General features: G+C 35.4%; 6 protein-coding genes, 1 long non-coding RNA gene and 1 other non-coding gene across 8 annotated transcripts in view; 4 read left to right on the top strand and 4 right to left on the bottom strand.

Moving 5' to 3' along the window:
* LOC112770874 (uncharacterized) overlaps nucleotides 1–1092 on the top strand; it is a 1933-nt gene extending 841 nt beyond the window's left edge. Inside the window, exon 3 of the mRNA XM_025815343.3 lies at nucleotides 466–1092. Coding sequence (XP_025671128.1) covers nucleotides 466–818 — 353 coding nt within the window. The 3' untranslated portion in view covers nucleotides 819–1092. The remainder of the gene's footprint in view (nucleotides 1–465) is intronic.
* Nucleotides 1093–7905: 6813 nt separating this feature from the next.
* Nucleotides 7906–9018, bottom strand: LOC112770872 (uncharacterized). The gene is made up of 4 exons (XR_011876180.1): nucleotides 8735–9018; nucleotides 8550–8623; nucleotides 8272–8422; nucleotides 7906–8194 (listed from the first exon to the last, which is right to left on the bottom strand). It is a non-coding gene; the product is annotated as an uncharacterized protein (transcript).
* An 11248-nt stretch (nucleotides 9019–20266) lies between these two features.
* LOC140181691 (uncharacterized) lies at nucleotides 20267–21294 on the bottom strand. Its single transcript, XR_011876757.1, has 2 exons — nucleotides 21154–21294; nucleotides 20267–20974 (listed from the first exon to the last, which is right to left on the bottom strand). It is a non-coding gene; the product is annotated as an uncharacterized lncRNA (long non-coding RNA).
* Nucleotides 20496–24598, top strand: LOC112771315 (cellulose synthase-like protein B4). The gene is made up of 8 exons (XM_025816016.3): nucleotides 20496–21086; nucleotides 21169–21294; nucleotides 21885–22001; nucleotides 22094–22306; nucleotides 22438–22576; nucleotides 22669–22853; nucleotides 23366–23719; nucleotides 23982–24598. Exons 1-8 carry the CDS (start codon nucleotides 20496–20498, stop codon nucleotides 24507–24509), a joined length of 2253 nt encoding a protein of 750 aa, XP_025671801.1. The 3' UTR covers nucleotides 24510–24598.
* A 625-nt stretch (nucleotides 24599–25223) lies between these two features.
* LOC112771316 (fatty acid hydroperoxide lyase, chloroplastic) lies at nucleotides 25224–28634 on the bottom strand. Its single transcript, XM_025816017.3, has 3 exons — nucleotides 28046–28634; nucleotides 26111–26492; nucleotides 25224–26028 (listed from the first exon to the last, which is right to left on the bottom strand). Exons 1-3 carry the CDS (start codon nucleotides 28460–28462, stop codon nucleotides 25385–25387), a joined length of 1443 nt encoding a protein of 480 aa, XP_025671802.1. The 5' UTR covers nucleotides 28463–28634; the 3' UTR covers nucleotides 25224–25384.
* Nucleotides 28635–31156: 2522 nt separating this feature from the next.
* Nucleotides 31157–31501, bottom strand: LOC140181224 (uncharacterized mitochondrial protein AtMg00240-like). The gene has a single exon (XM_072224746.1). It carries the CDS (start codon nucleotides 31499–31501, stop codon nucleotides 31157–31159), a length of 345 nt encoding a protein of 114 aa, XP_072080847.1.
* Nucleotides 31502–44667: 13166 nt separating this feature from the next.
* On the top strand, nucleotides 44668–52978 carry LOC112771369 (kinesin-like protein KIN-12E). Its single transcript, XM_025816096.2, is given in 23 exon segments — nucleotides 44668–45075; nucleotides 45311–45466; nucleotides 45616–45699; nucleotides 45944–45980; nucleotides 45983–46062; nucleotides 46466–46579; nucleotides 46856–46948; nucleotides 47157–47246; nucleotides 47382–47452; nucleotides 47564–47638; nucleotides 47747–47834; nucleotides 48274–48332; nucleotides 48429–48492; nucleotides 48650–48715; nucleotides 48906–49061; nucleotides 49152–49256; nucleotides 49488–49723; nucleotides 50060–50129; nucleotides 50210–50254; nucleotides 50365–50421; nucleotides 50525–50584; nucleotides 50688–50767; nucleotides 50972–52978. Coding segments are annotated over 23 exon segments (3981 nt in total). The 5' UTR covers nucleotides 44668–44796; the 3' UTR covers nucleotides 52788–52978.
* A 5680-nt stretch (nucleotides 52979–58658) lies between these two features.
* On the top strand, nucleotides 58659–59817 carry LOC112769491 (uncharacterized). Its single transcript, XM_029294865.1, has 2 exons — nucleotides 58659–59065; nucleotides 59421–59817. Exons 1-2 carry the CDS (start codon nucleotides 58659–58661, stop codon nucleotides 59815–59817), a joined length of 804 nt encoding a protein of 267 aa, XP_029150698.1.
* The last annotated feature ends 12272 nt before the right edge of the window (nucleotides 59818–72089 follow it).

Genomic DNA, 72089 nt, shown 5'->3' with positions numbered 1-72089 from the left:
CATCACTGCTTATTGTTATTATCATAACCTCTCTCTGATTCCATGTAATGCACAATTGTGTGGTGGTAGAAGCTCAAGTAGAAGTTACTTTCACTTTGAGCACTAAGCTAGCTTGTTTCCCCGATAGTTTTGTGTGGTTTCCCCTTTCTATGATCGGTGGCAGATTTCTTGTGTTTAGATATTGAAGGATCTGTTGAATGCAATATAGACTCTTTTTACATCTATCTAGATTTAGTGTCCACTTCACAGAAATGAATACTAAACAAATTTGGATGTAGACTTGTTTGGATTACATCGTGCTGTTAATAAGATGTGACTCTTTTGAAGATTACATAAATTGCTCTCAAGAGTAAACTTTTTATTTTAGCTGCACCTGTGTGATCCCAAAAATACTGTTTCTATTACTGGATTTTAGATTTAACTCATTTTACTAACTGATGTTTCTTTTCTTGATTAATTGTCAAGATTGTGCAAAGCACAACCCGGAGGTGAATGGAGACACCGAAAAGAACTTTGTGGAGCTACTGTCGGAAGAACTAAAGCTGCGGGAAACTCAAGCCTTGGAAAACCAGCACCGTGCCGACATAGCCCTACTTGAGGCCAAGAAGATTGCATCTCAGTATCAGAAGGAATCAGACAAGTGCAATTCAGGGATGGAGACGTGTGAGGAGGCCAGGGAAAGGTCCGAGGCGTCATTAGTGGCGCAGAAGAAGCTAACTGCGTTGTGGGAGCTGAGAGCTCGCCAGAAAGGGTGGAAAGAAGGGGTCACCAAATCCAGTTCAAAGTCTCAAGCAAAAGCAAAAGTACAGAGTGCTTAGACATGATTTAGCCTCCATTGTTGCCCTCTAGTTTCGTTTCATTATAGCAAATCATCAACATAATAGGTCACATATGAAAGTTAAGGTATTCATGAGAAGCCACAAGTGTAGAGTCTCAATGCAAATGCAAATGCAAATGCTGTTGTATTTTTAACTAGGAATTTATTATACATGTTTTGAGTGTTGAAAGCTGGAAACTTCTACAGCTCATATTATTCTTTTTAAGAAATTTCCTTCATACTTCTCCTACAAATCAAACAAAGGTCTTTCATTATGTCTCTTTCTATGTTTAAAGGAGTGTCAAGTGAGAAGAAGGAGTTCAAAAGATTGAAATACCTTCAAAGTCTTGTTTTTTTTCTCCATCCAAATTGGTAAAGGAGAGAAAATTTAATTTCTCTTTGTTTTTCTGTCTCTTCCTGCCCCTTCTTCTCAATCATTCAATGACTACAGGGCTACAACCTTTTATAGTCATTTAACACATTGCATTGTGTTTCTTTTGATGAATATGAAGTAAGAATGATATAAAGAAGAGTAAAGTATCATTTATGTCCCCAACGTTTGGGGTAAGTCTCAAACCTATCCCTAACGTTTTAAACGTCCTATTTGTGTCCCTAACGTTTCTAAATGTAGTCAATGTTATCCTACCGTCAAAATGAGAAACATTTCGCTAACGCCGTGGCTTACGTGGACGTTATGTGACACGGTGGCAGTGCATGTTTTCTGACCGTTATTCAATTAAAAAAAAACATAAATGTGAAGCAGAGAAGCAGAGGGTCCTCTTCATAACCCTAATCCCCAAATCCTTGATTCTCGTTGCACATGCGCCGCCTCTGAAGGGCGATTCCGGCTGCATGAGAGAAGATGGAGCACGAAGCATGCCAATCTGAAGCGACCCAAGGCAGCAAGCAAGCCACACGAAGTAGAAACCTAGCACGTCGAAGGAGGACAACATGTTACTGTGGAGAACGGCCTGTGCTCGCAACGTCGTCGACGGCAGAAAATCCTGGGCGGAGGTTCTGGGGTTGCGTTAACTTCGGGGTGAGCTTTAGCCATGTCCTTTTTTGTTGTTGAGTTTTGTGTTTTGACCATCAATGGGAGTGAATCGGCCGTGTCCTGTTTTGTATAGGTTGGTGAAGAATGTGGCTACTTCGTATGGGCTGAACCAGAGGAGGATCCGTCACAAGTTTCTAGGTTAAGAATGAAGGTCAGAAATTTGAAGGGCAAACTGGATATGGTGGAGTTCAGGTTCATGGTTGCAGTGGGAGTTGCTTTGGTTGGATGGACAGTTGCACTAATACTGGTGTTTGAGAAAACAACAGGAACCAAATTTGGGAGACTGTCACTAGAATGATGTTGCTGGTTATAATGAGTTTTAGGAGAAAATTGTTAGATGGCTAAATTGTGTTCTGTATGTTGGCTTAGAAATAGTAGTGATGTTGAAGTAGTTGCTATTTTGTTGAACTGAATGATATTGTAATGCAATGATGTTTTTGTAAGTTTTGGTTGAAGAAAGGCTAGTTTTGTGCAGATTCAATGTTGTTTCAGTGAAAGAGTTGAATGAAATCAAGTTTTGGGTTTTGCAATATATTTAAATCAAGCTAGTCAATAGGATGAGAACAAGGATTTCTGTAACATATTACTTAATGATTAACCATAAAGCTGTCATTGGATACAAGCACAAAAGATTGAAAGCAAAATAACAAAACAAGAGCAGCATACTTTGCTCCATAGTAATGGTCTGCAATAACATACTAGTGTCTTAAAACTAGTTTCCATACACTCTAAAGATACTAAACAGAATTCCTTTACTCATAAATAAGTAGCCTTAAAACATAAAACAGCAGACATTATAGTCGTCACATCTTTTTCCATGCTTTGGGAGGTGTCCTAGCCATGAATTTCAGTTGGGATTTGCTGATGTGCTTCGATGGGCTTGGCAGCACCCTCAGACTTGTGGTGGATGGAGTCAACTTAGCCTTTTTTGAAGTAGCCTGAGACTGTTGTGAACTGACATGATTAGAAGAAGATTTTCTCTTTGGCCTTGTGACAGTGGTCTTCTTTGCAGCAGCTTGGGATTGCTTAGAGCCCTGGCTGGAGATAGTGCTTGAGATAGTGCTAGTGGTAGTGCTAGACTTGAATCTGGAAGCTCTTCTTGTGGATCCAGCTACTTTATTTGCCTAAAAAACAGCCACAACACCAGAATCTCATATCATATTCTATAAGTGCAATTAAAAAAATGAAGCCATAACTAACAGTGCTTACCGATGCAGTTGCAGCTACTTTACGCTTCTTTGGACAGGTCCGTTTGTTGTGACCTCTAGCAAAACAATAGGAGCACTTCTGATTCTGCCCTTCGCGAGACACTCCTCCCTTAGTAGGGTTCTCATCTGCAGCCTTGTTACGTTTCAGTTTAGGCCTCCCAATGGGTTTCCTGTATATGGGTGGCAAAACGTCATCAAAGGGCGTCTTCTCCCATAGGTTGGGGCCATTCAAGGGATATATCACATGCTGGTAGCATTCAGTATAGGTTGCTTTCTTGTAACAGTTCGCAACAAAGTTGTCAACGTTGAAACACATCTTCCTGATGCAGGTCATTGCATGAGCACAGGGGATCCCAGAGAGTTGAAACTTCCTGCACGAACACTCATGATTCTTCAAATCAACAACGAACTTCTCTTTGCCTCCATGGATACTTGTAACCTCATACTTGTCACGACCAGCATACGTGCTCACCCACTTACCACTTGCATCAGCCTGTTTCTCAACCTTAATCCTGATTCGGGGCAATACTTCTCTTGGGTATTCAATTATACGATCCCTATTATCAGCCCAACGCCTCATTATGTATACTCTGATGTCTTCAAGCATGCTGACTATTGGTTTCTCTCTCGCATCCACAATTACAGAGTTAAATACCTCACACATATTGTTTACCAAGGTGTCACACTTAGACCAAGTCCCAAACTTGTGCCGGCACCAATATTTTGTCGGTATCTCCATCAGGTGGTTGTAGGCTCCATTATCTAGACTTTGTATTTCAGCCATTCTCCTCTCCCACTCTTGTAAATAAGTAGCCTTTGCAGCATTCCACATCATCAGTTTTAGTTGCAGCCCTGGGAATCTCTTTCTGAAATTGCTGTAAAGATGTCTAACACAAAATCTATGATCCACTCCGGGTATGAGCTCATCAAAGGTTGGAACTAAGCCCTAAACCCACAAGTATTAGTTAATGCAGTAATTAGATCAGCTAATCTATTTGTTAGGCATAATTAAATCAGTTAATGCAGTAATTCAGTAACTCATTACAATTCAGACCCTAAAGCATACACTACAAACACTTCCTCATGCAATTCAAACACCAGCATACACTACAAATATTTTAACCCTACAATTCAAACACCAGCATACACTACAAAACCTTAACCCTACAGTTCAAACAGCAGCACACACAACTAAAACTAATAGTAGGTTCAATAAAGTAGGTCCTTAAAACTAAGTTTAGAAACAAGTACCTTCTGTTGGTCAGACATGAAGGTGCAGCTCCTTATCTTGTCATAGCCAAAGTCATCACACAGATTGGTAAGGAACCAGGTCCATGTGTCCTTCGTCTCTGCTTCAACCACTGCATAGGCTATTGGCAGCATCTGGTCGTTCGGGTCCCAGCCAATAGCAGTGAGAAGCTGACCTCCATATGGTGTCTTGATGAAGCACCCGTCCAGGCAAATTATTGGACGGCAAGCCATGAAGCTCTTCTTGCATGCATCAAGGCACACATAGAGTCTCTGAAACTTAGGCCTTAAATCCACACCAGGTTTTGGTCTCTCTGAAGCAAACTCTGGTGGTCTCTCCACTTGCAACTTCACTGTAGAACCTGGGTTAGACCTCAGCAATTCATGACAGTAGTCATAGAGCCTCCGATACTGCTCTATGTACGTTCCTTGTAACTCATCAAGAGCAAACTGCTTAACCCGGGCAGCTTTAGACTTAGTCAGCTCTACATTCCACTTACTGTATGCCTTCTTCATTAGTGTGGACAGCTTTATCTTTGGATTCTCAGCAATTTTGTTCAGAAACACCTTGCTCAACCATTTTGCATGCATAATCCCAATTTTCAACTCCCTAGAACAGCTATGCTTGTTGTGGCAGCTGGTTAGTTGCCATGTTTGCTCATTCTTCATCTTCCCACAGTATGCAAACCAGTTACAACCCTCTACGCAAATGACTTTCACTCTCCGAAGATCAACCTTATCAAACCTCAAACCCCTCCCAGTATGAACAGCATAGGCAGTAGCACAATCCTTAAACTCCTCTCTTGATACATATAGAGTCCCAATCTCCCACTTGTACTCACTCATGTCCTTTAGCTGCTTGTGCAAAGGATACCTCTTGGCAACATTGTTATCATCCTCATCATCACCAACAATAGGCACATCAAGAAAATCTTCAGATTCATATCCTTCTTCCTCATCCCCTAAACCTGCAGCAACCTTCTCCTTACCTCTGTCATTGTCACCCCTGCTCTCTTTTGCTGCATCAGTTTGGGTTTCAGTTGTGCCAGCCTCTCTTGTATCCCCTACCCTGATGTCAACATCAACTAACCCCTCAGCCCCTTCCTTATCATCATCACTGTCCCCAAACACAACCTCAGCTACACTATCTTCTGAGCAGTAACCATTTCTGGAATCAGAACTCCATGAATCACTACTGTCATCTACACCACCCTTGGGAGTATAGTCCTCGTCCTCGCTGCCATCACTACCCTCTTCTTCCTCATCTGATTCATCATTGCCATCTTTCTCACCCACATTCACTTCCTCCACAGTTGGGCCAGAATTTGTCTCCACATGTCTTGCTGAATGGGCCTCAAAGGTTACAATTGGGCCTGGCCCATTAGAGCCACAAGCCTGCTCCTGCATGGTAGTTTCAGTACTCCCTAAGATGTCTACATCTTCAACCTCTTCATGGATATCACTAGGTTTATGAACTACATACAGCTCCACCATATCCTCCCTAACCCCAATATTAGCCATATCCATTGCATCTTTGTCTGTTCGCAGCATCCTTAAGCCTTCTTCTGTACTCCCTCTCAGTGATTTGTACCACATTGCTGCAATGTCTTTTTTCAGATACCCTTGTCTGCTTACTATGTCATAAACCTCAATCAGGCTCCACTCATCTTCATTACAGTAGTCTATCACAGTTGTCTCCCCACCCAAATACTTCAAAAGCCCACCTTCAAGACCAAAGCTTCCATGGTGGTAAACTGTCACACTAAAATAACTCATCCTAAAAACTACAGACCCTGTTACATCAGATCAGCAAAGTGAAACTAGTAAATTCATAAGCACATATTGATAAACCAAAAACAAGTCATTTCATGCCCTAACTAATGTACGCAGCGAACATTTCTCTGGGAATACATGAATTCAAATAAACCCTAACGTGTAAACAATCTCCTATATGACCTTTGTTCTTCATCAAACTACTACATACAAACCCAAGAAACAAAATTTCTTCCTAGTACATACCTGGTCGAAGGAAACCTCTCTGTCGCCAGACCAAAGGTGCGATCTTTCATGCAACACAAGCAACCGCAACTCGCCAACAACCTTGTAGCCCCTCCCTGCGATCACCCTCGAAGAGGTGTCAGACGTGTGTGGTGAGGAGAACCAGAAGGAACACACTAGCGTTGAGGTGCTCTGTTTCTTCAACGTTTCGTATTTCCTTCAGTGAATGGTATAATGGGCGCGAAGAGGCAGACGTGTCTCCCTAACGCTTTGGGCTTACAACCTCAGCATCCACGTAGGTAACGGCGTTAGCGAAATGTTTCTCATTTTGACGGAAGGATAACATTGACTACATTTAAAAACGTTTGGGACACAAATAGGACGTTTAAAACGTTAGGGATATGTTTGAGACTTACCCCAAACGTTAGGGACATAAATGATACTTTACTCTATAAAGAAACAACCATTTTTTATGGATGCTATTAGTATCTTACTCAAGATAAAAGATAAAAAGAAATTTAAAAAAAAAAAAAAAACTCTAATTGATATATGCAACAAAAGATAATACAATTTGTTGTTCTCAAATCTGAATACCACATGCCTTGCCAAGTAAGTAGTCAATCATAGCAATGCCTGTGTCTGCAAGACTGCATTTATCAAATACGGCAATGGGGGCAATGTAATTTGTCCTCATATACCTCGTGATCCCAACTTCATGGCCCATAGCCCTATACTAAAAAAAAAGGTGGAAATTTCTACCTTTTTCCTTTTTTTTGGGTTACTTTATTCCCATTGAGAGAAGAATTTTCTTTCCTTTCCGTTTTCTTTTTAAAAAATTCCTCATTTCATAGAAAATTGTTCTTATATTGTAGTAGTATCTAATTGCTATAATTTACTTGGAGAAAGAAATATTCCTTCCTTGAAGAATATGCGAGTTCTTTCCAATATGGAAAAAGTTATTTCATGGAGATGCTAAAGGCCCCCGATCTATGGACAAATTCTATTCCATTTTGTAGACTTCTCAACACAAATGGTGATTGAAAATTTTTAGAAAAATTCAAGAACTCTGATGATTGTATAGTGGCGGTGGCTTGAGGATGTGGTCATTTGGGGGCTGAAGGAAAGGGACATGCTGTAAAATTCTCAAAATGCACAGGCATTTTAATTGCCATAACTTTTTTGTTTTTCAAAAATGAATATTCTAATCAGTGAAAAGAAAATACATTGAAGGAACAATTATGCTAACAAATACTCTAAAGAAACTCTTCAAAGATACTAAAATAGAAAAATTAAATAAAAAAATATAAACCAAATGTAAAGTTTTTAAGTTTTTGATGCATTAAATGCATTAGAAAACCAAAACTTTCCACTTTCATTCTCTTAACTAATCATCAAGGAACTCTTTAACTAAATCCATTACTTGTTAACTTTTCTTTTTGCCCAATGGACTGAGCAACTATGATACACTAAGTATTATGACAAATCCCGTCTTAAGTCCCAAACCTAATCTAACAGTGCAATAGTATGAGTTGGCTCAATATACTAGACACTATGTGAATACATAACATTCCATATGATGATTGAGGTTGACAAGTAGTAGATTGATTGCTAATCACAAATTGAAAACATAGATTAAGTTCGAGAATAACATCATCTTGCTTATGTTATTACTGAAGCTAGTGAGAAGGAGATACAAGTATGAACTAGTATTCACATATAGACATCATTAAAGAACATGATACAAAAGAAGGAGTTAAAAGGCTTGAACAATTCACTTGGCAAATCGAGCAGTCCACTCTCCAGCAACAATATCATGTTTTGCTTTGTTTTCTAAATACAAGTGAGCAATGCCAGGGACAACAGCTTTATCTGGAACAACCATCATCATAACTCTTAAGTGAATCCATTCCACATTGTGAGGTTGAGAAGAGAGCGGAAGAACTTACAAGGGTCAGGATTATTTGTCAAAAGTGATCTAATTGCAGTTAGCACTTTGGTAATGGTTAGTGCTGGACTCCAACCATCCTTCAACATTCCGAGACTAACATGGCCATCAGTGTCAACATTGCAGTGGTAAATGCGAGTTTTGAATACTACCTAAAACAGTTAAAAGAATTCAAGGCAGGACTTACATATTAAATTACTCAGAATAAAATCAGTTTACGGGATTATGTAATCTAATTCTAGCAAACAAAACATGGTGAAGATAATCAATTAGGAGTACCTGGGGAGGGTTGAAGGGATAATCAGAAAGAAATATGATGTCAAGGAAAAATATGCCACCTTGGTATGCAGTTCCTGTAGACAAGTGAAAGAGAGAGAGAGAGGGAGCAGATATGGATTTAAGATTTGAATGGTTATTGAAATGAAAGATATTGAATTGAAATAGCATAGCATAGCAGAGCAGACCAGGGGGCCAATGATGGTGGCGATCCCGTGATAGAGGTTATCGTCCTTGGGGCCGGCAGAGCAGTGTGGAGGAGGGTCGTTGTTGAGCTCCACCATCTCCCTATGTATCCTCTTGCCCGATGCTGACACAAACGTTGTCGGCGCCCATGAATAGGTTGGTGCTGAACTCGAAGAGGGTCTTCCTCCTCTTGCTGATGTCATCATCACTCAGTCAGAGTCACACACAGCTGCACATTCTGCAGATTCAATAGCTTCTTGGCGGTATGCATTACCAAAATATGGTTGGATAACATGCTTTTATTAAATTGAATTTATAAATTTAATTTTGATAAAAAAGTAAATTGGTATTGCTAACTAACTATAACTTAAATAGTATAGTTTTTTTATTCTTATTTAAAAGTCATTTTTAAGAAATAATTACAGAAAAGGTTTTATTAGAAACATTAATGTTCATACCCTACCCTAATGCTAAGACCCAGGATTCAAGTAAAAAGGCCCAACCCAAAGGAGTTGAGCCTCACACTGCACAAACCAGATGCCACGAAGTCGGCTATCTTCACGACTTGCTCTAAAGAAGTCGGTACGAGGATCAGCTGGCAGATAAACACTCCCTCAAGAGAATAACTGCCCCTAAAATCTCTCTAACCACTTCCAAGAGCCATATCTCAACCACCCTAAGATAAAGGGACGGTTATTCCCCTTAAAAAGTGGCACTACTTCAACGGTGGTTATTGGTTCACCACTATAAATACACTGACACCTCTCAGGTATCTAGAAGTTCCAATATATATTCTAAACCTGCTTAACCCCCTGCTGACTTAGGCATCGGAGTGTCTTTGCAGGTACCACCCCCCATTCGTTCATACTCACAAGTCGGACGGAGGCCCCTAAGACGCAGACCCGCTCGAAGGCTTCCTTCCTCAGACGATCGGGCCAACCCAGTGAGTCCAGCCCAACAATCTCCGGTTACCCATCGTAACATTGGCGCCGTTGCCGGGGACCCGAGAGATCAACCATTGATGGCGGACAGATCCCTGAGGAGGGTCATGTGGAGACAGATTCTGAACAAGAGAATCTGGACACCGGAAATAATGATGTGGACCTAACCCTCCACTAGGGAACCAACGATCAACACAGAGAGGGTACCTCCGGAGTTAAAACTCCAAAGGTGAATTCCTAAGAAGGGCGCGATTCGGAGAAGGACGGACAGTCCCACGCAACTGAACTTATGGATTAGTCCATGTCCACCAAAGTCGCTTGGAACAGCTAGAACAAGAACGGGAGCGACAAAGGGAGATAGAAAAGCACCTAAAAGAGGAGATGGATCGACGAAAAGAGTTAGAGAAGAAACTCTTAAAGTTAGAATCCTCCCTCAAAGGTCGGAACTCCCATGACGATAGAGAAGAGTCGCCCCCATGAGGGGAGGATCTTTTTAGTGAGGACATAATGAGGGCAAAAGTTCCAAGAAACTTTAAAAGCCCCGATATGGACCTCTATGACGGAACCACAAATCCGAAGCATCATTTAAGCAACTTTAAAAGTCGGATGTACCTGGCTGATGCTTCTGATGCTATGCGATGCAAAGCTTTCCCGACAACCTTGTCGAAAGCGGCGATGAAGTGGTTCGACAGCCTCCCCCCGAGGTCGGTCACCAGTTTTGAAGACCTCTCAAGGAAGTTCTTGATGAGGTTCTTCATCCAGAAAGACAAAGTAAAACATGCGCCAAGCCTCCTGGGGATAAAGCAGGAGGTCGGAGAATCCTTACGAGCCTATTGGAAAGGTTCAACAAAGCATGTTTAGAAATCCAAGACCTGCCCACCGAGGCAGTCATCATGGGGTTAGTCAATGGGCTTAGAGAAGGTCCCTTCTCACAGTCCATATCAAAAAGACACCCCACCTCCTTAAGTGATGTACAGGAAAGAGCTGAAAAGTACATCAACATGGAGGAGAATGCTAGGCTGAGAGATTCGAGTTGGCGACCTGGGCATCTCCCTTCAACAAAAGAGAGGGAGAGGGAACCCAAAAAGAAGGAAGAACTCGGTCTCGATAGACCAAGAAAATATCACTCTTATACTCCTCTAAAGGTTTCCATAGTGGATGTATACAGAGAGATTTGCAATACCGAAAGACTGCCTCCTCCCAGACCTATTAAAAATAAAAAAGGATGGAGTCGCAGCGACTACTGTGAGTACCATAAAATATATGGTCACTCGACAAATGACTGTTACGACCATAAAAATGTGATAGAAAAGCTGGCTAGAGAAGGTCGGCTCGACAGATATCTCATAGAAAGGTCGGACGGTCATGGGAAGAGAAAGCGAGACGATATGGATAGAAGAGACCCACCACCGCAGACCCCGGAGAGACATATCCATATGATCTCAGGAGGATTCGCGGGAGGGGGACTCACCAAGTCCTCTCACAAAAGACATCTCAAGCGAGTCTACCAGGTCGGAGGAGAGTCATCCGACCTTCCCACCATTTCATTCACAAGAGAAGATGGGTAAGGAATAATCCCTGGGCACGATGACCCAGTGGTAATTACTATGATCCTAGCCAATGCCCATCTCCATAGAACCCTAGTAGACCAAGGAAGCTCAGCGGACATCCTTTTCAAGCCCGCTTTTGACAAACTAGGGTTGGATGAGAAAGAATTAAGAGCCTACCCCGACACCTTGTACGGACTAGGTGACACGCCGATAAAACCACTGGGATTTTTGCCCCTCCACACCACTTTTGTAAAGGGGGAAAAATCCAAGGCTCTGAGTGTAGACTTCATAGTCATCGACGTAGGGTCAGCATATAATGCTTTAATTGGCAGAGCTACCCTTAATCGACTCAGAGCAGTGGTATCCACTCCCCACCTTTGCATGAAATTCCCAACCTCAGCAGGAATAGCAACGGTGAGAGAAGATCAGAAATTGGCAAGGAAATGCTACAATGAAAGCCTGAATCTGAGAGGAAAAAGCAGAGAAGTCCACACCATAGAGCTCGGCGGTGCAAGGGCCCGAGAAGAGCTGCGTCCACAGCCGGGAGGAAAAACTGAGGAAATACAGGTCGGCAAAGAGGAAGGAAAAAACACCAACATAGGAGCCAACCTAGGGGAAGCCCTAAAGCAAGGGTTGATTAAGCTCCTAAGAGACAATTCCGACCTCTTTGCCTGGAAAGCCTCCGACATGCCCGGGATAGACCCCGAGCTTATGTCCCACAAGCTCTCGGTATACCCAGGGTCCCGACCTGTACAACAGAGAAGACGCAAGCTCGGCCCAGAACGAGCCCTAGTAATAGAAGAACAAGTACAAGCGCTCCTAGAAGCCGGCTTCATCAGAGAAGTCAAATACCCAACATGGCTAGCTAACGTAGTGCTAGTCAAAAAACAAAATGGCAAATGGAGAATGTGTGTCGACTATACCGATTTAAATAAGGCATGTCCCAAGGACCCTTATCCACTACCAAGTATCGATACCCTAGTAGACTCCAGCTCGGGATATCAATACTTATCGTTCATGGATGCCTACTCGGGGTATAACCAAATCCCGATGTACGAGCCAGACCAGGAGAAGACATCATTCATCACACCCAGAGCCAAATTTTGCTATGTGGTCATGCCATTTGGATTGAAAAATGCAGGGGCCACATATCAGAGGCTGATGAATAAGGTGTTCGCTCCCCACCTTGGAAGCTTAATGGAGGTCTACGTCGATGACATGCTAGTAAAAATCAAGGAAGAAGTCAACCTCTTTTCAGACCTCTCGCAAGTATTTGACACCATAAGGTCACACGGGATGAGACTAAATCCCACAAAGTGTACCTTCGCGGTGGAAGCTGGAAAATTTTTAGGGTTCATGCTGACACAGAGGGGGATCGAAGCAAATCCCGATAAGTGTAGAGCCATCCTGGAAATGAAAAGCCCGACTTGCTTAAGAGAGGTCCAGCAGCTAAACGGCCGACTTGCAGCCCTCTCCAGATTCTTGGCAGGGTCAGCACTAAAATTCCTTCCATTGTTCTCCTTACTGAGAAAGGGATGTCAGTTCGAATGGACTCCTGAATGCGAAGAGGCGTTCCAGGAGTTCAAAAGATTCTTGAGTCAACCCCCGATTCTGACCCGACCTATAGTTGGAGAAGACCTCGTCCTATACTTATCTGTAGCAAACAAGGCTGTCGCGTCAGCCCTAATAAGAGAAGACGAGGTCGGTCAGCATCCAGTGTATTTCATCAGCAAAGTTCTACAAGGCCCCGAGCTAAGGTACCACAAACTAGAGAAGTTTGCCTACTCCTTAGTGGTAGCCTCACGAAGGCTACGACCTTACTTTCAAGCTCATACAATAAGAGTCCGCACGAACCAACCCATGAAGCAAATCCTCCAAAAGACGGATGTTGCAGGGAGAATGGTTCAATGGGCAATAGAGCTCTCCGAGTTCAACTTGAGGTATGAAACTCGGACGGCAATTAAAGCCCAATGCCTTACCGACTTCGTAGCAGAATACGCAGGAGATCAAGAGGAAAAACCAACGACATGGGAACTCTATGTAGATGGATCCTCAAATAAGACAGGGAGCGGTGCAGGCATAATATTAGTGGACGAAAGGGGAACACAAATAGAGGTTTCCCTCAAATTTGAATTCCCAGCCTCAAATAACCAGGCAGAATATGAAGCCCTAATTACCGGGTTAAAGCTGGCAGAAGAAGTCGGTGCTACAAAAGTGATGGTATATAGCGACTCCCAAGTAGTGGCCTCCCAGATAAGTGGAGAGTATCAGGCAAAAGATCCAAATATGAAGAGGTACTTGGAAAAAACTCTGGAGCATCTTGGGCGCTTTGCGAAAACCGAGATCAAACATATAACTCGGGATCTAAATAGCAGAGCAGACGCCCTATCCAAGTTAGCAAGTACCAAGCCAGGAGGGAATAACAGAAGCCTGATCCAGGAAACTCTCCAGAACCCTCTGTGGTAAAAACGGAGGAACGCAAGTGGTCCTTGAGGTAACCGGACTAAACCTCGGATGGATGAACCCCTTGGTCGAATACATGAAATTCGACATCATCCCCAAAGAGGAAAAAGAGGCTAAGAGAATCCGGAGGGAAGCACAACACTACACTCTGGTGAAAAATATTCTCTATAGAAGAGGAATATCAACACCATTGTTAAAGTGCGTACCGACCTCGAGAACCACCGAGGTATTAGAGGAGGTCCACAGCGGGATTTGCGGAAATCATCTCGGAGCCAGGTCGCTTGCCAGGAAAGTAATCCGAGCTGGATTCTATTGGCCGACCTTGCAGAAAGATGCCACAGAATTTGTGAAAAAATGTCAACCATGCCAAATGCATGCAAACTTCCACATGGCTCCCCCCGAGGAACTCATCAATATAACTTCTCCGTGGCCCTTCGCAAAATGGGGAATGGATTTGTTAGGTCCCTTTTCCCAAGCGCCAGGACAAGTTAAATACTTGATCGTGGGAATAGACTATTTCACAAAGTGGATAGAAGTAGAGCCATTGGCTACCATCACAGCCCAAAGAAGTCGGAGGTTCCTCTACAAGAATATCATCACAAGATATGGGATACCATATTCCATCACTACAGATAATGGAACCCAGTTCACCGACTCTACCTTCAAAAGTCTGGTGGCCAGTATGAAGATTAAACACCAGTTCACCTCGGTGGAGCACCCGCAAGCAAATGGACAAGCCGAGGCAGCCAACAAAGTCATACTAGCAGGATTAAAGAAAAGGCTACAAGATGCAAAAGGAGCCTGGGCGGAGGAGCTCCCACAAGTGTTATGGGCTTACAGGACAACGCCCCAATCTGCCACTGGAGAAACGCCCTTCCGACTTGTCTATGGGATAGAAGCTATGATACCAGTAGAAATCAGCGAGCAAAGCCCAAGGGTGATTCTCCATGATGAAATCGGAAACATATAGGGGCACAAAGAGGAGCTAGAATTGCTCCTCGAAGTCCGAGAACAAGCCCAGATAAGAGAAGCAGCGCTGAAGCAAAGGATGGCTACCAGATACAACAAGAAAGTCATTCAAAGAAGTTTCGCACTAAGCGATCTGGTCTTAATCAGAAACGACATAGGAGTCAACAAGTCGGAGGAAGGAAAACTCGCTGCCAACTGGAAAGGACCCTACAAAGTCAGCGAGGTCTTAGGAAAAGGTTATTATAGAGTGACCGACCTAAGCGGCGCCGAGTTACCAAGATCGTGGCATGCTTGTAATATGAAAATGTACTACAGTTAAAAGCGAACTCTACTCCCTGATGTACTCTTTTCCCAACTTCACGATTTTTTCCCGAAAGTTAAAGGGTTTTTTCTGGAGAAGGGTTTTTAACGAGGCATCATAGTAGAGGCTAAGGGAAAATAGGCTGTCAAAAGCCCTTAGTAGCAGTAAGGTACCTCCCCAATAAATAAAGATCTTTTACAATATCTCTTATAAATTCCTTCTCGTTTATTTTTTCCTACGAAACGCGCCGACTTAAGCTCGACAAAACGTGAAAATCCCATGAACCGACCTAGATGGTCGTCAGGATAAAACGACGATATACAAGTCGGTGTAAAGAGGTTATAAAAGTTGATCGTGAGAAACTCGGGGATATGCCGACTTATAAGTCGAAATACAAAACCGAGTAAAAAAGAAAACGTGTCGCAAAAATAACCTAAGTCATAGAAGCTCAATAAAACAAAGTTGAGTATAAGGAATAATCAAAAAGAGATCGAAAAACCTAGGAAAAATCTTAAAAGCTGTCCTTAAAGCGAAGAGGAACTCAAAAGGACAGACAGCCAGGAAAAAGTTTTCCAAAACTAAAAAGATAAAAAAGAGGGTTTCTCAAAAACTACAAACAGAAAAGCATGCACACGCAAAAGGTAACTAAAAACCCTTATCCAAAAAGGGTATTTCTTTAAAACCCTTATCCAAAAAGGGTATTTCTTTAAAAAACTAAAACCTTTATCCAAAAAAGGGTATTTATAAATATTTTTTGTTTACGGCTTTAAAAGGCCAGAAAAAATTGTTCAGTCACCACCACCACCAACAAACAAACATAAAAGAGTTTAAAAAAGGGGGACCCACAGGCCGGACCCCCATATAGCCAATAAAGTTATTTTTTCAGAGGAGTAGACGGATCACCACCAGAACCAGGAAGAATAGTCGGAGCAGCGTCAGGACCAGGGAGAGAGGCATCCATAGGAGACGGAGAGGAAGTCGGAGGAACCTTGGAAGAGCTCGGAGCATCCTTTGAGCGAGGAGGGGACTCAATAATCCTCTGCCCCCGAGTCTTCAAGTCGGACTCAGAAACAACTTGGGGAGCAGGAGGAGTCACTATAGCACCATCAATGACGACCTTATCGGGATCTAAAGGAGAAAGATCCAAGCCAGGAGCAATGACTCCGACTTGCTCCTTAAAAATCCTCCAGGCCTCTTCAGATCCCTCGGCAATAGAGTCCTCCAACTCGGTGTAGGCAGTCCGAGCATTCAGCAGATCTTTTTTCACAACCACAAGGTCCTCAAAAAGGCTTGAATAGCTCTCCTGCGCCTTCAGCCTTAAACCGACCTCCATGTTGCACTGGGCCTACAACTTGCTCTCCCTCTCCTGGAGATCCTTCCTCTCCTCCTCCAGTTTGGCGACCTCCTCCTTCAACTTCTTCTCATGTTCTTGATATAAAAGAAGTCTCTCCTCCAACTCTTTAGCCCTCGAGGACGAACCAAGAGAGCTAAGAGGAGTCTTCTCGAAAATATCAAGAAACTTGGTGCACACCGCCGCCGCCCTGATACTCTCCTGAGCCAGAATAGTGAGGTGGTTCCGGATAGAAACATCATCCAAGCCTATACGGGCATGAGGATAGATGTACTTTCGGATAAATTCAGGGGCATCCACCTTGGCTTCACCCTCGAAAGAAGAACTAGGCTCTAAAGCCTTGCGCTTCTTCCTTTCAGGCTCAGGGGAGGATCGGGGGGAGGGGACGGCTGAGAAGGAGCAGAAGAAGAGATAACAATAGGTTCAGAAGGAGTCCCCAAATTTCGAGGAGGAAGAGGGGGAGGGATAGCTGCCCTGGCACCACCAGTCCTAGCCCGGGACCTTGCCCTAGCCTCCTGGACCCTCTGGTAAGATTCATTCGAATTCCTCCTCGCCATCTCTGTAAAAACAAATAGTAGCCAAGAGGTCAGACAAGTCGGAAAAAGACAGTCAGACAAATCGGAAATCCAAGAAAACAAATAAAGGCTACCTAATTGTGTTTGGACAAAGGTCGGAGACCCTTGGAGAAATTTTTTAGTATCCAGATATGGGGCCCTCCCCCATACTTCTCGGAGGAACCCCACAATGGCTGCATCCATCTCATCCAGGTCGTCCAGACCATATTTCTCACAGGGGGAGGCCTCCAACCAATACAGAGGAAAGCGAGGGGAAGAATTCTCATCCAGGAAAAAGGGGTGGTGACCCTCTACAGCTTGCACTTTGAAAAAATAATTTTTGAAGTCATGAAAAGATTCGTCAAAAAGGGTGAAGACCCTCCGACCTTGTATAGCTCGGAAGGACACCCATTGTTGTTTATTATTCTGCCCACTGAAGGGCTTAGTCATGTGGAAGAGAAAAAAGAAAATCCTCAAGGAAGTCGGAAAGTCTAAAGCATGGCTGACAAATTGATAAATTTTCAGAAAACCCCAGGAATTAGGATGAAGCTGGGTAGGTGCAACACGGCAGTGGCGTAAAACATCCATCTCAAAGTCAGAAAAAGGAAGGAAAACGCCCAGGCGGGTAAGCATGCTCTCATACATAAAAAAGAAATGAGGGGCTGCCTCCGAAGCCCTCCCAAAGCAGACCCGGTCTTTTGGACCCGGGGCAAGTAGTTCATACTTCGGCTCATCCTCATCAGAGGTGCAGAGCCGGTGGCGAGTGCGAAGATCAGTAAGAAAATCAGTGTCAACCAAAGGTTCCTCCCCCAGGACCGTAACATCGACCCACTGAGCAAGACTTTCAACAGAAGACATTTTCTTTCTTTTCAAAAGGGTTTTGGTAAAACCTACAAAGGAAAAAGAAAAGAAAATAAAAAAACATGGTCTCTAAGGGGAAGTACGGAATCAAACAGAAACCTACGAATTAACCTATCCATCCGCAAAATAAAAGCATGCAAACAGTAAGCAGGTTGCAAAAGAAGAAGAAGAAAAATCTAACATTTATCTGAAAAAGGTTGGAGGAAATGAAAGCCTTCAAACGCAAGAATGCTTCACGAACAGGTGGAGAGGAAATTCGAAAAATCGCAGAAACGAAACAATGAAAGAGAGGGAAAGTATTTATAAACACGTTAGGGGCATAATGGTAAAAACGAGGCAGTCATTAATGGGTGCACCGTTACCAAGGTAATCAATACCTACGCGAACCTCTAACAGACGCGACGTTTGATTAGACGTAACTGTGAAAAATCAAAAGTCACGAAAGTCACGTCGGTTCCAAACAAACACGTCGGTTCCCTCCCAAGTCGGCTACATCCCCTGGTAGAATACTCGAACCCAAAATCTTAAAAGAAATTGGGCTCGAGTAGGGGCACTGTTCATACCCTGGCCCAATGCTAAGGCCCAGGATCCAAGTAAAAAGGCCCAACCCAAAGGAGTTGAGCCTCACACTGCACAAACCAGATGCCACGAAGTCGGCTATCTTCACGACTTACTCTAAAGAAGTCGGTACGAGGATCAGCTGGTAGATAAACCCTCCCTCAAGAGGATAACTGCCCCTAGAATCTCTCTAACCACTTCCAAGAGCCATATCTCAACCACCCTAAGATAAAGGGACGGTTATTCCCCTTAAAAAGTGGCACTACTTCAACGGTGGTTATTGGTTCACCACTATAAATACACTGACACCTCTCATGTATCTGAAACTTCCAATATATATTCTAAACCTGCTTAACCCCCTGCTGACTTAGGCATCGGAGTGTCTTTGCAGGTACCACCCCCATTCGTTCATACTCACAAGTCGGACGGAGGCCCCCAAGACGCAGACCCGCTCGAAGGCTTCCTTCCTCAGACGATCGGACCAACCCAGTGAGTCCAGCCCAACAATCTCCGGTTACTCATCGTAATAATTAATATTTTAAGTATTTTATGTACTAATTATTAGGATCAACTAATTAATAAATTTAAAATATTTATTTTTAATGTATTTTTTATTTTAAAATCTTAACCAATGTTTCCAACGTCCAAGAGAATACCCAATTAGCAAGATCTTTAATTATATTAAAATTTTTAGGGTCTTTCAAACCGCGAGTTGTATCACTTGCATGGACTAGATCCACACACGCAAGATTAATTATATTGAAATATAATATTATCATAAAATAATCATGAATATAAAAATTTGTATAGATAAAGGGCACTACTATGTCCGAACTATTTAACACATAAGATAAATTACATTTTCGCTTCTCCGTAGTTATCTGGTTATTATAAATCTATTGAAGGATTTTTGTAGAGAAATGAGAAACTAGCCAGTCAAAGAAGAATAGAGACAGGAGATTATAAGTTTATAACTAGGGGTGTTTGCGATGCGGTTTGGTTCGGTTTTAAGGGAATAAGTTATCTGATTCGAACGCTTAATCTATGTGCGGTGCGGTTTGAATTGGATGAAATTTTTTTGGAAATCCGATCCGATTCGATCCGATTACAAGCGGTTTGGATCGATTTGAATTTGCGGTTTTTTTAAATAAAAAAATTAAATACATATAACAAGTCTCAATATCAAATTTTAAATAATCAACAATGACATAACAAGTCTTAACAATATCTTAAAAAGCCAACCATAACATAACAATAGAAATAAAATTATAGGTTAGTTAAAATAAATAAATAAATAACATTTTAAACATAAAATATTTATTAAATAATAATAATACATGAATAATAGAAAAATGTATAACAAATTGAACATGTTATAAGTATAATTGTAAATATAATAATAAAATAATAATATTATAGCACATTGTGCGATTTGAATTGGATTGGATCGGTTATGAAAAGTAGATCCGAAATCCGATCCAATCCAGCGATTTACAAAAAAAAATCCAATCAAATCCAAATTAGTGCGGTTTTAATCGGTTTTCGGTTTGAATCGAATTAGATGGACGATTTAATTTGGATCGGTTTGGATTTGAACACCCCTAATTATAACTGGTTAGGAGAAAAAGGACCTCACAACTCACAAGTCACACCACATAACAACTAACAAGTTTGCAGTTAGACAGTTGCTTGTTCAATAGACAGTTACTTGTTCAACCAAACTTATTCATCCGATTACATTAGTAGTTAAACTTAATTAGTTGAATCAGTTGGTGGCTCTCTCATAAATAAAGTATACTGAAAATTATATATAATCGTATTTTCACTCTCCTCGTCTACTAAGCGTGGCCCCCAGTGTCTTTGTTTCACATCTACAATTTAACTTCAAAAGGAAATGTATTTTGTTAACTATAAAGCCTCATACAGACAACAAAAAACACTATAAAGCCTTATATGCATTCAATATAACTAAAAAAAATTATGAAGTTTAAATTTTTAATATATTTATTATGTATTTTATTGACAAAATTTATATTTTTTTATTAATAATAATTTAACATATGCAAAACTAAATACAAAATTGATACAAAATGCAGAATAAATTGAGTCACAAGGGCGGGGCGGCATTATAAATAAAGGCACGTTGATTTCCGAAAAGTGTGACTCTGCACACACAAACAGAAACAGTTACAGACTTACAGTTACAGTTTTGCTAATGGCGACCACGAAGATCACACTTCTCCCTCTCTATGAGAAAATATGGGAGAAGCACAAGTTCTCAAAATTCATGGATTCCATCACTCTTCTCCTCCTTCTGATGCTTCTTTCTTACCGTCTCTTCTCTCTTTACAACCTCTTCACTCTCCCTTCCTTCCTTGCTCTCCTCTGCGAGTCATGGTTCACCTTCACTTTCCTCACCACCATTTCCACCAAATGGACTCCTTCACACACAAGAACCTACCTCAACCGCCTCTTCCTTCGGGTTCCTCATCTTCCACCTGTCGACCTGTTTGTTACAACGGCAGATCCAGTTCTTGAACCACCAATCATAACGGTCAACACTGTTCTCTCACTGTTGGCGCTTGATTACCCTTCCAACAAGCTTTCTTGCTATGTCTCCGATGACGGTTGCTCTCCTCATACCTTCTATGCTCTTGTGGAGGCTTCAAAGTTTGCAAAGCTTTGGGTTCCTTTCTGCAAGAAGTTCAATGTGCAAGTTAGAGCACCGTTTAGATACTTCTCAGGTGATTCAAAAGCCTATAACAGTGACATCCCTGGATTTAAACAACAAAGGTTGAAAATGAAGGTAATAATATATATTGATTTGAATGAATAGTATGTAGTATTTTCTTGAAATAGTTATGATATAATACTATTTTTTTATGCAGGAGGAGTATGAGCTACTTTGCCAGAAGATTCAAAATGCAGATAAAAAATCTGTTCCATGTGAGCTTGTTGAAGAATTTGCAGACTTCTCAGAAACTCAGCAGAGAAATCATGCCACCATAGTTAAGGTATAGAAAATGTGTATACAAAGTTTCAATTCTTTCTTAATTGTTTTACTGAATTTATTGGTTTCTAACATTTAGCACTACATACAAATCATAATGGTTGCAATTAATAATAATTTCTTGTCTTTATAGTTGACCGAATATGCCACCATGTCCTCTTTTTTATGTAATAATAATAATCACACATGCTATTTTAGATAATTCCAACCTACCCATGAATTAAAAAATTTGCAAGTTGCAAGACTGAAGTGATGAATCCCAAAATATGCGCATAATGCTGAATCGGACAAAGAAATAAAGTGGGAAAGTGAGATCTCATTTATTTGCCAGTTTTTTACCACTTGAATACACTATATTAGATCTCACAAGCCTAAAAAGACTTACAATATAATTAATAGAATCTAATAAAATTTTCTTACCTATAGAATAAAGACTACTTTTCTTAAGGGTATGTATAATTATGTCAACCTATAATCAGTTACAATGTTACATCCATTTATAGCCTAGAAATGTAACCAATTTTATGATGTATTATTTATTTTGTATTTTCTTAAAGCTGGTTCTTAAATTAGTTAATAATACTTTGTTAATAGGTGATATGGGAGAACAGAGAAGGGGTCTCAAATGGGGTGCCCCACTTGATCTACATATCCAGAGAGAAGAGACCAGAACATCCACATCATTACAAAGCTGGTGCTATGAATGTGTTGGTAATTAAATTAATCATTCTTCATAATTAGAACTCCAATATGACATGAATGAAAACTTATTATTGAGTCTGTTGATTTAAAATTATGAACAGACTAGAGTCTCTGGATTGTTGACAAATGCTCCGTTTATGCTGAATGTGGATTGTGACATGTATGTGAACAATCCTGAGGTTGTTCTACACGCACTCTGCATTTTGTTGGACTCAAAGGGTGAAAAAGAAGTTGCATTCGTTCAATGTCCACAGCGATTCTATGATGCAGTAAAGGATGACGCTTTTGGAAATCAGCAAGTGGCTTTGCCTTTGGTGAGTCGTTTCTTATCATATCACACAAGAAATTTATTATTCGTAGTCATTTCTTATCTATGAACTATGATGAGAAGCAATAATAAGGTGTATTAAGAAATTAATGTTCACTTGTTATAAAAAAAATGCAGTATATAGGAAGTGGATTTGCAGGACTACAAGGGATCATATATGCAGGAACAAATTGTTTCCACAGGAGAAAAGTTATTTACGGCAAATCTCCCGATCTTGACATTCAAAATGGGAACAAGGATCATGTTTTCATCAATGGTACTAATAATTAAAATTAGCTATATTCAAAATTATATTACTATATGGTATAACTAATTCTCAATTTCATAATATCTTGCTCTCTTTGGCAGGAATATTATCAGAAAAGGAAAAAACAAAAACATTTGGCAATTCAAAGGGGTTCGTCAAATCAGCTGCTAGTGCTTTGGAGCAAAAGACATTCATTTCCAATGATAATTCCATACACCTTGATCATGAGGAAGTGAACAAGGTTTCTAGTTGTGAATATGAATACAACACCGCCTGGGGTAAACAGGTGAGTATGCCAATAGGATATGAAAAATTATATAACATCAAATTTTTTTTTTTTTTTACTATTTACATCCAGTTTTTATAACACCTTGCCTTACATATTTCATTTATATATTAAAAATGATCGTAAAATATGAGAAAAAATATAAAAAAAATTATTTTTTTATACCATAAAAGAATGTGTAATATCAAAAAATGTAGCAGCTATAATTTTTCATTTTTCATTATAGAATTGGGGAATATTTTAATACAATATTGGGATCATACAGGATGAGATATCTAGAGCTTATTAAATAGTGTGACAGTACAAAATTGTTATATAATATATGAAATAAGTAAAATCACATTTAAAAGAATCAAAGCTACCCTTTTAAATTTGAACAATGGATTATTTAGATACATTGATTTTTAATGTAAATTTAGAAGCAGATTCCCTTTTTTTCCCTATATTTTCTTGGGTATTTGTGGTAAAACGCTAATTTGTTGTTGTTTTATGTATGTTTTGAGAATATTTAGGTGGGGTGGATATATGGGTCAACATCAGAGGATGTGTTGACTGGGCTGAGATTTCACACAAAAGGTTGGAAATCTGAATTTTGCACAACAGATCCAATAGCATTTAGGGGATGCTCACCTCAAGATAGTATAGGCCAGATGGCCCAACATAAGAGATGGTCCTCTGGCTTGCTTGAAATTTTCCTAAGCAAGCACTGTCCTATCTTTGGGACCGTTTTTGGTAAGCTACAATTGACAGAATGTTTGGCATATATTTGGATCACTACTTGGGCCTTAAGATCTGTCCCTGAAATCTGCTATGCTCTTCTACCTGCCTATTGTATCATCACCAATTCCACCTTCTTGCCAAATCAGGTCACCACAAAACTTACTACATACAATTGGTATTAACAATAATAATGTTTTATACATGTGATATTAATTTGTATATAATTCTTGTGCAACTGATACAAATAAATGTATTGTAAGATAATTTAATTCTAGTATATTTCAAAATTTATCCTTACATATACCTATTTATAGTAGCTGTACAAGAGTTACACACAAATTAGTGGTTCATGTAGCATTTGTGAATTTGGACAATGTTTTAATTTCATGCACAATTATGGTTATGTAGGGAGCAGGTTTATGGATACCAGCTACACTGGTATTGATCTACAACGTATCTACATTGTTAGAGCAAGTGTTAAGCGGGTTGTCAATTCGGACATGGTGGAACAACCAGAGGATGGCAAGAATAACAACCATGAATTCCTGCTTTTTTGGATTCTTGGCTATAATACTCAAGCAACTGAGAATATCAGACACAGTCTTCGAAATAACAAAGAAAGAGGAACCTTCTTGTAGTGACGATGGGAATTCTGGAAGGTTCACCTTCAATGAGTCTCCCATCTTTCTACCAGGGATAACTATTTTGCTTGTTCAACTCACTGCTTTGGTTATCAACTTCTCAATCAGAAGAGGGAGCAACACACATTATGGTTTTGGTGAAGTGTTTTGCAGTGCCTATGTGGTTCTATGTTACTTGCCATTCTTGAAAGGCTTGTTTGGGAGAGGAAAATATGGGATTCCATTCTCCACAATATGCAAGTCAACTCTGCTGGCTTTCCTGTTTGTTCAATTGTGTAGAAGCCAAAGCAGTTAAATTTTTCAAACATTACAATTTAGAGAAGTCAATTATTTCTAATAATTACGATTAAATCCTACAATTTTAGGATTTAAATCTTGCCATTATTTTATATTTTATATTTTTATTTGTTTCTCTAATTTTATGTAAGATTTCGATTTTATATTTTGATCTGTCGATAATAATTCAATCTTAACAACGAATGAATAAAATGAAATAACGATGGTCTTCATCATTATAAATGTAAATTGACTTTTCTAATAAATATGAGTTATAAATTGATTATAAAAAGAATGAAATATAACTACAAAGAACAAAGATATAAATATGTTTTTTTAAGTCCAAACACTATTATAAATATTGTTTGAAATTAATATTGAGTTATGCATTGCACTGGAGTATTTTTTGTAAAGAGAAATACTAAAAAATAAGTAGAATTCATTATTTTTAGGTAACAGTTAATTATTTATATTTAAAAATATAGACTAAAAATATATTATAAATTATTAAATAAAAGAAATTGGACGAACAGCTAAAAGTAGGTAAATTCCTGTGCTGTTCTAGAAATGAAGCTGAGGTAATGACAACTCGTGAGGGAGTAGACAAGGATATATATTGGTCCACCCAAAGGATAATGCAAACATATCTATTATAAATTTATTTTCCTTTTACTAACAAGATTGAATGTGATTAATTGCATGCTCATCACATAACTTTAGTAATATTCTAAAATATCTCAAAATAATAAAAACATTTTATTGAAAAAATTTAAATGATGCCGACTGCTGTAGTTTACTTATAATTACAATTTCCCTATTCTAATAATATGTATGCATGTATACTTAACTTGGATTAAACACATCCACCTCAAAGAAAACACATGGAAAGGGAATTCATTTGGCCCTCTGAAGGGCAGTGATGGAACTAGAATTCCCCTCAATAGAATCATACCTACGAAACAAGTGGGCTACAATCAAAGCAGCAGTAAGGGGCACAATGTCTTTTCCAGCGCACTGCTTATTGGACGAAGTGGCGGACCCACTCTGAGGCCCATTGGACCAAAATAAGTAGTCCAACAATTGGGCCCCACCGTTAGCGAACCGGTCCGGCTTAAAACTCTCCGGTTCTTGAAACACAAGTGGGTCCCGCATAACAAGTTTCTGGTAGCCGCAGAGTAACTCGCCCTTGGTGACTCGGAAGGCCGAGTCGTGTGAACTCAGTGTGAAATCCTTTCTTGCGCGGGCGTACTGGAGGGGAACCGGTGGGTTGAGGCGGAGCACCTCGTAGACGACGGAGTTGATGAGTGGCATGTCTTTGACCGAGTTGAGGGTGAGGGTTGACCCGCCATTTTCCCTTGCTTCCTTTGCCAGTTTGCGTTGTAAGCCTGTGGTGTCGGTGGCTATGGCGTCAATCAGGCTTGGGAGGAATACGGAGAAGCCTCCGAATGCGTTGAATCCAAGCACGAAGAGAAGGTTGTGAATGGCTTCTTCTTCGGTCAACCCAAACTCGAGCTTGCCTCTGTTTACAACCTCCTTCCCTGGTTTTGTTTGATTTGCATGAAAAAATATCAATTAATTATGAAAATGACATGCAAAGATAGGAATAATAATGGTGTGTACCATGTTGTTTGATGAAGTTGTAGAGGTTGTTGTAGTCACCACTGACAAGGAAGAAAGGGTATGCGTATGAGTGGAGGAAGATCTCCTCTAACGGCTGGAGAATGCCTATGGGGACTGTGGGCAGGAGCTGAAGGGCCAGCCAGCGGTCAAACATGAGGTAGCCGCCGTCGGCGATCTTGGCGTCAACGGAGGGGTCGGCTCCGGAGAGGGTCTTGGTGAGGAAGGTGAAGAGGAACTGCTGTAAAGGGAAAAGGTAGCTTGCGGAAGAGGAATTGGAGAGTGTGGATTCGAGGTTGTCACACATTTTGTCTAGGTTTGATACTAGTTCAGATGCCCATATTCCTGAGCTCCGTTTAAGGATGTCCATTGTGAAATTCTTCACCTGTTCTAGTTGGATTATTCAATCATTCAAATTAAATTGTTGAAAGGACTGAATGTTTAAGTTAGTAAATGTTTATCAAAAACATATTAAATCATCTAGTATTTTTAATTATTAATTTTACAATAAATATACATGCAAATGAGTCTTCACTCTTCACCTAATGGGAACAAAAGATAAATAGTACCACGTGTAAGCATCATGTTAGTTAGTCACTTCACGACGTTCGTTAGGTTAAGGAGGCATGAAGAATCCGAATCCTGGGACCAATCACCAATCGCTAATGTCTAATAATTAGGATGGTCCCCCACATTAGCATGCATAGCTGGTCCACAACTCCATATATATGGTTAGAAAAATGCTAAGCTTATCATAATTTATCTTTTTTTATTATCATTTAATTATTAATTTAATTTTTTTAATATCAATGAATTATAATTTAAATAGTACAATTTTTTCATATTCACGTAAAAATTATAAATTTAAATTTTTTTATTTTTAAAAAATAAAAATAATAATTTAATAATATATTTTATTTTATATTTTAAATATTAATAATTAAAATTAATAAATTTTAATAATCTTTTAACATTCTTGATATGGTTATTTTTAATTTATAAACGTTGGAATTCATATACAGATTTATCACATTTAAAGCCAATGCTCGCTCATAATTCATAAATCAAAGTTGAATATTTAATACACATCCCGAATTCATTCATTATTCAATACACACATTACTCTGTTTTATTTTTTAGATTTATTATCAACATGTTCCTCTATGAAAACTAATCTCATTATGTTGAATACGTGATTACTTGACACATTTATATATCGAAAATATTTAAAAGATAATAAAAATCAACTGAAATTAATTTAAATTATTTTATTTTATATTCATTAATTATTTTTAAAATAAATACATAATATTAAATATATTAAATATACAATTTAAATATATTATATATACATAAAATTATAAATATAAAATTAAATAAAACAATTTTAAATTATTCTATCCTTAACATTATTCTTTCTAAACAGCACGTTTGTCTCATCACAATCCTGTAGCATCATAATCAACTTGAAAACTACTTAACATGTATATATCGATTTTGTTTCCATCTTATTACAAACTTCTTTGCTTTTCTTCAACACACGCCACACCAGTACACCACAATTAGGTACAAAACTAAAACCAAATTTCGCTGCATATCACATTAACAAAACCGATATTTTATATTATTTTCTCTTTAATTTCAAATTCTAAATAAATATGGAGCCGTTAATAAACTTTAACAAAAGAATCAGTGTAGAACAAACAAAACTTCAACATACATATTAACAAGAATCATGCAATTTTTTAAGGCAAAAACTCACATATTGAAATTACTAATCGAGAACTGTTAGATAAGTTGACATGACTAAATTATTATCTAACGGTTTTTAACTATTAAGTTTACAGGAAGACGATGTCTTCACTTTTTTTTTTCTTGTAACACCTAAGTTGATTCATATAATGATATTATTAATAAGAATAAGTTGAAGCCCTTTACCATGCCATGTTGAGGTTCGGAAGGGTCTTGGTAAACGCCGACTCTCATGTTTCCCGTGTAGGCGAGGCTGGGGGCAAAGTCTCCGAGAAGAATATCCTTTTTCTCGACGAGATCCATGTCGAAGAGGTGGGAGAATGACTTAACGTCAACGACGGCGATGACATTAGGGTTAACGTTCAAGAAGAATGGGAACGAGGGAGGAACGTTGGTACGGAAAACTGTGCTCTTGTGCTTTTCAATTCTTTTCCTGAAGAAGCTCTCGGGCTTCTGGAACCAGAAGTAGTCGAGCCTGTCGGATATTGAACCCACCAACGGCCATCCGTAGCTCCCCGGGATCTGCCGTACTGGGAGATCCACCGGCGGCGCTGATGACGGAGTGGCCAGTGATGGTGGTGGTGGTGGAGGTGAAAATGACATAGGATATAAAAGGATAAGAAGGAAATTGAGAGGGTTTTATATGGCGATGGAACTTGTGTGATAGCTATTAGCTTTCCACCAAGATATTAACAAGTTATATATTGTTTTTGAAAAATACTTTTGTGTATTTATTTGCAATGTAATTATGTTATCTTATTATATAAATTATCACCAAAAAATAAAATGGATGATGGTGAGGGAAACAATGTCGGTAAAGGGCATAGTCTCCAAATTTGCGAGTTCGAGTCTCCCATCTTTAGTAAAAAAAAAAATATCGGTAAAGGGCAACTCAATATTATCGTGTCCATTTTAAAAATATATTTTAAATATGCCAATATATATTCGTTCAATATAATTATCGTTCATTTTAGCAATGTCTTAGTAAATTAAAGAATAAATATTTAAATTAATTCTCAAATAATTTTAATTTAGACATTTTTATATTCATCATGATTTTTTCATAATTTTAAAAAGAATTAATTTATTTTATAATGATATTTTTAAAAAATTTAATAATCTCATAATAAATTTATCAAAAATTTATTTATCTAATATATATATTAAAATTTTGATTAACAACGATGAAATTAGAAAACCGTTTAAAAAGAATAACTTTTTAAACAATAAAAATTTATTAAAAACAAAAATAATGTATAATTTGAAATTTAGTCAAGATTAATTTGGAATTTACTCTTCAGTAAAAAAACAAATTTTTTGTTTAAATACATTTAAATATATCTAAATACAATCACGACATGCATATTATTAATTAATATAATATAAAATATTTAAATATTTTATAATTAAAAATAATTCATTTAAATTTTATTGTTAATAAAATATTTATATAATTTATGTAAATATATATTTGTATTTTACATATCCAATGCATAATAAAAATTTAAAATTAATAAGTGCTTTATAAGCACTAAAATAAAAATTATTTTTAATAACAAAAATATAATAATTATTATATATCTTATTTAACTTATATTTTAAAGACAATTATATATTTGTTTTATTATCATATATTTTAATGATAATTATATATTTTTTACTGTTATTAAATTTTTTTATTGATAATTATATAATTATTATTAAAATTTTTAAAATAAAATATAAAAAAAACTAATATCTAATTACATATATATATTAATAATTATTTTTATTATTATTAAAAATAAAAAAATAATTTCTAAAAGTGATTTTTTGAACGGTGAAATTAGAAGTTAGATCAATGTGTTTATATGGGGTCAACCGTCAACATGCAAAAGTGGGAAAGACACGTTAAATGCCCTTGGCAAGTGGCACTATGCTAACGTAAATGTATTTACTATTAGTCTTTTCCTTTCTGAGCAGAAGATATTCTTCCAGGAAAATTTGGATACATCACATGCATGGCATCACATTCATAGTCGATTATTCTTAGAAAATATACTATATTGTCTTGTTGAAAGTAATTAATTTTAATTAATTAGAATGCGTTTACTTTATGAAGTTTTAATGATAAAAGTAAAAAAATATTACATAAAATAACAAAATTTAAATTTTTATTAGATAAGTTGTAGTCATTATAAAAATCTTGACCGTAAATAAGATTATAGTCACGGTCTTAAAGAAGGGTGACCATAGATAAGTAATGATCACGTTAAAAATTGTGACCATAAATAAGGTTGTAATCTATGATCATGGTAAAAAACGTGGCTTAAAGTGTTAAAATTTGATCACTGCAACCATTACCATAAAAATCATAACCATAGATAAAAACCTGTGTCCATAAATTTATGGCTACAGTAGAATAGACCACAGTAAAAAAATCGTAATCATACGTCAAAAATCGTGACCATAAATTTATGGTCATCCTTTTCACTAGCTATGATTACAATTTTTTACCATGATTATAGACATTTTTTTCGTAGTAAGTTTTTACTTCAATTTTCCTAATGAAAAAGGTTTTAAGTTAAGTCTATTAATCTACACTTTAGGTTGTTGAAGAAAATCTTATGCCTTAAACTGTTCAAGCTGTGATGTTGATGGTTTGATGAACCAGAAGGGATTAAGAGGGGGAGAGAAATAAGTTCTTCTCATTGTTGGAGAGAATGAAAAATTCCCTTAGAAAATATTTGTTGAGTTATTACACCTTATATACTATCTACTTTTTATGTACCCTCACTAAAAAATAGTTACAATGGTAAACCTATTATTGATAAAGAAATAATCTAGGTAACACTCTCCCGCAAGCTAGAATTGTGTAAATCTAACAATCCTAGCTTGAAAACATTAGCAAGAAAAGGAGCCGGTGGCAGAACTTTGGTAAGAAAATCAGCAAGTTGATCCTTGGAACGAACTGGCATAAGATGAATGAGACCAGACAAATACTTTTCATGAACAATGTGGCAGTCCACTTCAATGTGTTTAGTTCTTTCATGAAAGATGGGATTATTGGCAATATGAATGGCTGACTGGTTATCACAGAATAGAGTGATAGACTTTTGAAGCGGCAAGCCAATGAAATCCATTAAGAAAGATAACCAACTAGCTTCACAAGTGGCAACAGCAAGAGACCTATATTCAGCTTCTGCAAAGGACTTGGCAACTGTGGTTTGCTTCTTACTCTTCCAGCTAATGAGCGAGTTCCCAAGCATGAAGCAATAACCAGAAACGGAGCGACGAGTATCGGCACAGGTAGCCCAGTCAGCGTCGGCAAATCCAGTTAGATGCAAATCCAGTTAGATGCAGATTAGAAGTAGAGGAGAAGAAGAGACCAGTTGCAGGTCGGCCTTTTAAATATTGGAGTACACGAAAAGCAGCCTGTAGGTGAGAAGTGGTTGCACAGTCCAAAAATTGGCTCAAACGTCCCACAGCATAAGAGATATCGGGTCTAGTATTTGTGAGGTAAAGGAGTCGGCCGATGAGTTGTCTGTAAATAGTGTTGTCTGTTAAAATGGTACCTGATTCCTTTGAGAGTTTCTGACTATACTCAAATGGAGTAGAGAGAGGCTTGCAATCTAGATAACCAAAATCTCTGAGAAGGTCCATGGTGTACTTCCGCTAATAAATGTGAATTCCAGAGTTAGAGCGTGCTACTTCCATTCCCAAGAAGTATTTGAGATCACCAAGATCCTTTATTTTGAATTTGTCATCCAAATCTTGCTTGATGGAATTAATTTCACTAATGTCATTCCTGGTTAAAACCAAGTCATCAACATATACTAGAATGGCAGTGAAGCTTTCAGATTGTTTCTTGATGAAGAGTGAATGATCATCAAAAAACTGCTTATAACCAGCATCCACAAGAGTCTGAGTGAGCTTAATGTTCCATTGCCTGCTTGCTTGCTTAAGCCCATATAGAGATTTTTGCAATTTACAAACCAAACCTGGTTGTAACACAGCCAAACCGGGTGGTGTCTTCATATAAACTTCCTTGTCCAAATCTCCATGAAGGAAGGCAGTGTTGACGTCTAGCTGTTTCAAATGCCATTTCTTTGCCGCTGCTAATGCGTTAGATGTAGATTAGAAGTAGAGGAGAAGAAGAGACCAGTTGCAGGTCGGCCTTTTAAATATTGGAGTACACGAAAAGCAGCCTGTAGGTGAGAAGTGGTTGTACAGTCCAAAAATTGGCTCAAACGTCCCACAGCATAAGAGATATCGGGTCTAGTATTTGTGAGGTAAAGGAGTCGGCCGATGAGCTGTCTGTAAATAGTGTTGTCTGTTAAAATGGTACCTGATTCCTTTGAGAGTTTCTGACTATACTCAAATGGAGTAGAGAGAGGCTTGCAATCTAGATAACCAAAATCTCTGAGAAGGTCCATGGTGTACTTCCGCTAATAAATGTGAATTCCAGAGTTAGAGCGTGCTACTTCCATTCCCAAGAAGTATTTGAGATCACCAAGATCCTTTATTTTGAATTTGTCATCCAAATCTTGCTTGATGGAATTAATTTCACTAATGTCATTCCTGGTTAAAACCAAGTCATCAACATATACTAGAATGGCAGTGAAGCTTTCAGATTGTTTCTTGATGAAGAGTGAATGATCATCAAAAAACTGCTTATAACCAGCATCCACAAGAGTCTGAGTGAGCTTAATGTTCCATTGCCTGCTTGCTTGCTTAAGCCCATATAGAGATTTTTGCAATTTACAAACCAAACCTGGTTGTAACACAGCCAAACCGGGTGGTGTCTTCATATAAACTTCCTTGTCCAAATCTCCATGAAGGAAGGCAGTGTTGACGTCTAGCTGTTTCAAATGCCATTTCTTTGCCGCTGCTAATGCTAACATTACTCGTAGGGTAGTCATTTTGACAACTGGACTAAAAGTATCACCATAATCTACTCCTTGCACTTGAGTGAATCCTTTTGCAACTAGCCTCGCTTTGTGCCTCTCTATGGTGCCATCGAGATTGAATTTTACCCGAAAAACCCATTTGCAACCCACAGCCTTCTTGTCTTTTGGGAGTTCAGTGAGACACCAAGTTCTGTTCTGATCTAGAGCTGTCAATTCATCTTGTATTGCCTTTCTCCAACATTCATGTGCAGCCGCTTTCTCACAAGTGCTAGGTTCTTGATTTGAGGTGATGGCTAGAGAAAGTGACTTATATTTTAGGGTTAGTTTATCATATGACAAGTGTTGTGAGATAGGATATAAAGAGTTAGAGTTGGCAACGTTGCTAGAGTGAACTGTGTGGGTTGTCATACAATGATAGTCCTTCAAATAAGCAGGCGGTTTCTTGACTCTTTCAGACTTTCTAGTAATGCAGTCATGTGTGATGTCAGAGTGTTGTGATGCAGGTGCATTGTTAGTGTGTGGTGTGGTAATGGGTGCAATGGTGTGTGAGAAAATTGGTGAGTGCATTGAGCTTGAGAAATGTTCATTTGAATTTATGAGTGTGGTATGTGTGGGTGATTGCAAATGATGTGTGGATACTGTATCATATTGAAAAAGATCAATGCATTGTGGAGTACGAATGGGTACCACAGAAATGTCAGTGCTAGTGGAATGTAAAAATGGTAAATGAGTTTCATAAAAAATTACATTTCTGGATATGAAAATTTCCTTTGATTTTAAATTAATAAGTCGAAAACCTTTGTTCCTAATTTAAAATAAAGAAAAGCTGTTTTTCTGGCTCTTAGGTCTAATTTTGTTCTTGAATTTGTTAATGTGGAGGCATATGCAAGAGAACCAAATACTCTTAAATATGAAAGGTCAGGTAAGTTACCATACAAAAGCTTATAAGGACTAGCATTATCCAGGTTAGTGCTGGGCAGCCTATTAATTAGGTGAATGGCGTGAGCAACTGCGTATTGCCAAAAACAATGTGGAATTCCTGATTGAAATAGCAGTGCTCTAGGAACACCTAAAATATGCTGGTGTTTTCTCTCTACAATTCCGTTTTGCTCTGGTGTTTCTACACAAGAAGTTTGGTGTAAAATTTCAGTTGATGCAAAAAAAGATTTTACAGTGAACTCTAGCCCATTGTCGGTCCTTATACACTTAACTTGTTTTTCAAATTGTACTCTAACAAAATTCACAAAATTAATAACCAATTGTGATGCTTCAGATTTGGTTTTCATAAAAAAAATCCAAGTGAATTTGCTCTTGCCATCCACCACAGTCAAAAAATACCTATGTCCTTCATTGGAAGGGACAGAAATAGGACCCCAGATATCCATATGAACTAAGTCTTTTGGTATGTGTCCTAATCTAAGATGCCAAATGTTGTTGTGCTCACTGTGTGAAGGTGTGGTGGGATGAGTAGTAGTCGTAGTTGCCGCCAATGAAGCTTGCTTTGTTGGAAGAGGGGGAAAGTGAGAGAATTCTGGTTCTCTACTCATTGTATATAACCCTTCTATACACTCAGCAATGCCAATCATTTTTGATGTGGATCTATCTTGTATCTCACAATACTTATCATTGATTAACAGTTGACAATGTAAGTTTGAGGTTAACTTTGACACAGATATCAGTTTAAAATCAAAAGAAGGAATGTATAAAATATTTTTGAGAAAAAAATTTTTAGAGAATGTGATTGTGTCAATGATGGTGCTAACAGTTTTGGTCTCATTTGGCAATATCACATTGATTGGATCAATATTTTGAAAACTTGCAAAATCTTTTAAGTAGAAAGTCACATAATATGTTGCATCGGAATCAATAACCCATAGTGCAGATTTTGGAGTGATAATGCTCATAATTCTCGCATTAAAATATAATGCAATGGTTTTACCTGGAGTGAAAGTTTGAATGGAATTAGTCAAAATTTGATTTGCATTATGAGGTTGTTGTTGCACACTTTTGTCTTTGATCAACTCTAACAAGGCAAATCTTTACTCTGGAGTGAATCCAGATCTTGATATTCTAGTGTTCTCTTGGAGACAATTGAGCTGGAATTGTTTGTCACCGAGTATATCATCATGCCCCTCAGTGATCACGTGATTGATGGTGGTGTTATGTTGCTGCCATTGATAGAAATGGGAGGAGTACCCATGCTTCTCATAGCATACATCTTCTGTGTGGCCTTGCTTGTTGCAATGAGAGCAAGCCAATGTAGCTCCACGACCTCTGCAATGGGAGGATCTGTTTACCATGTTTGCCATTTTGAGAAATCAATGAATCATAGAGTAATAGGGATTCAGATCTTCTTCCTTCCAACTCGTTGATCGGAACAGCTATGTTCACCAAGAAAGAATCTTGCGAAATAGCCTCTCATCAAACTCTATTGGATGAGTTTGAAGGAAGAGGTAAGAATGGGGAAAGAAAATGTCGAAAGAAGAATTAGGGATAGAAAGAAAATGGCAAAATTTGATTGATCTCAATTCACAACTTTTTTTTTTAATAATTTGATTCACAGCTTGATTGCTCTCTACGCTCACCGCACCATGAAGAAAATCTCATGCCCTAAACTGTGATATTGATGGTTTGATGAACCAGAAGGGATTAAGAGAGGGAGAGAAATAAGTTCTTCTCATTGTTGGAGAGAATGAAAAATTCCCTTAGAAAATATTTGTTGAGTTATTACACCTTATATACTATGTACTTTTTATGTACTCTCACTAAAAAATAATTACAATGGTAAACCTATTATTGATAAAGAAATAATCTAGGTAACAGTTGTTATTTTTTTTTAAATAATTATGGACTCAACTATTATGTTAGAAGACAATATAGCAGCTAAATATAAATAATGTTATATGACCAATAAATTTTTTTTATTTTTGATTAATATTATATTTGACTAACTCTAAATATTAAAGATTAAATTCTAGAAGAGTCAAGTATCGTTTTTGTTTCTAACATTTGGGGTAAGTTCTAAAGTTGTCCTTAACGTTTCAATCGTCCTATTTAAGTCCCTATCGTTTCAAAATTAACTCAATGTTATCCTGCCGTTACGGATCCGTTAACAGAATTGGCAGTGGGACAAAATTGAGACGATTTTGAAACGTTAGGGACTTAAATAGGACGAAAACGTTGGGGACAAAAACGATACATAGAAATAAATTTTAATTTTATCCTTCAATAATATCAATTTTTTACTATACATAATATTCAATTATTTTTTAATCATATATAAGTAAATTACAGTTAATCACGTTACTTTCATTCTAAATAAATCTATTTTTTTATAATTTTACTCTTAAAATAATGTAATTTTTTATAAATAAATAAATTTTACACTTTCATTCTGAAACTTTCGTTACTTAATCACATTACTTATAAATTTTTTTTTATAATTTTACACTTTCATTCTAAATAAATTATTTTTTTATAATTTTACACTTAAAATAATGTAATTTTTTGGGCAAAAAACATAAATAAGCTAAGGGAAGCCATAATTTACGTGAATCAGCCAAGTTGAAAATTGCTTCATCAATCAACCAAACGACATCTCTATGTAATTCGAGCCAACCTAGTTCGAATTACAGTTCTACATAATTCGAACCTACTCAACTCGAATTGTACAAGAACGAAATTCACACTAATTTGAACTAGGTGAGTTCGATACAAATGATACATAATTCGAACTAGGTGAGTTCGAATTACTTAGGTGCAAGCTTCCTCAAGTAATTCGAACCAAGCAGACTCGAATTACCCTCATGCACGCAATGCAATGTAATTCGAACCGAGTTAGTTCGAATTAGTGAGGACCAGACCTGTATATATATGGTGTAAACGTGAGTTACTCTCATTAGAGGGGGTAAGATGGCTAGTGAGGAGAGTTTCATAGTGATGATTCACCACAGAGGATCGATTAAGAGGAAAACTCGTTCCGGTGTGAAGTTCACTGATAAGGATCCTCTCTGTGTTATCGTGAGGCCTACAACGAGCTATGATGACCTTGTTAGCTCTGTACTGCTGAAACTTGGTCTGGAAGGTGTGAAACGGGTTAAGAAGTTTTTCTATCGCATTCCAATCACGGTGCTCCAGGAAACCGTGAAGTATGATTGTTTCACGATTGGGAGTGATGAAGACTTGCAGGTCATGTTTCATTATCGCCGGTAGTTTCCAGAAGTGAGGACACCAGAACTGCTGGCAAAGTTGGTTGATGTGGTATCCAGCTCGGGGGGTTCGAACCGGAATACCACCACTTTAGCCACGGTAGCCGGTTCTAGCTCCAGACCTGCCGTTACTTCTTCCTCCGTCCCTGCGTACCAGCCACCCGTCCAGCCTGTCGCCTCCCCTTCGTTTGCTGTTGATCTCAACGGCAGTGTGGGCGACGAGGTCGGAACAAGAGAATTTCTGCCGACCTCTTTACAGTGTGCTGCACCGCCTGGGGTTCGAGATGGAGTGTTGGATGATCCAGAGGACGATGATGTCGAGTCGGACATGATTGCTGATGACAGTGGCGATGATATTGGAGCGAGCGAGCCTGGTTACAAAACCACATAGTAAACCACTTACAATACCACCAAAATAAATCGCCAAAATAAATCAACAACAAAATCGCATACAAAAGTACTAACAAAAACCACTACTAAAAACTCCTAACCTAAACCGCCAACAAAATCACATGCTTAAACCGCTAACATAAACCGCATACAAATCCACTTACGAAAACCACATGCAAAACCACTATCATAAACCGCACACAAAATCACATAATAAACCACTTCCAATACCACCAAAATAAACCGCCAACATAAACCATCAACAAAACCGCATACAAAACCACTAACAAAAACCACTAATAAAAACCACTAACATAAACCACCAACTAAACCGCATGCAAAACCTCTAAAATAAACCACTTGCAATTCCACTAGGATAAACCGCTAACATAAACCGCCACTAAAACCGCATGCAAAACCACTAACTGATGCACGGAAAACTTGTCTCATAACAAATTTCCTTCGGCAAGTGTACCGAATTTGTCGTCAAGTAAAAACTCACAATAGAGTGAGGTTGAATCCCACAGGGATTGATTGATCAAGAAACTTTAATTAGAGGAATGTTCTAGTTGAGCGAATCAGAATTTGAGTTGAGAATTGCAGAAAATTAAATGGCGGGAAAGTAAATAACAGAAAAGTAAATGCTAGAAATAAAGAGCTGAATGTAGATGACGGAAAGTAAATTGCAGAATCTTAAATGGGAATGGGGTAATTGCTCATAAAAGTAAATGACAGAAATTAAAGAGAATGGGTAAGATCAGAAATGGGGAGTTCATTGGGCTCAGGAGATGTTGCATTCTCCGGATCAATTTCATTTTCATCTCTTCCTCAATCAATGCACTCATTGATCTCCTTGGCAATCTTAAGTGATCGAATTACAATTCCTTGTAATTCAATCTCTCAAATCTTGATCAATAGCCAATTCCTTGGTCAATTGCTCATGAGAAGAGATGAAGTATGGTCACTGATTATACCACATGCATTTCCCAAATCAAGTGTTGAGAGGATTATAGTCACATATCCATCCAAACCCAATTTGGTCCAGCATGAGAAAGCATTTCTAGCATGATCTCTTCATTCCTCTTTCAAGGTTCAGAAGAGATCCAAGTTTGAATAGCTTCTTTTCCAAGATAACTACCCAATTGGATGAAGATCGAAAGCTTTCAAGTAAAATCGAAGAGAAAAGATAGAAGAAGAATAATGAAAACTAGTATTGATCCATCAAATTACAACAGAGCTCCCTAACCCAATGAAAGGGGTTTAGTTGTTCATAGCTCTGAAAATTGAAAACAAAGATGGAGAATACATGATGAAATTAGAAGTGCAGAGAAAGTAAAATACAGAGAGTAGTTCTATGCCAAGAGGCTCCCTATAATTTCCAACTCTCATTCTAATTCAAAGCTACTCCTATATATACTACTCTTCTGATCTTCTAGTTTGGCTCTTCAAGTCTTGGGTATGGGCCTTTGGATCTTGAGTTTTGAAGCAGTTATCTTCTTCATTGGGCTTGGCTTTACTTGCAGAGAGAAAGTGTGAAGTGGGCAGAGACTTTAGCTCAGGACGTTAGTGGTGTTAACGTTCAGTGAAAATATGGGTTCGAGAACGTTAGTGACAATCACCTTTTTCACTAACGTTCCTCACCCAAGTAAGAGCCACGTTAACTTCAACGTTAGTGGCACAAACGTTGCCACCAACATTGCCTCTTTGTCCTTCGCACACGTTATTGGGACTTACCTTTCCCAATAACGTTGAGAAGTCTCCCCCTTCCCTACGTTAGAGTCCATGTTAACTTAGTTAACGTGGCTCTTTTAACGTAGGCTTGCCAACCTTCGAGAACGTTAGTGACACTTACCTTTGTCACTAACGTTCCAATGTGCCCCTAGCTCCCACGTTAGAGTCCACGTTAACTAGGTTAACGTGGCTGTGCTAGCCATCTATAACGTTAGTGACAAAGGTGAATGTCACTAACGTTGGCTCATCATCTCTCCTCCTCACATTAGCTTCCACGTTAACTAAGTTAACGTGGGAGTTAACGTGGCTCATTGTGGCTTGTGTGGGCTCCTTCCAACGTTAGGGACAATGTTAGGTGTCACTAACGTTGGCGATCACCTTCCTTCTTCACGTTAGCTTCCACGTTAACTAGGTTAACGTGGGAGTTAACGTGGCTTATTGGGGCTTGCGTGGGTTAATCCCAACGTTAGTGACAATGTTTGGTGTCACTAACATTGTCTATCACCCACTTTCTTCACGTTAGCTTCCACGTTAACTAGGTTAACGTGGGAGTTAACGTGGCTTATTGTGACATGGCCAACGTTAGTGACAAAGTTGAATGTCACTAACGTTGGCTTCCCCTTTACTTCTTAACGTTAGAGGCCACGTTAACTAAGTTAACGTGGCAACTAACGTGGCCACTTATGAGCTTGGCCCAACGTTAGTGACAAAGGTAAGTGTCACTAACGTTGGCTCTATTTTCTTTCCTCCACGTTGGAGTTCACGTTAACTTAGTTAACGTGACTCTTAACGTGGGCTATGATGGCTTCGAGGACGTTATTGGCAATTACTTTTCTCATTAACTTTGCAAGCTAGCCTCCATTCCACGTTAGTGAGATTAACGTGGTTCTTCCTTGCTTCCTTTGTCCTGAAATCAAGCAATAAAGTGCATCAAAGTTCTAATCCAAGTCATGGAAAATGCAACATCCAATTTGTCATTAAATTCATGCAAAATCCTCATGAAATCATGTAAAGTGCACAATGTATGCTTGAATCAAGATGTAAGTGAATATCTACCCAAAACTAGCTTATTTTCTAAGGAAATGCATGAAACTACCCTAAAAACAGTAAAGAAAAGGTCAGTGAAACTGGCCAAAATGCCCTGGCATCACTAACTCAGATAAACCGCTAGCACAAAGTTTTCTATCTACTAACCTCGTCGTTGATGACCCCGGCTATATGAGCAACTCCGTCCAACCGATATAGCCTTTCCGGATCGTCCCCCATCGGCTGAGTATTCTGTTTGAGTCTTTGTCGGCTCGAATCTGGTCGTTTTCTCTGGGATTTGGTGGGGTATGAGAATGGAAAAGTGATTCGAATGAGGCTGATTCGAACTCCTTATATAGCCGAAATCTATGTAATTCGAACCAACCCCGTTTGAATTACTATTTGAGGGAAATTTTGAGTAATTCGAACCAACTAGGTTCGAATTACTTGGGGAAGCGTTCAATGTGTAATTCGAACCAAGCTAGTTCGAATTATGCTCCTTGGTAGTTCGAACCATGTAGATTCGAATTAGGTAAATCACGTGTTCCTTCATAATTCGAGTTTGGCTGGTTCGAATTATGTGTTAATGTAGTTCGAATCCAGCTAGTTCGAATTACATTGTAATGTGCTTTGGCTGATTCGTGAAGCGATTTTCAGTTTAGCTGATTCATGTAATTTGCTTCCTCCCTTGGCTTAATTGTGTTTTTTGCCCTAATTTTTTTATAAATAAATAACTTTTATACTTTCATTCTGAATCATGTAATTTTACTTTCATTACTTAATCACATTATTACTTATCTTTTTTATAATTTTATATTTTCATTCTAAATAAATTAATTTTTTTTAATTTTACGCTTAAAGTAATATAATTTTTTTATAAATAAATAAATTTTATACTTTCATTCTAAATAATGTAATTTTACTTTCATTACTTAATCACTTTACTTATATTTTTTTTATAATTTTACACTTTTATTTTAAATAAATTAATTTTTTTTATAATTTTACACTTTCATTCTAAATAATGTAATTTTATTTTCATTACTTAATCACATTACTTATATTTTTTCATAATTTTACACTTTCATTCTAAATAAATTAATTTTTTTATAAATAAATAAATTTTAGGTGAATTCTATGGTTTAGAAAGAAAGATTCTTCTACACTTGTATGTTTGTGTTATAAAAGGGTAATGTAACAAGTATTTAGAAAGAGAGTAGTTGAAGAGACAAGATTTGTTACGTTGCAGATAAAATGTAGTACACTTTGTCTTATGGAGCATGTGAATGATGTATTAATTAAGTAAGCTAATTATATTTATGTTAATTAATTATTAAAAATAATATTGGACCTGGTATGATTTTTTTCATTTTTAGACTTTTTGAATGTACATTCTCTCTTTCCATATCACAGTAACAACTGAAAAAAAAAATCCGAACCAATAAATTTAAGCTAAAGTTAATATAAAAAGAAATCTAAGCTAATAATTTTTCTTCCAACTCACGTTACTTAAAAAAAAAATTTAATTAATTATTTTTATTTACATAATAAATATCATATGAAAAATTAATTTTTACACACAAAAATTTATTAATATTTATTTTAAATTAAATTAATGAATGTATAATATATATTGAAAAAATTATCATCGTCCTTCTTCAACACACCTCTATCGTCTCAAAGAGAAACTAATCATATAGTCTTGTTAAATATGTTAAAATATACTTTTTTTTCGTTTAATAAAATAACAAATATTAAATATTCACTCAATAACATAGTTTATTCATTGTAAAAAATTAATAATTTAATTATAAATAATAGGTTGCATCTAAAATGTTTCAATAATAATTTGGAGTATTTAATATTTTTTTAGACATTTCTTTTTGGAATATCAATTATTAAAAGATTTTTCTTTTTTTAGTATTTGGAATTTTCTTTTAATTATTTATTATAAACAACTGTAAATAGATATTTTAATGCAAACAAAATAACAAAATAGCGTCTACATAATACCGAAAAAATAACTATGTTTTCTTATATTTTTCTTGGTATTTACCATGTTTAATTTTGGGTGTATATATTTTTAGTGAGTTTAATTTTGATATATTAACAATGTAAAATGTGTTTTACATAGTCGTATAATTATATTTGGTCTTTTGGATGACAATTTACACAGTCAATATAAAAAGTAATTATTTTTGTTAATGTAGTGTTACGTTATTAGATGTAGATATAAAATTATTTTTTATTAACACTACATTAAAATTAAATTTATTTTTAATTTCCATTTATAACAAAAAGCAAAGTCTCTTGTTACAATTTTCATTTTTAAAAAAAAACCAACTCTCCCAAAACATATATTATCTCTTTCTACACCATAAAAATAGCAGTATTACAAATGCTGTTTTGACATCAATATTTTTTAAATAATTAAATATAAATTTTTTTGTTTTATTAATTAAAAAATAATTTAAATATATAAATAATTAATAACAAACTATTTTTATAAGATGTCAAGAATATGTGATGTTTGAATAAATTTTTTTTTATAAATATCTATATGTATCCAGAACAATATTATTGATAGATATATTGATATAATATTTAAATTAAATATATATAAATATTACTGTTAATTTAAATGTATGTAAATACATAAAGTTTTATGTTTTTTTGTTAGTTAAAATATGTAGATATATTTTTATATTTGTGAAACTGAATATATCTAAGTCACAAAAAAAAAGTATATATTAAAATAAATAAATATCAATAAATTTTTGTGTGTAAAGTTAATATTTTTGGGGAGAGAACATACATTCAAAAAGTCTAAAGATAAAAAATTATACAAAGCCCAATATTATCTTTAATAATTAATTAACATAAATATAATTAGCCTACTTAATTAATATATCATTCACATGCTGCATAAGACAAAGTGTATTATATTTTACTTACAACATGTCAAATCTTGTCTATTTAACTACTCTCTTTTTAAATACTTGTTACACTACTTTTTGACAACACAAATATACAAGTGTAAAAGAATATTTTTTTTTACACCATAGAATTCACCTAAATTTTATACTTTCATTTTAAATAATGTAATTTTACTTTCATTACTTAATCACATTACTTATAATTTTAAATTTTCATTCTAATCACATTAGTACATTATTTATTTAGAATGAAAGTGTAAAATTATAAAAAAATAAATTTATTTAGAATAAAAATAACGTGATTAAGTGTAATTTACTTAGATGTGATTAAAAAATAATTAAATACTATGCACAGTAAAAAATTGATATTATTGAAAGATAAAATTAAAATTTATTTCTATGTACCGTTTTTGTCCCTAACGTTTTTGTCCTATTTAAATCCCTAACGTTTCAAAATCGTCTCAATTTTGTCCCGTCGTCAATTCTGTTAACGGATCCCTAACGGCACGACAACATTAAGTCAATTTTAAAACATTAAGGACTTAAATAGAACGATTGAAACGTTATGGACAATTTTAGGATTTACCCCAAATGTTGGAGACAAAAATGATACTTTATTCAATTCTAAAATTTAAACATTAATCCTAGCTAAATTCTAATAGTATAAAGTAAAAATATTGATTTCAAATATTAATTAATATTAATAAAAGATATTGTTACTCAAATATTTCTCTACTATTTCGAATATACAAAATGTGTCTAACATATTTTACCATTCTTCTTCCAAAATTATGTGGAACTCAGAAAATAGAATTGCTATTCAAAATATAGTGCATCAAGCTATATATACAAGCTACATAGTTCACAATACAGTCTTTGTTCATTGTTGTCTTTGCTATATTTTTTTCAGAAAAAAGAAAAAAGAAATTGTTAAAGGATAAAATAGCGTAAATTATTATTTTAACTTATAAAAACTTTAGAACACCAATACATTTACCAATAAATAAATAAACGAAACAAGTTTGTACCTATGAAAAATGAATAAATTATTATTTTTACTTATAAAAATAAAAAATATTGATAGATATACTTTTAAATAATCTGTTTTCATGAGTTATGGATGTTCATAAATAAATTTATTAATATATTAAATTTTTATGAATAAAAAAAATAATTAACTTGATAAATACATTAGATTCCTTTTATTGAACTAATAAAATACATAATTTTAAACATGTGCTTACTCTATCTACTTTTATTTTAAAACGAAGAGTCCATAAATATGTCATTATTTTATTGAATAGCAATATTGAAAAATTATTTTTCTTTTCTTTGATCTCTTTAGTGTATTTTTTTTGGTAAATAAACGGAGCCAGAAATAACTGAACCCAGCCCATATTCCAAGAGGCCCATTATATATTTAAATGGCCGAAAAATTAACATTATAAGGAAATATTATTAAAATAATGGTCATAAAAAGTTGGACGTTGGCTCCAACCTTCCAAAATTTGAAAACTTCAATCTCAAACGGTCCCCGAACTTTAAATTAAATGCATCCGAACCGTCCATCAAAACCACTCTGCACCGTTTGATCACAGAATCCCTTTCTCTCTCCGCCATTTCTACCTTCCAGTTTCATATTTCACATTTCCCGTTTCCCAATTCCACCACTTACTACAGTGAACGAATTCATCCCTTCCTTTTTTTCCGTTGAAAATTTTCCACCGGAATCGTGCTTCTTTGTCTTCTTCTTCGCGATGCCGTTTCTGTCGGAGGCTGCGAGCGCCATTAAGAGCAGGTTCGGGTTCCACCACCACCCTTCCTCGGATAAGATGTCGCTAGTTCAGAACACTCCGGATCTTCTCAAATCTGCGGCCAAGGACAGCGTTTTTCAGAGCTCAGGGGTTCGGAGCATCAGCAACTGGGATAACGACGAAGAAGCTTCCTCCGCTGCTACTTGCAGCACCGCAGTTTCCTCCGCTCAGAGTTTTGAGTTATACGAAGATCCTTCTTTCTGGAAGGAGCACAATGTGCAGGTACAATATTGCTTATTGAGATCAGTAGTTTAGTGAGTAGGTGATGGTTTAGAATTTTTTTTTTTAATTTCAAATAACTGAATCTCATACCTTATAGTTTTTGCTAGTAAAATTCAAGCTAGTTTTGTAATTCTTTGTGCACTTCAATTTATTTGTAATCGTAATAATATATACTTAGGATGGATTTTGACTCGATGGGAGCTCATTTAGATTTTGGCTTAATTTTTTGGTCTAGGTTATAATCAGAATGCGCCCTCTAAGCAATGCGGAAGTATCGGTACAAGGGCATAGCAAGTGCGTAAGGCAGGAAAGTTCTCAAACAATTACTTGGACTGGGCATCCAGAGTCTCGATTTACTTTTGATCTTGTTGCTGATGAGAATGTTAGCCAGGTAGATTTTTCTCACATAATTTCATTCATATTGTCGAAATAGAATTTGGTTGTGCATTTCATATTTTAATAGTTATATATGCATATATCTTTGGTCCCATTTCTATTTATTGGTTCTAAAGACTGGGTTTTGAATGAATTATTTGCCAGGAGAAACTTTTTAAAGTAGCTGGTTTGCCAATGGTAGAAAACTGCATGGGAGGTTACAACAGCTGCATGTTTGCTTATGGCCAAGTGAGTCTTTAGTTTGCTCTATTCCAGTTAGTTGCAAGGTTATATGTATAGCAGATGTTCTATATTTTGACTTTTTTTTTGAATTTATTTATTTATTAGTTATGTCTTTCAATTCTAATGTTCCTATTGTCATAAAAATGAGATTATCTGATACTTTTGTGATTTAGACTAATTATGAAATGTGACTTATGTGATTGATGGAGCTAACCTCATTGTTTGCTGAAAATACTGATTATGCTTGTAGACCGGAAGTGGGAAGACTCACACCATGCTTGGTGATATTGAGGGGGAACTAGAAGACATAGTGTCAACTGCGGGATGACACCAAGAATTTTTGAGCACTTATTTTCAAGGATCCAAAAGGTAATATTTATTGAGGGTTTAGATGCCATAGGCTAAGCTTATGCTTCATCTGTAGGTTGGACGAATATCATGTGATGAATATTGTTTCTATGTTATGGCTACAGGGTTCTATTAGGAAGATAAATATTCTTGCTGAGATAGTCATCCATTAAGAAATCTTCTTTTACTTGTATATTTTTTTATCAAACAATTATGCAGTGATCATTAAATCATCCACTTATTGTTGATCTTGCCAGTTCTATATTTGAACTTTTTATATTTAATTTGGATTGATTAAGGACATCCATATTTTTGGATGACTAATAAACAATATATTGATATAATTGTTATGTTGCAGTATGACCATTCATACATTTATGGTAGCAAGGATCTAATAAAAGTCTGTATTGCTCTAATGAACCAGGAAAAAGAGGCCCGGAGAGATGAAAAGTTAAAATTTACGTGCAAAATTTCTTTCTTGGAGATTTACAATGAACAGATTCTTGATCTTTTGGACCCATCATCTAACAATCTACAGGTATTGCTAACCATTCATAAAAAAGTAGCATCTCCTTAATTTTTAAATCGTCTCTCTTATTTCCGAAATACCTTTTCTCTCTCTGCTCTGTTCCCAAAGTATCTATTCTGTAGCAAACTCGATTTCCATATCGTTGGAGGTTCCTCTGAACCTAAGAAGATAATAAATACACAAAAATTGCTTGAATATGACCTACTATTTCAGTGTTTCTCTGAATATTTTTGGAAGAGTTTTAATACATCTATTTAATCTTATTCATCTAAAACTACGTGGCAGATAAGAGAAGACATTAAAAAAGGAGTTTATGTGGAAAACATCAAGGAAGTCGAAGTCACTAATGCTCGAGATGTCATTCAGCAACTTATTCAGGTCTGTGTTGATCTGGAACATTGTTAACATCAGCAGTATTGATTTTGATTTAGTATTTTTAGAAACATTTAGTGTTTCGTAGTAAGTACCTACTATGCTATTCCAAAATTTTCACAATTCTTTCTAGATTTGTTCAATGATTTTTGCACATGGAATCCTATTAGTTAATAGCCATGATTGAAAATAACGATAATGTGATATTATTTAGGGCGCCGCAAATAGAAAGGTGGCTGCTACAAATATGAATCATGCTAGCAGTCGTTCTCACAGTGTATTTACTTGCAACATTGAGAGTCAGGTGACTAATATTGATGCTTTACATTTTTTCTTATTGGATATTTATGTAAAACAGATAAAAAAAGAACTTATTTATTTTTTAATTTATTTTATGTTCTTCAACGATATTCTGAAAACTTGATTAACTTGTCCGTAGTGGGAATCTCAAGGAGTGACTCTCTTTCGATTTGCTAGACTTAATCTTGTTGATTTGGCTGGATCAGAGAGGTAAGCGGATCGCAAGATTCTATATATGTTCTAGATTAGCAAAGTCAAGGTCCATTTACTTTGTTTAATACCCATATGGCTAACATTATGTTTCTATTTTGATGACAAAAGGCAGAAAAGTTCTGGTGCTGAAGGGGAGCGCCTCAAGGAAGCTACTAATATCAACAAGTCTCTTTCAACCTTGGGGTTGGTTATCCTCACTGACAAGCTTAAATTACATTCTATTACATACATGTGTTTCTATTGTTGTGTTAGTGTTACCCTCAAAAAATTAATTGGGTGATATACCTGCAGGCTTGTGATTATGAACTTAGTAAGTATATCGAATGGGAAGTCGCTGCATGTTCCGTACCGTGATTCAAAGCTTACTTTTTTACTTCAGGTCAGTGGTGGATTTTTCTAGCTTCACATTGCTTTGGTGGTGCATCATACTTCCAAATTAGATTCTATAGATTAGAGGCAAAGCATATCACTGGTTACAAAAATAAAAAGCAAATAGTTCTTGTGCAAGTAACTTTGATTTGAAGTCCAGAAAGTAACTCTGTGATTGAGCAATAATAGATTCGCTATGGAATAATTACCAAAGCTAATTACTATTTCCAGAAGATCTTAAATTTTGCATTTGAAGAACCTATATGAATCTCACTAAGAGAGATGCTATGGCCATATACTCCAGAAATGAATGCTTGTATGCTAAAATACATGTTTGGTAGTTCACTAATTATTTTTCCATTTGAGAAATTGTTTGCTAAAGTGATCATGGGAATCACATTAGAAACAATTAACTTATAATAATCAGTATTTTGGTCTCTTCCTTTCAGGATTCTCTTGGAGGGAATTCAAAGACGATCATAATTGCAAATATAAGCCCCTCCATTTGGTCAGCGAATCTCCTTCCTCTATGATCTAAATAATTTTTTATAGCTTGTTTTCTTGGTCATTAACAGTCTCAAATTTATATGCTGTACCCTTGCAGTTGCTCACTTGAGACATTAAGCACATTGAAATTTGCACAACGCGCTAAATTTATTAAGAACAATGTATGTCTCTCTTCAAGAGCTCATTTATTACTGTACTTCCGATTTTCAGCCTACAAATACTTCTCATGAGAGCTGATTAAACAGTGTTGGTATCTGTTTAAATCTTTTAATAGAGTCTTACTAATTTCTATTCATATTGTTGTCTATTTTTCTCCAGGCCATTGTAAATGAGGATGCATCTGGAGATGTCATTGCCATGAGAATTCAAATTCAACAACTCAAGGTGCTCTACTTTTGATTTATCCTTTTTCCATTTATTGTCTAAATTCTATCATAGTCATTTCTAATGTTCAAGCATCCTCGTTCTCTTTTGCTTAAGCTAATTTACAAGAAATGTTGATATAATGAAATTCTTGAACACAGATATCCAATAAATTAGCATATTTGTAAAGCTTTTATCTTTTGGTTTTCAGAAAGAAGTATCACGTTTACGGGGTCTAGTTGGAGGCGGAGAAATTCAGGACGTTGAATCTTCAGTGATCAGCTTTCCAGGCTCTCCAGGATCCTTTAAGTGGGAAGGCAATCATGGATCATTCAGTCCATTAACCTCTGCTAAAAGGATAACTCCCGTAGGAATTATTTATTTATTTTTTCCTCGGTATGAAAATATATCTTGTTTCTCATGACTCTGTACTGATAAGGATACTTACTGCTTTCAGAAAAAAGACTATGAAATTGCCCTTGTTGGGGCCTTTAGGAGGGAAAAGGAGAAGGATATGGCATTGCAGGCATTGAAAGATGAAAATCAAGCTGCCATGAAGCTGGTATTGTGGAAAACAATATATTTGCCACTTGATGGTTTGTTTTATGAGTTTTATGTTTGAACGAGAAGAAAATTTGTGTTGTTGTCTAGAGGTTTTGTATGGCTCTTCACTCTTCAGTATATTTAACATATGATTTTCTAGTATTTTAATATATCAAAAAGTCTTTATTCAGCATATTTTTTAGGATGTAAATGTATAAATTTAATGGTTGCAATATGGGATGAAAATCAGGCCAAACAAAGGGAAGATGAAATCCAAGGTCTAAAGATGAGGCTACGTTTTCGAGAAGCTGGGATAAAGAGGCTTGAAGGAGTTGCTTCTGGAAAGATCTCAGCTGAGACACACTTGCTGAATGAAAAGGAGGAGCTTCTGAAGGAAATTGAAGTCCTGAGGACCCAGGTGGATCGAAATCAAGAGGTGACCAGATTTGCTATGGAAAATCTGCAGCTGAAAAAAGAAATTGAAAGGCATGTTTTTATTGCATATATAAAGATGGCTCCTTGTTTTGCTCTTTTGGTCTGTTTTGTCTCCTGTGCAAACATAAGTAGCTCAATTTGGCTTCACAACTAAAAGAATGCTTGAGATTTGGAAAGTTAGCGGGTGGCCAAAGCACAAAATTGTATATTCAAGCATGAGACAACATAGCAGTTTAGATACTATGTGACATTTAATGAGGAACAACATATAGTATAGCGTCAGAGTAACAAAGAATTCGTGTGATCAATAATGATTTTCTTTGTTCTCTAAACTGTCATGTGGTGATTGGTGGTTTACTTATATATCTTCAAATACACACTACACAGGTTGAAATCATTTTCTGAAGAAGGTGAACGTGAAATGATGAATGAACAGATTATGGTACTAGAAAACCAGGTAGAAAAAGATTTCATAATTTACTTTATAAAGATTTTAGTTTATATCTTGCAATGTTGATTGTATTTTTATCTGTGCAGTTGTTAGAGGCATTAGATTGGAAATTTATGCATCAAACATATCTGGTAAAGCTTCAGTTTTACTGTTTAGAGTTTAGGGTTTTTGGTTTAATTTTAACCGTTGAAAGGGATTACAATTTTTTCATGTTTACATCGTCATTTTATAAATTTTGTAGAACACAAAGTCAGAAATGGAAGATGTAAATGGTGATAACATTCTTGTTTCCGATCAGGTATGCAACTACACAATTTAGCTTCATGCATTATTTGTCATAATCTTGCATTTTTGAAATTTCATGCATGTATAAATGATGCAATTCTTAATATTTATTCTAGGATCCAAAATCTCGTTGGCAGTCTTCTCTCAGGGAGGAAAATGAGTTTCTCCGCATTCAGGTCCAGGCAAATTTTGTTACTACTCTTTTTTCTTTCTTCACCGTTTTACTTTTAGGTTCAAGTCTCACACTATCACAAGTTAACATAATTTTATCTATCACAGGCTATACAAAACCAGGCCGAAATGGACACACTTCAGAAAAAGCTTGAAGTTTGCCTTCAAGAGAAAGAAAAATTGGAGAGGTATTGTTTACTCTCTCTCTCTCTCTCTCACACACACACACATGCGGTGAGTGCTACCTTAGATAATGTTTGCTGATAAAAGTGATTTTTCTCATATTTCCTTCTTCATATTGTTTATGCAGAGCATAATTATTCCTCTTTATTGTTTTTATGTGATATAAGATATGTTTCTCCAATGCACTCACAGAATAGAATATATTACAGGGATCTTCATGATTTGACAACAAAGTTTGAACAAGAGAAATCCCAGGCAACCACAGAAGGAAGGGAGCAAATGGACCTTCCATCAACAACTGATATGCCTGTCATTAACATCAACGGCCAACAGGAATTGAAAGCAATGGTTGATGCAATTGCTTCAGCTAGTCAACGAGAGGCAGAGGCTCATGAGACAGCAATTGTGCTATCGAAGGAGAATGATGAACTCAGGGTGAAGCTTAAGACATTGATTGAGGACAACAGCAAACTAATTGAATTGTATGAAGAAGCTGCTGCTGTAGGCAGAAATGTTGATGAAGTTGGTTCAATTGTTGACAATGGTCGCCATCTTGAAACAACAAGAGAAGAGGAGAATGAACTGAAAAGCGTGGTTGAGAATCTCCAGCATCAGCTTAATGAACTGAATGAAGAAAATGAAAAGCTGATGACTTTGTATGAAAGAGCCATGCAGGAGAAGGATGACCTTAAAAGAGCTCTTGCATGCTCTGGACAAGAAAAAGTAGAAACCAGCGGAGAAACTGTCTGCCCAGAAAAGCTTGTTGAAGTTGATGGAGGGAAAATATTGTCAAGTGCAGAAACTGTTTGCCTGGAACGTCAGGGTAGAGGAGACATTGAATACATTGACCATCCTACAATATTTGGCAATGAGTGTCAGCAGAATGAGGTAGCAAATTGCACTGCATCAAAGTTCTCAGATGAAGTGAATTGTGCTAGGGAGAAGCTTGGAATAGTTAATGAACAAATATCAGATTGTGTCAGGAATCTATCTTCCCTTGGTTGTGTGGAAAAGGCTACGGATGAGGTTGATAAGCTATCTAGTGAAGTTGAGGTAATTGAACATGATATTCAGGTCAAGCGTCAGAACTTTGAATCCTTGAAACTTATGCTTTCTGATGCACATGACAGAAGAACTCTAGCTGATAGAAAGTTCTCTGCACTCAAATATTCATTATCAAACCTCTCCTCATCGTTCGCTTACTTTGAGCAAAGGGAAGCAAGGGCAAGAGCAGGGGTGAACGACTTGGCATGTAATCTTAATAGAAAGAAAGAGGCACTGATTGCCCTTCAAGCTTCCAAAGAAGGGTTGGTGAATGCTCAGAAGAAGAACCAAGAATCTGAAACTGAGGTAATAGCAAATATTGCAACCATCAAATCAAAACTGGAGGAAGAGAATCGCAAGCGGGAAGGTGAAAAGGTTCTATTTGCAATTGACAACACACAGCATACAGACCCCCAACCGAAAACTTGGCATTTTAGTGGTAAAGCTACTGAGTTGCTGAAGCTAGAGGAAGAAAAACCGAAGTTGCAGTCAGAGATGAATCTCTCTCTAGAAAAACTTGCTGCCATAAGAAAGGAATTTGGAAATCTAAACAAGAAGCTGACAAGTACAAAGAGCCAGATAGAAGCTGTTCAACTGGAAATTCAGCACATTTCGAGGATCTCAGAGGAGAAGGAACTCGCACTTCAACGTGTCATGAAAGAGAAGGAAATGCTCTTGGAGTTTAGAGATAATGGTTTTTCTGAAGTAGGGCATATTATTGCTGAACTCCACCAGTGTGTGTTTGAATGTGATTTAAAGGAGGCTGAAATAAAGGTTCTAGAGGAAGAACTGCAAACAGATTTTACAAGGGTCCAAGAGTTACAGACAGCAAAAATCATTGCTGCCAACAGTAAAAACAATATCCTGTCTTCAATGTCTCATTCTAGCATGTTAGTGAGGATTGAAGAGGGGATGCAGAATCTGAAGGCATTTATTCTTGAGATAAAATTGTTGTTAGATGGCATTTCCCATTCCACCTAAACCACTGCTTTGTGTAACTAGTTTTAACCCTTAACCTTGTTTCCTTTTTTTTAACGATTATAATCCTCCACTTGTAATTGTAGCATGTTTTGAATGTCCTTTCTGGATAATCCTATTTACCATTCTTCTAAACTTGCACTTCTAAAAAATAAGTCAGTTTGTGTTCATTTTGTTATTAATTTTATTCGAAATTATCATAGTTTTTTAACACAACCAAAATGGGTATAGTTTTCCCCAAATAAAAATGATTTGTTTTACAAAATTAAAAGTTAATAAAAATTTATGTAATCCCGTAAGACATGCATTTATATTTTGTTTGGTGGGTTAAATGTGTCAGACACTAGGGTGGTGTTTGAACGTTTAAACTTTAATGTGTGTATTGGCCAGAATTAGTTTGAATTGATACATCATTGCATTGTTACTTGTTATAGATAAGAATGCCAAAATGCTATGTATGTCGTTCATACATGGCCAAATTGAGGAAGTGGTTAGCAGAAGCATCTCTCGTGCTGTCGTGCATTCAGCACTGTAAGTCTGTAACCCCCAACAATATAAGTAAGTCTGTGATGTGATTCCAGCATCTTTGCATATGTGAGACCCAAATGGAACAGCACATTAACACAATGTACCCCAACCAAAAGAGGCAAAGACCCTTGGATAATAAAACTAAGATAAAAAAGCCAGAACACAAATCTAATAATAGTAATAACAGCAACATTCACTCTATCACATCCCTTCTTTCAAGCTCACCCATCCATTCCTTTCTCTTTTCTCAAATCTCAATTTTCCTTTTAACTCTTCCCAAAACATTTTCCCGGAAAACCTCATGAAATAAAAAATAAAAAAACAAACCGGAATGGATCCCCGCCGGTGACAAAAACTCAGTTTCCCCCTCCGTCACAGGTTTCCTTCTCTTTGTCTCTCTTCTTCGCTTTTTCTTCCTCTCTCTCTTTCTTCTCCTCTCTGTTGCTTCAATGGGGACAAAAAAGAAAGAGAAGGGAATTCCGGCGAATCGCAGAAGCGTTCCACCTCCGCCACCTATGCCTCCTAAGCCAACCAAAATTCGACGGCGAACGAGCGAGGTTGCCGGCGGTGCGACGGCAGAGTGCGCGGCGGTGTTCTGCTGCTTGCCGTGCGCCGTTATGGACCTGCTGGTTCTGGCGACGTACAAGTTGCCGGCGGGGCTGGTGAAGAAGGCGATGATGAAGAGAGACCGGCAGCGCATGCAGAAGAAGAAGAGGACGCAGATGCAGAGCAAGCAAAACGGCGGCGTCGGCGTGATGGCGCCAGAGAATGAGAAGAAGGAAGGGCTGACGCTGCTGGAGGAGCACCTGGTGGCGGAGGAGGTGAATAGGAAATCGGCGGCGGAGAAGGATGATATGGAAGAAGAAATGTGGGCCCAGTTTAACGGAATGGGGTTCTGGAGAAGCACTTCGCAACGCAGTTTGCAACTGCCTCAACTAACTCAGCAAATGTCCAAACTGCAAACAGCTGGCGATGAGGATCGCGTGCGCGCGTGACATCCGTTTGAATTACACGTGTCGTAATCTCATTCGTCCTTTGAGGTTTAATTGTCTGGGTTGTGCATACATGTAAATTGAGGGGGAAAGAATCAGTTATTAAAAATCTCTCTTATTTTCTCACTTCAATATATATAATGTTTATTTATTTAGATAACCCAAACAAAATCCAAATGTTTGGATTGGCCTCTTACGCTCTTTTAATTTTGATCATGTAGGGAACACGCACGTTTTCCTTGTGTTTATGTATATGTCATGTAAAGTAAGAGCAAGAATAGTGATGAATATGTATATGTATATATTGTAATCTGTATTTTGTTTTTTTTTTTTTTTTTTTTTTTTTTTTTAAATAGAGTAAATATTCATTTTGATCTCTTATTATTTGATCAAAGAATAAAGTACTTTTAATTACTTTAAAATATCATATTGGACTTATCCATCAAATTTATCGGCTATCCCCTTTAATTAGTTGCAAAACAATAACCAACTGATGTTTAAGTATGGTTGTCACGTAAAATTAATTTTTAAAATAAAAATTAATAAATTCCTTTAAAATAATTAAACTCTCTCTTTTTTTTTTCTCTCTTCATTCTTTATTACTTTCTTCCATTAATAATGTCATGGATTAAAAAAAAAAAGAAAGCCTTGCAGTTAATTCATGGGGTTTACTGGTATTCATTATTGGTCATTATTTTGTCCCCTCATTTGGATTAAGCATTTTATTTTCTCTCATTATTGGATAATTTTTAATGTTTTATCCAAGGGTTTAAGAGGGTTTTGTAATGAATTGGTGGATTGGACTGTCTGAGCATTTGATGATGCTTTAATAAATCCCTTTTTTTTGTTAATTGCTAAACTTTCCTTAATTACTATGGAGTTTGTATTAGTCTATATTATGACTTATGATGTAGAGTGCCTTTTGCCAACTTTTTCCAATATCATTAATTGATTATCTATGTTCTTATGAGGCAGTGTGTGTTTTGCCAACTTTTTTGTTGTTAATTATTGCTAAACTTTCCTTAGCTGAAGCATTATTACTTAGATTAAATGTCTTTGTTTGTAGATTGTCTTAGGAGGGAGTGGCTTTGTTGGTTCTGCCATATGCAAGGTAGCAGTACCCAAGGTCATAGAAGTTATAAGCCTAAGCAGGTTTGTGATGTTCAACACATTATTCTATATGTTTATGTTTGTCTACATACTCTTAACTCGCATTATTGAATTTTACATAGCGTCCTACTTATATCCATGTACATGGGTAGATTAGGTTTCGTTTGATTGCGGCATAGGATGAGACATAGACACAAAGACACAAATATGAAGACAAAGATATAAAATATTTGTGTTTATGTATTATATTTGACAAAAATAATAAACAAAATACACAAATATTTATAAAAAATTGAATAATCCTTCATTAAAAAATGTTTGAGGAGATAAAAGAACAAATTTTAAAAATATAAAAATTAAATAAGAATAAAAAAATAAAAAAATTAGTATCTCACAAATTGTATCTCAGTATTTCACTAAATTGGAGATACACAAATTTAGTATCTTTATATCTATTCGTATCCTCCCGTATTATTCAAAAATATATGTCTCACCAAACTAAACAGCAAACATGTGTCTCCGTGTTCATGTCATCGCTACCTCAAGTTACTTTGATTGCAAACATGTTACCTAAATCTTATACTAAATAAAATTTTAGTTTTATCTTTTATTGCAGATATTTAATGTGTTTTTTTTTAATGCATGATATCATTAAAAGAAGGTAGTAGTAAAAAATAAAGGGAAATAGAGAGAAATTTTTAATTATGAATTTTTTACTTAAGTAAATCTTATGGAAGCTAAAATTATTAGATTCTCTTTAAACGAATTCTAAAACGTAATTACCCTGTTATTAATATTATGTAAATCGTCCTAGGATATGTAGGGTTATATAATATATGAATCATTTTATCCTAGGCGATTTATGCATAGATGACTTAGCGGAAGAAGGCATAAATTATGCTAGGTCCCCAAGGTTAACAATAAAGCATAAATCATCCCATTTCATAAGTTTCACATGAATTTTGGCCAACCTTCAATAGGGTGCCACGATTTATGAGTTAAGAAGACCCTCTCCAGCCTGGCACGATTCACATGGTCTTTCCTAACACAAAATAGGTTGGCACGATTTATGTTGTTAATACTAATCCTAAGGAGGATGGAACGAGTTATTGAGGGAGTGGAACCTCATTACCTCAATGCATTGTTGCGAGTAAAGTAGAGGAAGAGGAGTCACCATTTTCGACCTTAGGGGAAGCTTTGGGAGAGAAGGTTTCGGCGGAAGACAGCCCACGACGGAGGAGGAGGTGTCTTCCTCGCCATCGCTTTCATCACCAATAATGGATCTCTCTCTCTTATCTCCATGAATGCTAGTGAACTGTCTACCACAGGCAGGGACGGATTTATGCATAAGCCAGTGGGGGCAACTGCCCCCAGTCAAATTTCAAATAATAGAGAGTAGTTCTTAGTGAAATGTCAAGATTGCCCCCATTATATAATTACTTTTGCCCCCAGTCCTAGCCCAAAGCCCCAAATCCCTAAACTGTTCTTCTTCTCCCTTTCTCTCCAAATTCCTAACTACTCCAGCCTCTGCCCTCCAACCTCCAAGTCCCAGAATTACTGCCGCCAGACCGCTACAGCGCTACTCCACGTTTCTGCCGCTCTGTGACTCCACCAGTGTGGGCTGTGTGGCAGTGTCACTAGCTCCCTATCAGGCTGTCACTCGACTCACTCCGCGTTTATGCTCTCCGCGACTCCGCGACTCCTTGTATCTCCGCGATTCTCCCGCGTGGCTCCATCCTCCGTCGGTTTCTCCTTGCATTGCCGCCACACCGCGTCTAGTGGTTCTCACTTCTCAGGTTCTACCTTCTTTTCCGTCACTGCTTATGATTTGTGTAGATCTGCCACTGTGTTCCTCTTCTGTGTTTCTTCCTTTGGCACTCAGCAATTCGGCATCTGATTCTGCAGTTCTGCCTTCTTCTTCAACAAACATCAATTTCTTCTGGACTTCTGGAGTTCTGGTTGACTGGTTCTTTTTTTTTATTCTACAATCCTCTTCTCTATTGCCGCTGGCGCCACACCGCTACTGCCTACTGGGTCATCTTCCTGGAGTTTAGTTTGCCTCTTGGTACATGATTGGGAACCCAAATCAACCTATCAACTTATCAAGAGTGGTAAACAACAAAAAATTCTCAAGTCTATCCTGTAACCAATTAATTATAGCATATGTATATTATAAATAAATAAGCTTTTGGGGTGGAAAAAGGCCGAATGGGAATTTAGAATAAAGGAATGGTTTGTGATTGAATAAGAATCAATAGGTCTTAGGTCAGGTGGTATTGTGTTGGACTGTTGGTTTTCTTGTTAAGTTGAAACAAGAAATTATGAGCAACTAACCAAACTTATGATGTTAATTGAGATTCAAGTTTCTGTTGGAGTATTATATTTTTATGTGACTCAATAATAATCAATAGTTAGCACATAGTTCATATACTTAATTCACTTAGTTGCTTCATTCATTTTTTGCTCATTTGTTTCATTGTTTGATAAATGATAATTTGATATAGTTGGTTTAGAAATTGTGAATTTGTGATTGAATTTTTTCTGATGTAATTGATACTTTAGTTTCATTAATTTGTTTGTTAATTATTTTTGTGTATTGAGTTATTTTGAATTAGAAATTTGGGATATTATTAGTTGCTAGCTTGCTGCTGTTGTTAATGGATCAATTTTTTATTTATAATTTTATACTGAACTTCTCAATAAGAATTGTAAATTAATTTTATTAATTAATTAATTTAGGTTTATAATTTTATTCTATTAGTAATGGAGAAATATTTCAAAAGAACTTCATCATTGGAGATTGGATCCCAAAATAATTCATCGACCTCTTCTAACAAGAAGAGATTTTTAGAATTTGAAGTAGAGAGTCTTATAGCAGATCCAGGACAACGACGAAAGATTTCAAGTTATCATCCGAATGACAGAGACAAAGTTAGATGTGCATATTTACAAAAAGGTCCTTGTCAATCAAGGACTCATGATTTTTCGCAAACTGCTTGTGGTTCTTCTTTTTGAAGATTTAATCCTAGTTGGTTTGATGATTCTGGCAATTGGTTAGAGTATATTATATCAAAAGATGTTATTTTTTGTCTTTGTTGTTATCTTATGAAACCTGAGAATGAAGGTGGCGATACTTTTGTAACCACTGGCTTTTCAAATTGAAAAAAAAAAGGAGAGATTACAAACTCATGTTGGGATTCATGATAGTACTCATAATCAAGCTTGGAGAAAATGTAAAGTACTTATGAAGCCAAAACAACATATTAGTGCTGCTATTGAAAAACAATATGAGCAGGCTAAAAATAATTATCAAATTCACTTGACAGCCACAATTGATTGTATTATATTTCTTTTGCGACACGGATTGGCCTTTTGTGGTAATGATGAGATATATGATTCTGTTAATCAAGGAAATTTTTTAGAACTTCTAAACTTTCTTGCACAACATAATGAAGAAATTGATCGTGCTTTTAAAATTGCTCGTGGAAATCTTAAACTAAGAGCTTTCTCAATTCAAAAAGATATTGTAAGAGCGGCTGCAAGTGAAACGACAAAAGCTATTGTAAATGATCTTGGGGATGAATTGTTTGCTGTTTTGGTTGATGAAGCTCGCGATATTTCTATTAAGGAGCAAATGTCAGTTTGTTTAAGGTATGTGAATAAAGAAGGGCAAGTTAGGGAGTATTTTCTTGGTCTTGTTCATGTTTCTAATACTAATGCTTTATCTCTAAAATTAGCATTGGAGTTATTATTAGAAACATATAATTTAAGTTTATCAAGAGTACGTGACCAAAGATATGATGGTGCAAGTAATATGCAAGGAGAATTTAATGGTTTGAAAACTTTGATATTGAAAGAAAATTCTTATGCTTTCTATGTACATTGCTTTGCCCACCAACTTCAGTTTAGCTCTTGTAACGGTTGCAAAAAAATAAGTTGAAATTGCTTTGCTTTTTAATTTATTAACCAATTTGTGCAATGTTATTGGAGTTTCGTGTAAACAAAGAGATATGCTTCGTGATAGTCAAATGACTAAGACAATTAAAGCATTACAAAGTGGAGAAATTTCTAGTGGATGTGGTTTGAATCAAGAAATAGCTTTGAAAAGAGCTAGAGATACTAGATGGGGTTCACACTATGGAACTATACTTCGATTAATTTCTTTGTTTCCTTCCGTGGTCAATGTTCTTGAATATGTTGAGGAAGATGGAAATAATTCAGAACAAAGAGCTAAAGCATGTCATTTATTGAATGTCATTCAATCCTTTGAATTCATTTTCAACTTGCACTTGATGAAAAATATCTTGGGAGTTACTAATGAATTATCTCAAGCATTACAAAAGAATGATCAAGACATTGTAAATGCTATAGCATTTGTTAAAGTGTCTAAGCAACGGTTGTAAACTATAAGAGATGATGGTTAGTCTCTTTTACAGTTTACTTGATGAAGTCTCATTGTTTTGTGACAAACATAATATTACCGTTCCAAAAATGGATGATATATTTGTGTCACAAGGAAGATCAAGACGCAAAGCTCAAAAGATCTCAAATTTGCATCATTTTCAAGTTGAAATATTCTATCAAGTAGTTGATAGACAACTTCAAGAACTCAACAATCGTTTTACAGAGGTGAATATTGAATTGCTTCTTTGTATAGCTTGTCTAAATCCAAGACACTCATTTCTTATATTTGATAAGGAGAAGTTGATCCAGTTAGCTCAATTCTATCCATTAGAATTTTCTTCTACTCAACTTTTGGCACTTGATAGCCAACTTGAGAATTTCATATTAGATGTGCGTTCTGATGATCAATTCTCAAACTTAAATGGGATTGGTGCTCTTTCTTAGAAATTGGTTGAGATTCGAAAAAATATTGTTTATCCATTAGTGTTTCTTCTTTTGAAGTTAGCTTTAGTTTTGCCTGTAGCAACTGCATCAGTTGAAAGAACTTTTTCGGCTATGAACATCATAAAGAGTCGGCTTCGCAACCGTATGGGAGATGAATTTTTAAATGATTGTTTAGTGACATATATAGAAAGAGAGACATTTAATTGTATTGACAATGAAAAGATTATTCAATCTTTTTAAAATATGAAACCCAGAAGAATGGAATTTTAAATTATTTACTATTGTAAATTATTTTATTATTTTAATTTGTTAGTTAAATAATTTGAGGAATAATCATATTTTATAATCCTATAGTATAATTATAAAATTATTATTATACTATATATATTTTTCCCATTGATAAAATTTTCTGGATCCATCACTGACCACAGGTGCTACTCCCATTGCAACTACGAGCTGTCCGAAGCTACGCTCATCACCCAAGTCATCTTCCGGAATCGGCAAATCAGCCGCAAATGATGGGGGATGAAACAAAGGGAGTCACCGGTTAATCAGCTGGAATGGCAGTGGAACTCCCTTCTATGACGCCAGTTGGCGGATTCGGAGCGGATCCACTAGAACTACCATCTACATCAACCATTCTGGCAAACAACTCCATAGAGCCCAAGTCGAAAAATCTTGCTTGACTGTGGAATATAACTCGCATGTCGTCATCGCCCAGCATCTCGTACTTTTCAAACTTAACATAACCTTGCCTCAGTGATATAGGAATACGAAAAAAATAATTGCTTCACACGTTTTTTGCCACACTTTTCTACCTTCTGTAATATACTACTATGTAATTCCATCAAAATGGTTGACGGATTTACAAACACACCTATCTGCTTTTTACTAGAGAACACAACACCTTCACTTGTATATTCATCAATTTTTTTCGATGATGAATTAACAGAAAAATACTCTCAGTCATCTCTCCCTAAACTCACAAAAGCTTCACGTATGATTTGTTTACGCCATACTCGTTTATTTATAGACTTCTTATATCTAGCCATAAACCGTTCTAGGCTTCTCAGAGTTACTACGATTCATGTCGTGGCAGGTCTATTAGGTTTTGCAAAGATAACGTAAATCGCACCGGAATTGTTATGGTTCTAAATGCACATTAATCGTAGCAGGCCTTTGAGCTTTAGCCTAATATCACATAAATTCTACTAGGATGGCACGATTTATACTCAAGTTGTAACTATGGTGGCACGATTTATGGCTATTTTGAATTAGGCAATATATAAATAAATCGTTCTAAGATGCCATGTTTAACATATGCTATAATTCCTGTCAAGAATGATTTACATAATATTAAGAAGAGGATAAATACATTTAAAAATTTGTTTTAGGAAAATCCAATAAAATTGGTTTCTGTTTTATTTATTTAAATAAAAAATCTTTTAATTATTGTGGATAGACTTGTTAGTCTTTATTTTTTAAAACTATTTCTACATAGCACCCATATTTAACAGATTAGTTGATTACTATTTTGCAACCGGTTAAAGAGGTTAACTTGACTAATAACTTTAATTTGATGAGTGGAGAGATTAATGTGGGAGTTTAGAATGATTAGGATATTTTGCTGTTTGAACAAATGATCAAATATCAAAATAAATATTTATTTTTTAAAATAAAGATATTTGTGTTGTAAAATAAATAAAAAAGATATACTAAATATAAAATAAAAATGTGTAAATAGAAGATTTTAGTATTAGTATAATTAACTAATCAATAAAAATAATTCATATATTTATATGAAGTAATGTAAAAAGAAAGAAAAAAATTATTAGTAATGTATAAAAAAAAAAGAGTATTTTATTACTGTAACTGAATATGTATTATCACAAATTATATTTTATTTGTACTTATCTAAGAGTCTTTTTTTAAATTATATTAATGTAAAATTTATCCTTAAAAAATTAAACACTATTTGCAGTTAATATTTTGTACTGTCTAAATTCATTTGATTGAACATTCATATTGCAACAATTTGGTATATATGAACCGAATTAAAATAATTAAACGAGATTGTAGTCTCTTAAATTATCTTATCAAATTCATTTATTTCGTCAACTGAAAAGTTTGAAAATTTCATTTTAACACAGACCATTGCCATTCAAGATGTTAATAGGTTTAATTTTGAAATAAAAGTCTTTACTGTTGACTAAAAAATCTTTTTTTTTTCAAACAAAAAAATCAAATAATATAGTTATAAAAATATATTTATATATTAAAATTAATTATCATATATTTATGTATAAATATATATATAATTTAATTTATTTTTAATGTATATTTTATATTAATAACTAATTTTAATAAAAAATATTATTTATTTTTTAAAATTTTAGTTTTTAGTCAATTTTTTTATTTAAATAATATTATTTAATTAATTTAAATATATATTTTATAAAAAAATTATTTATTTTTTATGAAAAATTACTTATTTTTTAGTTTTTTTTAAAGATTAAATGATGATAATTTTTAAAAAATATCTTATTGCACTGTTTTAATAGCGTATATCTAATATGATTGACGTATAACTACCAGAAACACGGTAGTTTACCACGGGAAAATACTTACGAACAAGAAGCAGTGGCAAATTTTCATGATCGTCGTAATTACTTGCAACGTTTTGAATTGGACTCTCTCAATTACCACAGATCCAATGCTCACCGTAGCGAAATCAAACGATGTCTATTTTTAAATTACGCGCTTCTAGTATTTTTTTTCATCTCTTTCAAAAATTTTATAGGCAGTTCCTATTTTTTCCAAATTTAAACTTTAATAATAAATTTCAATTTTTAAGGGTGCAGACTTATCTAGTTTGTCGATGATTTTTTTTTTCTCTCCTTCCCAACCATTTTCAATTGATAAGATATGCATTAGTTGGAATAATATAAAAAGAGTACATACTTATAACTCTAATTAATTGAGAATGAATGATAAAAATATAAAATTCATAATAAAAAGAGTACATTTTTTTTGTTCCTAATTCACAATATGTATTAATTTTCCTAAATTTTATTTTTTTTATTTTTTTATTAATTTAATAAAAAAATATCCGACATAAATTAACGTAGGTTTATTTTTGAAATAGTTATAAAATTTTAATATTTTTTTCTCCGGCAATCTTTTTTTATTTTTTTAAATACGAGTCAAAATCCATAATCCTAATTAGTATGTACCGTCTTTGAAATATGATATATAATTATAATTTTATATTTTTTTATTATAGTTAACTGTTAATTTAAATTAAAAATTTTAATTACTTGACTGAAATAAATTCAAATGAACGTTTATAATATACAAATAAAATTTTGGGCGGAAAAAAATAACTTTCACTTAGCACCAAAGTAAAGCCCACTCACTAGAAAATCGGAAGAACTCTCTCACATGTTCAGACTATTGTTCAGTTTCTCCGTATCTTTAGTAAATTCAGCATTGAGTAATCGAAGATGCATTAATTTTTTTCTTGGTGACTAGAAGATGCATTAGTTGAAATAGTATAAAAAGAGTACATACTTATTGCTTTAATTAATTGAGAATGAATGTTAAAAGTATATATAAAATTCATGATAAAAAAGAGTACATTTTTTTTTTCTCTAATTTACAATATGCATTAGTTTTCCTAAATTTTATTTTTTTATTATCTTTTTATCAATTTAGTAAAAAAAATATCCAAACATAAATTAACGTAAGTTTATTTTTGAAACAGTAATTAGTATGTACCGTCTTTGAAATATGGTATATATTATAATTTATATATTTTTTATAGTTAACTATTAATTTAAATTAAAAATCTCAATTACTTGACTGAAATAAATTCAAATGAACTTTTACAAGTGAAATTTTGGGCGGAAAACTTAAAAGTAATTTTCACTTAGCACCAAAGTCAAGTCCACTCACTAGAAAATTGGAAGAACTCCCTCACAGGTTCAAACTATTGTTCAGTTTCTCTGTATTCTTAGTAAATTCAGCGTTAAGTCACCAAAGAAGGTCCCAAAATAGCGAAAATCAAGATTTTACAGGGCAATCCTGAATTACAAAGAAGAATGGAAGGAACCCTAAGCAGCCCTTTTTTATGTTTATCTAATATTCTCTTGGATCTTTACTTTTTTTTTGTATTTAAAAGACTATTTTTTTTTTACCATTCACTAATTCTTCCCCAATATTCCTGTGTAGGAACTAGATCTGCGTGTATCAATACTGCAACTTTGTCTCTTGTCGATGCTGGGATCTCCATGCAAGTTTGTGTTTTCTTTTAAATTGTTCAACTTTTAATTTAGCTTTGTAGCTTTGTAATTATTGAAACTTATATGAATATGGATAAATTTGAACTAAGTAGAAGACAGTGTTAAAGGTCCTGATACCAACGTTGAATAAAGTTGCACTTCTTTAAGTTATTATCTGTGCTCTCACAATTTCCGAGTACATAGTATCTAATTATCTATTTCTTTGTATTATCAATAGCATTTTTGCTTTAGAGTTTGTTTCAATATTTAAGCTGCTAATGGATGAATATGTGAATAATGGTAACTTAGAGTAATGGATGCATGCTACCATGGAACAAGGGACACTTACCTGGGAGGTCCGCATGAAAATTTTATTCGATAGTTACCTGGTAAGCTCAACTTTCTACTTTAAAATATTGACCTTAGTAATTTCTAACACATTTTTATTTTTACTTTAAGTTCTTTTTCTCTAAATGGTTTTGATTGCAATCCAATATCTCGCTAATAATATTCGTTTGTCTCGTTAAATAATACTATAGTTAAGTTTTAATATGAAAAAATATCATTAATATCACTCTCTATTTTATCTTTATTCTTGACAGGCTTGCTTATTTACTTGCATGAAGCAATTGAATTGAAAGTTGTTCACCAGGATATCAAGTCTAGCAATATATATATTGATTGATGACGAGTTCAATAAGATGTTTTATGTTGTGAAAATGAAAACTCAACATTATTGGATATGCATTCCTACTTTTTTTTTAACTACATTAAAATATTATTTTAAATAATGTCTTGGGACTTTTTTTTCATGAATTAAGAGATAACACAATCTTATTTGAATGTTTTTGCAGGTATTCCAATGAAGACGTTAGAGATCTAATAATGATACATTCTGATACTTAATTTTGTAATAGTTTAAACTCATTTAGTTCAAGATATTTGCTTTTCAACACTGTTACTTAAATTTCATATTTTTATTACTAAAAATATTACTTATATGGATATGGCTAATCTTTTTAATTTTGTATAATATAATTTTGTTCTAAGTAGCATCTTTATTTTATATATATATTTTTTTTAATTTATCTTTTATGATTAGCCACGAAAAAACCGTGGCTAAATAACCCAACAATGTTTAGCCACAGAAAAAATGTGGCAAAAAAGCCCAGCTTACCAATATTAGCCACAGAAAAAATGTGGCAAAAAAGCCCAGCTTACCAATATTAGCCACAAAAAAATTGTGGCAAAACTATACTTATTGGTTACACTGTTGTCATTTAGCCACGGTTTAGAGTGTGGCCAATAACGTAAAAACCGTGGCTATTCAGATGTCTCCACGGATCATAAAACTGTGGCTAACCGGACGAAAACCGTGGCTAACTGAAAAGGCGTCGCCCTTGTTAGCCACGGAAATGTATTCGTTGCTAAAGCTTAATCGCTACGGAATTTTTTGATTTTAGCTACAGTTTTTTCCGTGGCTAATCACCGCACTTCTGGTAGTAGATAATAACATCTTATTACCAATTATTGTGTGTACTTATTGTTAATGTATGTGGTCTTGCCTCGTGCAGGCCATGCTTTGACTTGTATTTGCTTGCTTTCGTTGATAATAATCTCTGGCCCACGCGGTGGAATTTTGAGGTCAAGTGAAAATGAAGGTTTATATTTATCAAGTCCTTGAAGTCAACCTGGAATTTTCTCATTAGAATGTCATTTTTTATAGCAATTTTTCAATATGGTTTGATAGAATAAAGATATTTTAAATGGCTAGTTTTTATATAATGAATTAAAAAAAAAAAGCTCTATAATGCATTAACTACTATTGTGATACTCACAAGTAACATACATTTTTGTTCAACTATGAAGTTACTACATACAAAGGCATACTTATTACTATACAACAAAAGCAAAATATAGCATATAGCCGTATACATAGATCATAACAATTATGAACTATTTTTAGATTTTTTAATACGTAAGAGTTCAATTAGATAAATGATTTGTTCATTTAAACGTTCAAGTTAAATATGTTGGAATTTTTCATAGTGAACTTCTATTGATTTTTGTAAAAATAACTTGAACGTTTAGACTTAATATTTTTGTAAGTTCATAAAATAATTGAGTGATTTATTTTAGATTTTAGATGTCATGATGTATTATTAAATATTAAGATCTAATGATTAATGTAGATGATAAAGATAAGATAAGATAATAATATAGGACTTTTTATAATTTAAATTTTTTATGGTTAAGACCCAATCACTATATAAATATATGGCTTTTTTACTTATATATGTATGAAAAATTCTTTATTTTTCATAATACGCACGGATGAAAATTCTTCCTAAATTGCGCATGGCCAATTCGTAACCCTTACTCTCCAAATAAAAATAAGCACCGTTTCATACAAGGTGGCCATGAAATGTGTCACACTATGTCAAGCTCACCAACCACGAAATGGAGCACTTCAAAGCTGACACACACGAAGTGGCCAACTCACTGGCGACACACACAAGTTGGCTCATTTCACGACTGAAATTATATTATATAATTTTATTACATTGTATAACTTTATTATTTGAAATCAAATCATCAATGATAATGAAAAAATACTAAATAATACAATTTTATGTTATATAATTTTATTATTTTGAATCAAATTTTCAATGATAATAAAAAATACTATATAGTACAAATTTATGTTATTATATTATATAATTTTATTATAAATGATTGATCTAGGTAGGACTAGAAGTGTAACTAACATAGAGAAAAAAAAAAAGATTAAGAGAAAAAAGAGTATGAAAACTGGATGCTATGATTTAGCTGAAATCTTAGAAGAAAAAAAAAAGACTTTCCTTTGAAAAAATAACATTTATCAGTCAAGTGTCACTGAATACTAAACTCCGTCATTTATTTTGTTGTGGTCGGGTTCAGATTGCGCCAATCTGAACAAGCAATGTGTGGTACGTGGGGCTTCTCCTACACAATAATTTCTGAAATGAGTCGAGTTTTTGGATGGTTCAAAGTCCTCATTACCATCACCATCCGATAAGACCATTGACCAATCAATCAAATATAACATTAAAAGAGTTGTTAATGGTTTATCATCTTGAGTTAATCAATTTTATTGTGAAACTAATTTTAATTAAAAAATTACTGGACATAAATGATATTTTTTATTTTTTAATTATTGTAGTTGATTAATAAATAGGTTGCATATTCTCAGATATTAATAAATTCATGACATATCCACTATTCTAAATCATTTCGTGTGTATCAGTCTTGAAGTGCTCTATTTCGTGGCTGGTGAGCTTGGCATGGCATGTGTCAGATGCATGACCCATTTTGTGGCCACCTTACATGAAATGGTGCCTGTTTCCATTTTTGTGGGTGAGGATTGCGAATTGGCCATACGCAATTAGGGAGGAGTTTTCATCCGTACGTATTATGAAAAATAAAGAATTTTCCATGCTTATATTAGTAAAAAAGCCTATATATATATATATATATATATATATATATATATATATATATATATATATATATATATATATATATATATATATATATATATGTTATGATGAGGAAAAGATCCACATTTTCATTTAATTTTTTTGCCGGCTAACAAATATATACATGTGTTTTCGAGTACCAAAATCTTACTGATACGTGTTTCAAATGTTCGTAATATGAACAGATCAAATATTATTTAAAAGTTATTAGTTTATTATTTTGATATATTTTTATTTTTGTTTATTTAATTACTAAATTGAGCTTTATGTTTGTGGGTTTTAAGACTTTCTTTGTTTTAACCTAATAAGAGGTTATAAATATTCTCTTAGCTATTGTAGTCGTAGCATTGAGAGATTAAAAGTGCCAAAGTACTTTTTGATTTTATGATGAAATCGTGGTGTAGACAAGTAAGGTTGAGTGAGTTCTTTTCTTGTTGCACAAAGAATTGGGTAAAAGGTTGAAGTTTTTGGGAATTGAATCGAAAGGACTCCTCAACCTTTTACCAAATTACCCGTCCAACAAGAGAGGGATTCACTCAATCCTCACTTGTTCACACTATGATTTCATCACGAAATCAAAAAAATTTTGGCACCTTTAATCACTCAATGCTATGACTATAATATTTAAGGAGGTATTTATAACCTCTTATTAGGTTAAAACAAAAAACAATCCTAAAGCCTACAAATTAAAGTTCAATCTAATAATTAAATAAACAAAAATTAAAATATATTAACTAATTTAGGTTGATCGAATAGTCAGTTCGTTCGTTCAATTAAAAAAATATAACCTTAAATAGAGTTCGGATTCCCCATATTATCCTCCAACCGATGAACTCAGAAATACGCTTTCTATTTATTAATCCAAATTCTTAGTATTATATTCGTAAAATCTAACAAAATATATTTTATAAAATATCTTATAATTATATTCAGATAATAATTTTTTTGAGAAATTAGATATTTAATTTAACTTTAAAAAGGAACAACAAATATTATTTGTTTAAAATGATATATAATTAAACGGGGCTAAACCGTTAAAAATAATCATTCTTCTCTTTGAAAAGGTATAAAATAGTATAAGTGATAATATTCAGATGGATAGAAATTTTATGTCTGTACTTCTTGCAAGTTTTCAGCGGAACAGAGAAGGTACTTTCTTTTACGGACAGTGTCCTTACTTAGGGCTTTTGGCCCCTATGATGATAAAGAAGAAAAGAGAGTCTTACTTGCTTTTCACGAGCCATGACAATATATTAATTAAATAGTTTATATCGATGCTTAACGTGGCTAATAATTAAATGTATATGAAGAAAATGCGGTGGTTTTGACATCTTAAAACCTGAGTTATCATCATGGCATAGCATTCAACAGATCATAGTTCATTAGATAGCTTTATACAAACACAAGTTGTAAAGTCATTTATTTTGTATTCGATGGCAAACTTGATTAGCCAGTTGAAAAATGAAAACTCGCATACGATCGCATACTTTCAAACCTCTTATATATACACATATCATATTGTTAGTCGAAAATAATTTACTTCAAAAAAGGAGCATTCGAGAGTCAACAAACATATGTTTTCGAAGAAAAATATACATTGAAAGAGAATTTTTTGACAAAGAAAATCGAGTAAAACTTTGTTATGATTAGTTAACAAGCTAATTGACGTGTCGAATCGAAGGTCTCAGAATCTGAGGGTTGCTTTTGAACGAGTACCTTTTGTCCAGCAAAAGAAGCGGGACCGTTACTATTGGATTAACGAATGTGGGAGTTACACTTTAATTTGATTGGTTGAAGTTGGAACTTTGCTTCAGAAAATACTCAAATACACTCACATCCCAGCGACTTTCTGAGTCTGCGTTCGAGTTACTTTTCTGTAGGGTTCCTTTCACTATTTTTTTTTTCATTTACATTTTCTGCAAACTTTACTTTTTCATCCAAGTTTATTTTTCAACCAACATTTAATATTTTCTATTCAATTTACATTCCAGTACTTTTATTTTTTCCATTTCAAAAGTCCTTTGATCTAATCGAAGGCATTTTACTGCTTTATTTAAATATAATGCAAATTATTTTAAATTTAGTCAATTTATTTTCAAAATCTTTATTTACTGTTTTTAGATTTCCTTAAGTTTTTTCTGATAGAAAGGTCTTTGATGCACTTTGAAAAACTGATACTCGCAAAGAGGAGTAGGTTTCGCTCCCAAACCATTAGATATCGAACAACTTTTCGATTTGCTAAAAATCAACAAAACAAATTGGCACGCCCGGTGAGACAGTTTTAAAATTAAGTGTGTCAAATGATTTTGTGTGGTCATTGTGTATGCAATTAAGAAGTGGAAGGATTGTATACATGGCGGATGAAGTTTCGAATGCTAATGATGGTTCATCTACAAACAATAATGTACCAGTAGTTGCACAGTCTTCGGACGTTGCTTCACGTTCGGAAGGTGTGGTAGTAAGTGAAAGTGTGGTGGTTACCAGTATTCAGGCTGGGAATGGTGCGCGTAATACTCGCCCACGTGGTAATTCAATCCCAGCACAACCCTAAGTAACAACTGGTTGGCCTCTTTATGGCCTTCCCTCAGGTTATACGCCACCAGTAAGTGGCTTTGCCCCTCCGATTCGATTTGGAGGCGCGGGTGGAGTGAATAATGTTCAAATGCCACAACAATATCTCGAGTATTCTCGAGATTTCAATGTGGGATCTACATCGAATGCTTCTAATTTAGTGGCAGCATTTCGACAACATGTAGAAGAAAGTCATCATGATTTGGTCAATTTGTTGACCCAACAAATGACCAAAATCCTAAATCCCATGATGGCAGATCATGGGACAAAATTTGATCGTTTTGCAAGACAAGTAGAGCAAATCGTTTGAATTGTCGATTATGATGAGGGTGAAAGGCAAAATGCAGGAGGAAATTATGAGGGTTTTGAAAATTGTTTCAAAATAAAAATGATGCTCTTAAGGGCAGGGAAACCCCTCAGTTAATTCCTCATGGCCAAAATGTTGATGATGTATTGGCTCAATTACGTGCTAATCAAGTCAGTGAACGTTATCAGGTCACAAAAATTGTGGAAGATGTCCTCAATAGGGTTGGATTCAATATAGGATTCATGAATCGGCCCCATTTTGTGTTAGCCTTTTCTCATAATATTCAAATGGCTGAAGTGTTAAGAGGAGTAAAAAATCCTAAGATATTCACAAAATTTGCTGGAGAAGTTGGGGAATCAACTACTGAACATGTTACTCGATATTTGGTCGAGATTGAAAACTTGGCTAATGATGAAAATTTGAAAATGAAGTTTTTTCCTTCTTCGTTAACGAAGAATGCATTTACTTGGTTTTTGAATCTTAGACCAAATTCGATAACAATATGGGCACAGTTAGAAAATGTTTTCCATGCCCAATTTTATCGGGGAGAACTGAACGTAGCAGTTACTGATTTAGTGGCTTTAAAACGTGAAGATGGTGAAACCATCGGTGATTATATGATCCGTTTCAAAAATGCTAGGAGTCGATGCTATGTGTCTCTTCCTGAGAGTGAAGTAGTGAAAATAGCAATTATGGGGCTAGGATTTTATATGCGTCGGAAGTTGTTGAATGTTCATATATTTGATTTGGCGCATTTGACTGAAAGAGTACATCAGGTTGAAATTCTAAAGAAAGAAAAAGAGAAGTATAAGAGTGATGAGGGAAAGTTGAAAAGTAAATATTTTTTTCTCGAAAAGAAAAAAGTATCTTATGTAGCAATGGATTATGCAGGTGAAGAATTTGATTTAGAGGCAGAAGTCGATTTTGCTGAACTTAAAAAAGGACCGCCTTATGTTTGTTCCTTACTTAGGAAAATCTCGAGTAGTGATAAATCGAGTGATTCAAAACATAAGAGTGGAAAGAAATATAGTTTTTATATTTCAAAATTGGATCAAATATTCGATGTGTTGCTTAAAGATAAACAATTAATTTTACCTGAAGGCAGAACTTTGCTTTCGGTAAAAGATTTAAAAGGGAAACCTTACTGTAAG

Source organism: Arachis hypogaea, chromosome 18, assembly GCF_003086295.3.
Source record: "Arachis hypogaea cultivar Tifrunner chromosome 18, arahy.Tifrunner.gnm2.J5K5, whole genome shotgun sequence".
Lineage (NCBI taxonomy): Eukaryota > Viridiplantae > Streptophyta > Magnoliopsida > Fabales > Fabaceae > Arachis > Arachis hypogaea.
This window is presented reverse-complemented; position numbering and strand designations above follow the sequence as displayed.

Coding starts and splice junctions, on each gene's coding strand:
- LOC112771315 (XM_025816016.3), top strand. CDS start 20,496: ATGGCGACCACGAAGATCACACTTCTCCCTCTCTATGAGAAAATATGG. Junction 21,295..21,884: donor ATCATGCCACCATAGTTAAG/GTATAGAAAATG, acceptor CTTTGTTAATAG/GTGATATGGGAGAACAGAGA. Junction 22,854..23,365: donor ACACCGCCTGGGGTAAACAG/GTGAGTATGCCA, acceptor GAGAATATTTAG/GTGGGGTGGATATATGGGTC.
- LOC112771316 (XM_025816017.3), bottom strand. CDS start 28,462: ATGTCATTTTCACCTCCACCACCACCACCATCACTGGCCACTCCGTCA. Junction 26,493..28,045: donor CCGAACCTCAACATGGCATG/GTAAAGGGCTTC, acceptor CAACTAGAACAG/GTGAAGAATTTCACAATGGA. Junction 26,029..26,110: donor CAACTTCATCAAACAACATG/GTACACACCATT, acceptor AAACAAAACCAG/GGAAGGAGGTTGTAAACAGA.
- LOC140181224 (XM_072224746.1), bottom strand. CDS start 31,501: ATGGACCTTCTCAGAGATTTTGGTTATCTAGATTGCAAGCCTCTCTCT.
- LOC112769491 (XM_029294865.1), top strand. CDS start 58,659: ATGAAGCCAAAACAACATATTAGTGCTGCTATTGAAAAACAATATGAG. Junction 59,066..59,420: donor CAAATGTCAGTTTGTTTAAG/GTATGTGAATAA, acceptor GTGTAAACAAAG/AGATATGCTTCGTGATAGTC.